The following is a 72,089-nucleotide window of genomic DNA, read 5'->3' as shown; positions in this document are numbered from 1 at the left end:
CCCTTTCTTAAAGAGAGGAACCACCACCCCGGTCTGCCAATCCAGAGGTACCGCCCCCGATGTCCATGCGATGCTGCAGAGTCTTGTCAACCAAGACAGCTCCAAATCATCCAGAGCCTTAAGGAACTCCGGGCGGATCTCATCCACCCCCCGGGGCCTTGCCACCGAGGAGCTTTTTAACTATCTCAGCAACCTCAGCTCCAGAAATAGGAGAGCCTATCACAGATTCCCCAGGCACTGCTTCCTCATAGGAAGACGTGTTGGTGGGATTGAGGAGGTCTTCGAAGTATTCCCTCCACCGACCCACAACATCCGCAGTCGAGGTCAGCAGAACACCGTCATCACCATACACGGTGTTGACAGTGCACTGCTTCCCCTGCCTGAGGCGGCGGACGTTGGTCCAGAATCGCTTCGAAGCCGTCCGGAATTCGTTTTCCATGGCTGCCCCGAACTCCTCCCATGTCCGAGTTTTTGCCTCCGCGATTGCTGAAGCCGCACACCGCTTAGCCTGTCGGTACCTGTCCGCTGCCTCCGGAGTCCTATGAGCCAAAAGAACCCGATAGGACTCTTTTTTCAGCTTGACGGCATCCCTCACCGCTGGTGTCCACCAACGGGTTCTAGGATTACCGCCACGACAGGCACCAACTACCTTGCGGCCACAGCTCCAATCAGTCGCCTCGACAATAGAGGTGCGGAACATGGTCCACTCGGACTTAATGTCTAGCACCTCCCTCGATCATAGAACTGCGGCCTAGGGTGTCCTGGTGCCAAGTGCACATATAGACACCCTTATGTTTGAACATGGTGTTTGTTATGGACAATCTGTGACGAGCACAAAAGTCCAATAACAAAACACCACTCAGATCCGGGCGGCCATTCTTCCCAATCACGCCCCTCCAGGTTTCACTGCCATTGCCAACATGAGCGTTGAAGTCCCCCAGTAGGACAAGGGACTCACCCGGGGGAGCACTTTCCAGTACTCCCTCGAGTGTATCCAAAAAGGGTGGGTACTCTGAGCTGCTGTTTGGTGCGTAAGCATAAACAACAGTCAGGACCCGTCCCCCCCCACCCGAAAGCGGAGGGAAGCTACCCTCTCGTCCACTGGGTTGAACCGGGGGGCAACAAGAATTGCTACCCCAGCCCGTCGCCTCTCACTGCGTGCAACTCCAGTGTGGAAGAGAGTCTAGCCCCTCTCAAGAGAACTGGTTCCAGAGCCCTTGCTGTGTGTTGAAGTGAGTCCGACTATATCCAGCAGGAACTTCTCCACCTCGCGCACTAGCTCAGGCTCCTTCCCCCCAAACGAGGTGACATTCCACGTCCCAAGAGCTAGCTTATGTAGCCGAGGATCGGACCGCCAAGTGCCCTGCCTTCGGTTGCCGCCCAGCTCACATCGCACCTGACCTCTATGGCCCCTCCCATGAGTGGTGAGCCTATTGGAGGGGGGAGTTTGTTTTATATTGTCATTAATGCCACAAGTGGTGGAAAAGTGTATTACAACTGAGTACCGCTGCTGCCTATACAGACCACAGCTGAAAAACACATATATTACATTCTAGGGAGTGCCCGCGGACATTACTGGGCCCCAGCCCTATGGTTAAGAAACACTGGTATATAGTATATGCCATCAATGTGCCAGGGACAATGTCTTCGCAAAGGAACATGCTCAGGGCTCCCACAACTTCAGCGTGGTGAGTTGATTTTTCATACTCATTTTTTTTGCTGTTTTTATCTGCCACACGTGGAAAGCCGGTCCGTAAAAATAATGCATACATTACTGGTGAAAGGTTGGGGACCCCTGCTCTAAGGTATATTTTTTAATAAGATGAAAAAAAGCAGCTAAATAACAGTTTACTATCAAAATATATTCCTTTAATAAAATGTGCAAATATATATAAAGAAAACCAACATACAACCGGTAAATTAGTCCATAATATGGTACAAAAAATACCTCAGTCCTTCTTTCGTAAATTAGATATTTTGGACTTCATTTGGAATTAAAAGACTCACAGATTACGTAAACAATATTTACAGAGACTGTGTCTGTGTTTACTAGTGGTGCAACGGATCAACATTGATCCGTGATCCGTTCGGATCAATGTCTTCGGTTCGGCACACACGTGATCCGCGGTTTGATATATGAAACCAAAAAAAAAGTTGTTTGCACGTTCAGTCTACACACAGCGTGGTCATGGCGAGCGGAGTAACGAAGGAGCTTCAACGCCCCGCGCCATTTAATTGGTGTGTTTATAGGTGCAGACTCGGTTGTGCAAAACGAGGGTTTTAAACACATGCTGAACGTGCTTGAGCCACGTTACGACATCCCGTCGCGCACCCACTTCAGCGATAAGATTGTGCCACATCTTTATTAGCAGGAGAAGAAAAAAGTTGTGGATGAACTAAGTTTAAAGAAAGGAGAAATGCCTTTTTATGTTGCACTGTTTTTCATTAATTATGTTATGTCCATGACAGCAAGGACCTGGACAATTTTTAAAGTTTACACAGCTTCCACAACAACGATGATAATGGACTCTGACAGAAAACAAGCACCTAAATTCAGCATCAACACTACTATGTTCCAAGGGATGACTAAACAAGAGGACCTAGATTCAGGATTGTATCCACCTATTGTTTCAATAATCTTATAGAGATTATTGAAACAACATCAAAGATTGTTGAACAAGAAAATATGGACCTAAAAATTTTTTGCGACAAAGATCACAAAAACCAGGATTTGGAAAATGATATAAATCCAGATACAATTTTTTTCTCCCACATCAGTAATAACTGTTTTTATTATACAGATGATCAATATTATAGCAACATTACATGTGATAACAAATTGTAAAATATTCATTTTAATAGCAGAAGCTTGTATGCAAACTACAACAACATTAAGAACTTTTTGGAACACATCAACGAACCCCTCAAAGTGATTGCTGTCACAGAAACATGGATTGATGATAAAAAAGGAATAGATTTTGATCTGGAAGGATATGAATTAAACTACATCAACAGAACCAACAAAAATGGAGGAGTAGCTGTGTACGTGATGAAGAACCTGAACTACAAAGTGGTAAAAAAACATGTCATTTGCTATAGATAATATCTTAGAATGTATAACCATTGAAATATGTCAGGAAAAAAGCAAAAACATTTTCATCAGTTGTATTTATAGATCACCTAAGTCAAGTATAGAAACATTTGAAGAATGGATCAAGGCAACTTACATGGACAATGGTCAAAGAATAATTTTCTTATGTGGTGACTTCAATATTGACTTATTGAACCCTAACAAGCAAAAGTCTATTGGGAATCAAATTATGGAATGGATTAAGCAAAGCAATCAAACAATGTGATCCACTTCAAGAAACTCTTCTAAATTAAAGTGTTTACAAAGTACAAAGATGAAGAACCATGACAAACATTCTCAATTTATTTCATCCATCCATTCATTCATTCTTAAAGTAATCTTACTTATCTCATCATATGAAATATGACTTACTTCACCAATTATTATTATTAAATTATTACTATTATTTATTTATTTATTTATTTTTATTGTGATTACTTATGGAGTTTATTGTGAATAAATTGTGAACAGGAAGTGAACAAAAAGTTTTAGCAACTGTTATGTAAAGAAAAGGGGTAGGATTAAATAATCTCTGCTTCTTCCTACTCCTTTTCGAACATGTTGAAAAGAGAAACTGGAAATTGTGATGTATCACGTTGTATGCTTGCATGTTCGAAATAAACTCAAACTCAACTCAACAAATCTCTTTAGGATTTTAAATGGGAACAGCAAGTTAACTTTGTTGTTTTTATCATCTGAGACTTTGAGCAAAAATTAAATCAGTTTTATCTTTTAACGACTTTGAGCGGGTAAACCATGCTATTTTTTTTCTTAATCACTTTTGGACTACTGCAAATTTATTCCTGTAATTGTTATTAACAAATTAAAGGCACAATCTTTCAATGATCATTAAACATCTCAAGTAAAATGTACCAACATTTGCAGTATCGCCTACTCCTAGAGAATGTGTGGAAAGCTTTAGGAAAATACATCATCTAATCAACACATTCCTGTCATATATCAACATGCACTGCAACAGGTTTACAATGCATCTTAATCCGACTAATGATTGGTGGTGTGGCAGCAAATACCAAGTGTTAAATATCATTGACATTCATCATTGATCTTTATTTATTGGGAAGAAGGGAAACAGACAAGATGAACAAGTTATATGAGCCATTCAAGTCACACAAGACTTACAAGATTTACAAGACATACCTGTACGAGTTGCTCTGCCTCTCTATGAGGTCCAGTTGCATTTTCTGTCTTTTAAGATGCTCGATGATTCAACAAAATTACATCACTTTTACCTTTTAACAACTTTGAGCGGGTAATCCATGCTATTTTTTTTTTTTCAATCACTTTTGGACTACTGCAACTCACTTTATGTTGGAATGAACCAGGCCTCATTCGCCCTGATCTCAGTTAGTCCAAAATGCTGCTGCTTGCGTTTTAACTGGCACAAAAAACATGAGCATGTTACCTCTAAATGGGATTGGTATTCAAAATTGTAAATGGAAGTTTGCCCGAAATGCTCCCTTTACCTGCATTTCTGTCTAACTACCTTCAACAAGATAGCAACACCGACAGTCACAAAACTAGAGGGAGCGTGAACAACGACCCTTAAAACAAACATGGGCAAATTGTCATTCTATAGCACAGCAACCCTGGTTTGCAATAGTCTACCCCATCCCTCAAAAAAGTAGTTCGCTCGGCTCTTTCAAAACAGACCTGAAAATTAACTTAACAGGAGGCCAAAAAATGAGGTAATACCATTTTCTCCCATCAGACAGAGAAGCCCCCCACCCCTTGTTGTAAATATTGCTTTTTTTAAAACATGTTTTATTGCTTGTTCTTTTTGTTGATGTAAATATGGTGTTATTTCCCCTGTATTTTATGTGATGATTTTTGAAACGTCGGTGCCACTATATATATCATTGAATTGAATTGAATAGGACCCCCACGGAAACAAGACAGCAATTACTTTTTTGGACAGACATGTTAGACATAGTATTTTAAATGTAAATGTGCTGTTTTACACTTTTGGCCTAAAAAAATATTCAGTCAATCAATTTAATGGCAGTTCATTTTAGGATTCAATTTAAAATGGTATTTTTCAAATCTTGCTTTGATTAGCACCACAACATATGTCAGATCTTTTCAAATCCTAAAAAAATAAATGGATGGATGATATACTGACCTTGTTACAGAGTGTAAGGAATCTTTAATCTCAGTTAGTCCAAAATGCTGCTGTTTGCCTTTCAACTGGCATAAAAAATGTGAGCACGTTACCTCTAAATGGGATTGGTATGCAAAATTGTAAAAGCAATTTTGCCCGAAATGCTCATTTTACCTGCATATCTGTCTAACTACCTTCAAAAAGTTAGCAACACTGACAGTCACAAAACTAGAGGGAGAGTGAACAACGACCTGGAACCACCCACTCATAAAACAAACATGGCAATATTTAATTCTATAGCACTGCAACCCTGGTTTGCAAAAGTCTACACCGTCCCTCAAAAAAATAATTTGCTCGGCTCTTTCAAAACAGCCCTGAAAATTCACTTTACAGGAGGCCAAAAAAGGAGGTATTACAATGTTTTCCCATCAGACAGACAAGCCTCCCGCCCCTTGTTGTAAATATAGCTTTTTTAAAATGTTTTTTTCAGCTTTTTTTTCTTTATTCCATGTTTTATTGCTTGTTCTTTTTATTGACGTACATATGGTGTTATATTCCCTGTATTTTTTGTAATGATTTTTGAAATGTCGGTGCCACTATATATGTCATTGAATTGAATTGAATAGGACCCCCACGGAAACAAGACAGCAAGGACTTTTTTGGACAGACCTGTTAGACATAGTATTTGAAATGTAAATGTGCTGTTTTACACTTTTGGCCCAATAAAATATTCAGTCAATCAATTTACTGGCAGTTCATTTTAGAATTCAATTTAAGATGGTATTTTTTAAATCATGCAATGGATTAGCGCCACAACATATGTCAGAGCTTTTCAAAATCTAAAAAAATTAATGGATGGACGATATGCTGACCTGGTTACAGAGTATAAGGAATGTAAATCTTTACCCAGTGGAGGTGTGTGCTAGAGGCTTCCTTGGAGAGTCAACCAAACGGCTGCTCAGGGACAGACACAAATGTTTTGAGTCACAAGCTCAGTCATGGAGCCAATTGAGCTTGTAAATTGAGGTACTACTGTAATTGTAATATTTGGTTGATATTTTTACATAGTCTTATCTTGTTGTGTTTATATATTGTTGAATTTGTAGATTAAAAAACATTTGTCTAAAATATTTGTCCTCTTATTTATTCCTGTAATTGTTAACAAATTAAAGGCACAATCTTTCAATGATCATTAAACATCTCAAGTAAAATGTACCAACATTTGCAGTATCGTCTACTCCTAGAGAATGTGTGGAAAGCTTTAGGAAAATACATCATCTAATCAACACATTCCTGTCATATATCAACATGCACTGCAACAGGTTTACAATGCATCTTAATCCAACCAATGATTGGTGGTGTGGCAGCAAATACCAAGTGTTAAATATCATTGACATACATCATCGATCTTTATTTATTGGGAAGAAGGGAAACAGACAAGATGAACAAGTCATACGAGACATTCAAGTCACACAAGACTTACACGATTTACAAGACATACCTGTACGAGTTGCTCTGCATCTGTATGAGGTCCAGTTGCATTTTCTGTATTTTAAGATGCTCGATGATTCAACAGAAATTCCACTCCCATAAAATGTGTATGCTTCGCAAACTTGTAAAAGTGAACATAAAACTTTGATAAACCCTCTGATTATCTGTAATGAAGTTTGAACTCTCTAACTGTAGCTTCAGCATATTTGGGAGTGTGACATCCCATCGTGTGGGAGGTTCCTAGTGATTGGCTACCTCCTTTGTGTCAAAGTATTTAAGGCAGTGCATTTTCATCATTTAGACAGAGGACAACCAACAGCAGCATCCTGAACAGTAAGAGCTTTCACATTTTTATTTGCATGTTTTATCATTTTTAAACGTCACAATGCTTTCTTTCTTGAAATCGAATTCTATTCTTATAAAAACTATTTGTATACTTCTTAAATTTTTTAATTATTTAAAAAGAAAATGGTTTTGAATAAAAATTGCTTCAAGATAAGAAGCTCACTCTCACACTTTTGACTTATCAAAATATATATGTCGATAGTGGAAGCATTATTATAACTATAGTATATACTGTTATTTTTCTTAACTACTATCATTTAAAAAAATAAAAAATAATTTACATGGGAAGTGAACTAAATTTAAATGATAAAAATTGTCAGCATGTTAAGATATGGAGTGAATGAATGATCAGCAATAGACTGTCAGTCTGGAACCCCAAGAAACAAAGACAGCGGTGCACAGGTAAAAATGACTTTAATGTAAAAAACAAAGCAGGAGTAATGAAACTGGGAAGTGCACAGAAAACGGTAGCACACACAAAATTCTGATTGGCAACCTAAAACAGGTGTGCTACGACTACCAATCTAGGACAGGTGTGTGAAACAGCGCTCAGGCCAGAATAGTTAAAGAAACAGGAAATAGCACTGGAAATAAGAGCGCTGGAAAAGGAAACAATACCAAATACAGTTGAGTAAATGCATCTAAACCAGTCATGACATTCATGAAACTCTACATTTTCCAACTCATTTTAAGACATGTCTGAAACAAATAATCCATACCAAACTATTTACAAGAAAAACATTATTATTCATTATTAGCTCAGCAATTGATCAGTCCAGGGCATTCACTACGTGGTAGATTACTGATATCAATTTTAATAAATAAAAGAAACTGTCTCCTCTCTTGATAGAAACATGACATCTCCAAACATGATCAGATGGGTAATGTATCAACTTGACATAAATATGAAGATTACATTTGACAGAACACTATGCATTGTCCTAATATCATATTTTATCCTGCAGTTGTACATCATGATTGTGGCCCTGCTTGTAGGTAAGATCATTTTTAAGCAATGCAATCTTGTGTAACACAATTTTATGTACAGCATCTGTACTGTACTGTAGTTCCTGCATATGATGACATACCATGTGAAAGAACAAAATTATAAAAGTCATTATGGTACAAACTAGGGGTGGGACGAGCTCTTGCGAGGTTCTAAAAGGAGCCTCACCCACTTTTCAAGTAACCCGTAAGAAACCATGATGACACGTGTGTCAGCAATACTTTAGATGTGCTAAAATGTGTTTTACACTGCTTTGTGCATGACTACAAGTAATTCCCTCTATAGTCATGAGACTGTACAAGGTATGACTTCTCCAAAAATCCCCTTATATACGTATATATGTATATGTGTATATATATATATACACTACCGTTCAAAAGTTTGGGGTCACATTGAAATGTCCTTATTTTTTAAGGAAAAGCACTGTACTTTTCAATGAAGATAACTTTAAACTAGTCTTAACTTTAAAGAAATACACTCTATACATTGCTAATGTGGTAAATGACTATTCTAGCTGCAAATGTCTGGTTTTTGGTGCAATATCTACATAGGTGTATAGAGGCCCATTTCCAGCAACTATCACTCCAGTGTTCTAATGGTACAATGTGTTTGCTCATTGGCTCAGAAGGCTAATTATAATAATAATAATAATGGATTAGATTTATATCGCGCTTTTCTATTGTTAGATACTCAAAGCGCTCACAGAGAAGTGGGAACCCATCATTCATTCACACCTGGTGGTGGTAAGCTACATTTGTAGCCACAGCTGCCCTGGGGTAGACTGACGGAAGCGAGGCTGCCAGTTTGCGCCTACGGCCCCTCCGACCACCACCTACCATTCATTCATCATTCATTTCACCGGTGTGAGCGGCACCGGGGGCAAAGGGTGAAGTGTCCTGCCCAAGGACACAACGGCAGCGATTTTTGGATGGTAAGAGGCGGGGAGCGAACCTGCAACCCTCAGGTTTCTGGCTCGGTTGCTCTACCCACTACGCCACGCCGTCCCATTAATAATTAGTAATTGATTATTAGAAAACCCTTGTGCAATCATGTTCACACATCTGAAAACAGTTTAGCTCGTTACAGAAGCTACAAAACTGACCTTCCTTTGAGCAGATTGAGTTTCTGGAGCATCACATTTGTGGGGTCAATTAAACGCTCCAAATTGGCCAGAAAAAGAGAACTTTCATCTGAAATTCGACAGTCTATTCTTGTTCTTAGAAATGAAGGCTATTCCACAAAATTGTTTGGGTGACCCCAAACCTTTGAACGGTAATATATGTATATATATATATATATATATATATGTGTGTGTGTGTGTTAAAGTACCAATTATTGTCACACACACTAGGTGTGGCAAAATTATTCTCTGCATTTGACCCATCACCCTTGCTCACCCCTTGGGAGGGGAGGGGAGCAGTGGGCAGCAGCGGTGGCCGCGCCCTGGAATAATTTTTGGTGATTTAACCCCCAATTCCAACCCTTGATGCCGAGTGCCAAGCAGGGAGGTAATGGGTCCCATTTTTATAGTCTTTATGACTCGGCCGGGGTTTGAACTCACAACCTACCGATCTCAGGGCGGACACTCTAACCACTAGGCCACTGAGTGTGTGTGTGTGTGTGTGTGTGTGTGTGTGTGTGTGTGTGTGTGTGTGTTGCCATTGAAGTTTATTCCAAAGCCAACCAATAATTGCAATGCTCAAGTAGGTGTCCACTATTACAATTGAACTGTTCTTGCCTATCAGCAAAAATGCTAAGTGTAACATGCCACATCTTTGACCTTAATTAAGAGTAATTTAGAATAATAAATATCACAAATGCCCCTAATGTGTTCCACTTGTTAGATCCTTCATATTTTTTTTGGAATTTCTGTATCTTTTTATTTATTTTTCTAGGAAATGAAGTGCAAGCCAGGACACCGGGGAGCGGCTCTCGTAAGCAGGCTATATTGTGTTTATTCTGCATATGAGGTCTCAAATTTTAAAGGCATGAAGTCCACTGGCAAGGTTATACTTGCAAAATAGTCGAACTGTACCAAAAGCCTTGTCTTTAAAGAATGACTGAGTCAATCAATAATTTGTTGTTGTTGTTGTTCGGAATGTTCTTTAACCATAAGCAATGATGCAGACATTTAGTTCATAATTAAAGTAGAGCCCTTTAGGGCAGAGGAAAGCTTATTGTTGGTCTGCTTCTGCTTCAGGTACCACAAGAGAACATTTGAAATGGATCCATTAATGACTATGATGCTGTATACATTACAGTATATTGGCTTTGACTTATGTAGAAATATAACATTTTCATTTTATACGCCAAATTTGTCCAAAGAGTGGCCATGGCCATTTTCTGCCTGGCTTAGCATATATTGACTTACATTAGATAGATTTTAGCATCTTTAATGTACAAAGTGGCTTTCCATATCCTTTAAATTTTCTGTATGCGGTTAAAGGACGCCCATGTGTTAGCCCTTTTAACATACATTTTAGTCAGAAATTCTCAGTATTTCTTACATTATATGTCAAGTTACTTAGAAGATGCATACGACCCAACGGGTATGACGTCTACAAATCATTATAATTGCCTTTTTGATGAATACAGTTTCCGGCATATAGAATTGACAATCAAAATAGAGTACACAATTTCCTTATTTAAAATACTAGAGCTTTAAAGAGAAATACATGTCTTATTTACAGGATTGATTATAGCAAGAATCAGATTTAAAATATGACCCAGGATTGGTATTTTTTTTTCATTCAATATTGTTTTCAGCTTTGTTTTAGAATTCTTAACCAATTAATTTGTTTTTGTCTTTTGTTACCCTACATGCAACATCAACTCCAACAAAAAACAACCACCTTATTCCTCCTGGACATTAGCTTCTGATTGCTGGACTAAGTGGCTTGACCGGGACAACCCTAGTGGGAAAGGGGACTTTGAGACTCTACTTGACCTGCGCCGTGAATACCCAGGATACATCTGTCAAAAGCCACTCCAAATTGACGTTGAGACAACATCTGGAGCCATTGTGTCTTCAGATGTCATTTTTGTGTAAGCACTGAATGAAAAAATATTAATGTAGAAATATAAAGGTTTCAAAAAGTGAGGTCAGGAGTAAAAACTGACAGTTCTGTAGACAAGGTTGCCATGATCTAGGAAATCAGATCAAAAGAATAAAGAGGTGACGAGAATGCAGCTAAGATAGTTTGTGTCCTTTTAAAAAACCCAAAAAAAACCATAAATGTATCTTCAAACAAATGTACATTTGCACTCAAAATGATTCAATACACTTTGCAGTTTAGAAATGTGCAATAGTTCAGTTCTACACAACTAATACAGTGAAACCCACTCAAATCAACCAAGTTAAGGTCAACCACTCGTCTAAAGGCTTCATTATGTGAAAGCAGCATTACGCCAGCCCTTCTGATGGCGTCTTAAACGTGTTGTAGCCTTTTTGTGGTGGCGTGACTTGTGAATCTCTGCCAAAACACTAGGGGCAGTATTAGCCTAAGAGTGAGCAACCACAAGTCTCATTGAGAAGCTATTTCCCTTTCTGTGTTGTAGTAGTGAACAATGTCACTACACAATGTAACAGTAGAAAACGATGTAAACTATTCTCCTGATGTGTCAGGTCACAGTCAAAAGTAAATGTACAAACAAGGGCTGGTTTTGATTATGTCTAAATGAGTCAGCCAATCTGAGGGATGTCTACTTCAATGGGGTCCACTGTATTACAGTCACCATGTACGGAAATCTGCCACCTATTGAAGTATACATTTTGTAAATCAATGTCATTAACAGGGGTTGAATCATTTTAAGTGCAACTGAATCTCTTTTCTTCTGCAGATCTGACACAACCACAGGATTCATCTGCCTAAATTCAGACCAGAAAAAAGGCCAGTGCTTGGATTATCGTGTTCGATTTAAGTGCCCTCTCAATTTCTGCCTTAAAGGTAATCATTTGAATATTTAATATGTATTAATAATAATTATTCAGAGTGTGTATCTTTCTTTAATTGCTGGTAGTGGGGTGACTCACTCTTGAGTGTCAATGGTTGAATGTCTTTACATGTGTATGTGGTATGATGGTGATAGCGACTGTTGGCGTCATTGTCAGTTCTATATCATACATGTTGTACATAAATAGAAACGGGTCTTGGAAGAGGCAAAGCCTTGTGTAGCCAAGGCGTAGGTAATGGTGGGAGTTGGGCTTTGGTAAGCCGGGGGTTTGGTACTGGTGGTAGCTGGCTGGCTACTTGGTCAAGAAAAAGTGAGCTTAACTTGAGTTGGTACCGCACAAAACTGGCCTCCAATTACTCCAGGAAGTCCTTGGTCCAAAACGCCATTTCAACATTACTGAAAGTGGTCTTTACAAGGTCACTTGTTGGCTGGATTATTCTGTCCCGGTGACGCATGTCGGTTGATGGCATGACCCCAGGATGCAGAAACAAAGGGTAGCATGCATGTCAAAAATGCTATTCATTACGTAGAGAGAAAAAACGGCTGAAACATAATGCTTGCGCAAGACACGTAGCAGTGTAACTTTTGCACAAAAAGGCAATAATCCACTGCTGGCGAAAGAGCAACATGTAAACCTAAATAGACTTGATTGGAATTAGAAAACAGGTGCGCTGGCAGGAAACTACACAAAAAAAAAGAAAATGCAGCAAAACAAGGAGTACAATGGGAGATATAACCAAAATAAGAGCACAAGGACAGAAAATGTTACAGAACACAGGAGAAACAACCGTGTGTGTCGACGTGAGCCAGCCAGTCCAACTGTATGGGTGTCGAGTCTGTCGACAAAAACAGAACATATTTGTAATATCGCACATCTTTGACATTAGTAGTATTTTTAGAAAAAAAATAATGTGTTGTGTTCTACTTGGTCTCTGCAAAAAAGAAGCTAATTGTGTGAAATCAGTTATTTTTAATCAGTTCATAGGTGATGTTTTGTCCAAGTATTCTCATTGTTCAACATTAATATTTTAATGATAAGATTAGGAAGATAAACAAGTGTGTTACTGTATATGCCAGACAAAGAAAGATAGGAAATTAACTAATTTGAAGTAGTTGTTTTTTACTTTAACAGCTGTTGTGATCTTCGTATTAATAGCTCTTTCAACTTGACATGACTTTTGCAGATTGCTGGACTCCTTGGTTTGATCGAGACAACCCCTCTGGTACTGGAGACTATGAGACTCTTAAGGACCTGTACAATGAAAATCCAAATAAAATCTGCCAAGCACCACTTGCTATTGAAGTCCAAACTACATCTGGGTTAAGCATGTATTCAACAGGCGATGTGGTTGCTGTGTAAGTACTAGCTGTTCTTTCTGGAAGGGGAGCATCTTGTACCTACAAAAAAAAGTTACATTTATGGAACTGTAACCATTGTACAAAAGCTTTATAGACTACGTAGTTAAGGTATACAACAAATTTACCAGAGGCAATTAGATAAAAGTATACAATAACATATGAAAACTGAAAAATCTGAACAAAAATATGCACACATGGAGGAGATCTATGTCAACAAACTACCGTTGATTCAAAAAACCTTTATTATTACCCATTCTACTGATGTCTTTAGCCAAATATGTGCAAGCAATGAATAGTTTCAGTTTCGGTTATGTTGACAACAGCGTAAGTTAATACCAATTAAACAGGTTATACTGTATTTAGGTTTGTTGAACGCCTGCTCACTCATTGAGTGTGAAATTATACAAGCAAGATTGTTTTATGTGAGCTGCCTATTTCAGAAAATGTTATTTCCCAGCAAGCCGATCTAAGTTTCAAATACTCAACATACATTGTGAAACGAGAATGATTTTTGATTAGTTGCTTAGGTAACATAAGGTGCAGGGCATGAACCCTGCAGATGTTTTGCAAAATCGTACAACTTAACTTGTATTTATTAAAATCTCATTAACTTCGCGTTAGCTTCTGTTTAACAGATCCATAAACACCTCATAGAACGTTACATGCTATTAGTCACAAGCAAAGCCACCGCAGACAGAATACGATGTAAGAACTTTACCTTCATATATACATAAGGAACCAGAAAGTAACATGAAGTTATTACATATTGCAACAAACCATTCAGTAACATCTCCCGGATGCTCTAAACAGGGCTGTTTTATAGAGGGTTCTATAATATCTCAGTGCTTGGGGCATTTTGAAAAAGGACACCTGAGAACAGTTTTAATCTGTGAAGAATTTAAATAACTTGTCTCCTTTAACAATCCCTTCAGCACAATATTAGGGTGGATGCCCCACAATTTTCTCACTGTATTCTGTTCTCTTGCAGAGCTGACACTAAAAGTGGGTTCATCTGTAGAAATTCAGACCAGAACACAGGAATGTGCTCTGATTATCGTGTACGTTTTAGATGTCCACTTGATTACTGCCAGCGCAAAGGTAAGACGGGAATCATTCCTAAAAACAATCATTAAAACTAATACAAATATGATTTAAACATAATAATGCCCATTGATGTACTTGTGGTTTGCATTATTTCCCATTTTTCCAAACTTGCTTTGGTTGAGCTTTTATACAAAACCAGGAAACCAGTAAAGATGGCACGTGGTGTAAATCGTAAATAAAACAGAATACAATGATTTGCAAATCCTTTTCAACCTATATACAATTGAGTACACTTCAAAGACAATATATTTATTGATGGAACTGAGAAACGTTTTTTTTGTTTTGCAAATATTAGCTCATTTGGAATTTGACACGAGCAACATGTTTCAATAAAGATGGCATATGTGGCAAAAAAGACTGAGAAAGTTGCGGAATTCTCATCAAACACTTATTTGGAACATCCCGCAGGTGAACAGGCTAATTGGGAACAGGTGGGTGCCATGATTGGGTATAAAGGCAGCTTCCATGAAATGCTCAGTCATTCACAAACAAGGATGGGGCGAGTGTCTTTACTTTGTGAACAAATGCGTGAGCAAATTGTCCGACAGTTTAAGAACATTTCTCAACCAGCTATTGCAAGGAATTTAGGGATTTTACCATCTGCGGTCCGTAATGTCATCAAAAGGTTCAGAAAATCTGGAGAAATCACTGCACGTAACATTGAATGCCCGTGACTTTCGATCCCTCAGGCGGTACTGCATCAAAAACCGACATCAATGTGTAAAGGATATCGCCACATGGGCTCAGGAACACTTCAGAAAACCACTGTCACTAACTACAGTTGGTCGCTACATCTGTAAGTGCAAGTTAAAACTCTACTATGCAAAGCAATTTATCAACAACAACCGGAAATGCTGGGCCAGAGCTCATCTAAGATGGACTGATGCAAAGTGTTCTGTGGTCTGACAAGGCCACATTTCAAATTGTTTTTGGAAACTGTGAACGTCGTGTCCTCCGGACCAAAGGAGAAAAGAACCATCCAGATTGTTGTAGGCGCAAAGTTCAAAAGCCAGCATCTGTGATGGTATGGGGGTGTATTAGTGCCCAAGGCATGGGTAACTTACACATCTGTGAAGGCACCATTAATGCTGAAAGGTGCACACAGGTTTTGGAGCAACATATGTTGCCATCCAAGCAACGTTATGTAGTCCAGACCTGTCTCCCATTGAAAATATGTGACGCATTATGAAGTGTAAAATACAACAACGGAGACCCCGGACTGTTGAGCAAGCAAGAATGAGAAATAATTCCACCTCAAAAGCTTCAAAAATTGGTCTCCTCAGTTACCAAACGTTTACGTAGTGTTGTTAAAAGGAAAGGCAGAGTAACACAGTGGTAAAAATGCTCCTGTGCCAACTTTTTTGCAATGTGTTGCTGCCGTTCAATTCTAAGTAATTGATTATTTGCAAAAAAAATGAAGTTTCTCAGTTCGAACAGTAAATATCTTGTCTTTGCAGTCTATTCAATTGAATATAAGTTAAAAGGGATTTGCAAATCATTGTATTCTGTTTTTATGTGCCAACTTCACTGGTTTTGGGTTTTGTAGTTTTATGTTCTCTAGTGACGTCATGTGGCTGTACAATAGCATATGTATATTGATACAAGTGTTGTGGAGCAGTTACCATAGCAAAACAGAGAACAGACGTGAATATGCGGGTTATATCCCATACATTAATATTATATTACTAATCCGTATGTATCCTTTTTTCAGGTTAGCTCATCTGATGGTTTTGATCGTCGCCACAAATACAAAGAGTTGCATGACAACAAAGTACGCTTTAGATGCCCCATCAAGCCAAGGATTTTAATGAACCTTTAATAGCTCTTGATTCACGATAAAAATATAACTTGGATACTGTATATGGGTAAACTAAACTATATGAAAAATGATTAAAACTTAATTTTACTTACCTCTTTGCCTTGGAAAAATGTATGTTCTTTCTTAATCATCATGTTGTCAAAATCAAATAAAAGTAAATATTGCACTGGTCATGGTTTATTTGTTTTGGGCATGCAAGTTCCGTCAAGGAACGTCACAATACTACATTTACACTAGGGGTCTTCAAGGTTTTTCAGTCTAAGGACACTCAAACTGATGGAGCGTGGACCACCTACTTGTATATTTAATAGACTGACCATATGTCCTCTTTTCCCCGGACATGTCCTGTTTTGCGGGGCTGTCCGGGCGGGTTTCTTAAATACCTCGAATGTCTGGCATTTTGAGTTAGGGTTGCGTGTACAGAGTTAAGAAGGGGTTGAAAACAAAACAACTTGTGGAGGCGTGCGCAAGCAGCAGCATTCCGTGAGGGAGGCGCAGAGACAGAGAGAGCGAGAGCGAGGGAGTTGAGTGACAGACAAGACACAAGAGAGAGAAGCCGAAACGTAAATGCAATTTCACGGATGATTTGCGGAAAAAGTATCCGTGTTTTCGTCCTGGCCGTGACACATGGGAAGCAGAATGCACTGTAATTGACAATATCATGTTCAAAATCTACCAGAACTTCCACATTTACACTGTGTACACTGAGAGTTTGAAGGAGTACTGTGACTTCGTTGATGTTGAATACAGAAAGCTCCTTTCCCACAGCAAGACACAATGGCTGTCGTTATTCCCTGGAATCGAGAGGCGGCTGCAAATGTTTCCAGCATTAAAGGGATATATTCTGTCACAAGAAAAAAATACCTGTAATTATCAAGAGGTTTTTTGAAAATGAATTCAGTGAAATGTACCTCTGGCACATGCATTCACTCATGTGTGGTTCCACTCACCCATTAAAGAAAAGGAAAATAATTCCATTGTTGAAGTGCGTAACATCTTGCAGAGAGTCCACACAACACTTAAAGGACGGCAGAGAAACAACTTCATGTCCCTGAAAGTTAAGGGACTCCTGGCACAGAAGCGCACAGATGGGATTGGAAAAGAATGTGAGCAGTTCTGTGCTGATGTACAGAGTCTCTACAGTGCATGCCTGCAGTATCTCCAGAAGTGGATGACACCCATGGAAGAATTCAGCCCATTCATGTGGATGGATCTGAGTCAGACACCAAGTTGGAATGATGTGGAAGCCTGCATCACGTACCTGGGAGAAAAGGGGGTGCCAAGTGTTTTGATCAGGTCACCAATCTCAAGAAATTCACTGAGAGTAGCAACAGTGATGGAGAGTTCAATGGCCTGCAAGTGCACCAGAAATGGTGCAAATATTTTGAGGAGGCCAAAGCATTGCATGTTACTCAGAGCTACTGAAGATTGCACAGTTTGTCTTTGCCCTTCCTTCTCACAATACAAATGTTGAGAGGGTTTTCTCACTGATGCAGAGCCAGTGGACCAAGGAAAAGAGCAGGTGGTCTGTTGAGTCATTGAAAGGGCTTCTATTTGTACAATACAATTTCAAAGAAACATCCTGCAAGGACTTCCATGCTTATTTGATAAGCAACCGGAAACTGCTAGGGAAAATAAGCCCATCCATCCATCCATCCATCTTCTTCCGCTTATCCGAGGTCGGGTCGCGGGGGCAGCAGCCTAAGCAGGGAAGCCCAGACTTTCCTCTCCCCAGCCACTTCGTCCAGCTCCTCCCGGGGGATCCCGAGGCGTTCCCAGGCCAGCCGGGAGACATAGTCTTCCCAACGTGTCCTGGGTCTTCCCCGTGGCCTCCTACCGGTTGGACGTGCCCTAAACACCTCCCGAGGGAGGCGTTCGGGTGGCATCCTGACCAGATGCCCGAACCACCTCATCTGGCTCCTCTCGATGTGGAGGAGCAGCGGCTTTACTTTGAGCTCCCCCCGGATGGCAGAGCTTCTCACCCTATCTCTAAGGGAGAGCCCCGCCACCCGGCAGAGGAAACTCATTTCGGCCGCCTGTACCCGTGATCTTGTCCTTTCGGTCATAACCCAAAGCTCATGACCATAGGTGAGGATGGGAACGTAGATCGACCGGTAAATTGAGAGCTTTGCCTTCCGGCTCAGCTCCTTCTTCACCACAACGGATCGATACAGCGTCCGCATTACTGAAGACGCCGCACCGATCCGCCTGTCGACCTCACGATCCACTCTTCCCCCACTCGTGAACAAGACTCCTAGGTACTTGAACTCCTCCACTTGGGGCAGAGTCTCCTCCCCAACCCGGAGATGGCACTCCACCCTTTTCCGGGCGAGAACCATGGACTCGGACTTGGAGGTGCTGATTTTCATCCCAGTCGCTTCACACTCGGCTGCGAACCGATCCAGCGAGAGCTGAAGATCCTGGCCGGATGAATCCATCAGGACCACATCATCCGCAAAAAGCAGAGATCCTAATCCTGCAGCCACCAAACCGGATCCCCTCAACGCCTTGACTGCGCCTAGAAATTCTGTCCATAAAAGTTATGAACAGAATCGGTGACAAAGGGCAGCCTTGGCGGAGTCCAACCTTCACTGGAAACGTGTCCGACTTACTGCCGGCAATGCGGACCAAGCTCTGACACTGATCGTACAGGGAGCGGACCGCCACAATCAGACAGTCCGATACCCCATACTCTCTGAGCACTCCCCACAGGACCTCCCGAGGGACACGGTCGAATGCCTTCTCCAAGTCCACAAAGCACATGTAGACTGGTTGGGCAAACTCCCATGCACCCTCAAGGATCCTGCCGAGAGTATAGAGCTGGTCCACAGTTCCACGACCAGGACGAAAACCACACTGTTCCTCCTGAATCCGAGGTTCGACTATCCAGCGTAGCCTCCTCTCCAGTACACCCGAATAAACCTTACCGGGAAGGCTGAGGAGTGTGATCCCACGATAGTTGGAACACACCCTCCGGTTCCCCTTCTTAAAGAGAGGAACCACCACCCCGGTCTGCCAATCCATAGGTACCGCCCCCGATGTCCACGCGATGCTGCAGAGTCTTGTCAACCAAGACAGCCCCACAGCATCCAGAGCCTTAAGGAACTCCGGGCGGATCTCATCCACCCCCGGGGCCTTGCCACCGAGGAGCTTTTTAACTACCTCAGCAACCTCAGCCCCAGAAATAGGAGAGCCCACCACAGATTCCCCAGGCACTGCTTCCTCATAGGAAGACGTGTTGGTGGGATTGAGGAGGTCTTCGAAGTATTCCCTCCACCGATCCACAACATCCTCAGTCGAGGTCAGCAGAACACCATCCGCACCATACACGGTGATGACAGTGCACTGCTTCACCCTCCTGAGGCGGCGGATGGTGGTCCAGAATCGCTTCGAAGCCGTCCGGAAGTCGTTTTCCATGGTTTCTCCAAACTCCTCCCATGTCCGAGTTTTTGCCTCCGCGACCGCCGAAGCCGCACACCGCTTGGCCTGTCGGTACATGTCCGCTGCCTCCGGAGTCCTATGAGCCAAAAGAACCCGATAGGACTCCTTCTTCAGCTTGACGGCATCCCTCACCGCCGGTGTCCACCAACGGGTTCTAGGATTACCGCCACGACAGGCACCAACTACCTTGCGGCCACAGCTCCAATCAGCCGCCTCGACAATAGAGGCGCGGAACATGGTCCACTCGGACTCAATGTCCAGCACCTCCCTCGTGACATGTTCAAAGTTCTTCCGGAGGTGCGAATTGAAACTCTCTCTGACAGGAGACTCTGCCAGACGTTCCCAGCAGACCCTCACAATGCGTTTGGGCCTGCCAGGTCTGTCCGGCATCCTCCCCCACCATCGCAGCCAACTTACCACCAGGTGGTGATCAGTAGAAAGCTCCGCCCCTCTCTTCACCCGAGTGTCCAAAACATGAGGCCGCAAATCTGATGACACAACTACAAAGTCGATCATGGAACTGCAGCCTGGGGTGTCCTGGTGCCAAGTGCACATATGGACACCCTTATGTTTGAACATGGTGTTCGTTATGGACAATCTGTGACGAGCACAAAAGTCCAAAAACAAAACACCACTCGGGTTCAGATCCGGGCGGCCATTCTTCCCAATCACGCCTCTCCAGGTTTCACTGTCGTTGCCAACATGAGCGTTGAAGTCACCCAGTAGGACAAGGGAATCACCCGGGGGAGCACTTTCCAGTACTCCCTCGAGCGCATCCAAAAAGGGTGGGTACTCTGAACTGCTGTTTGGTGCGTAAGCACAAACAACAGTCAGGACCCGTCCCCCCACCCGAAGGCGGAGGGAGGCTACCCTCTCGTCCACCGGGTTGAACTCCAACGTGCAGGCTTTGAGCCGGGGGGCAACAAGAATTGCCACCCCAGCTCGTCGCCTCTCACTGCGTGCAACGCCAGTGTAGAAGAGAGTCCAGCCCCTCTCGAGAGAACTGGTTCCAGAGCCCTTGCTGTGTGTCGAGGTGAGTCCGACTATATCTAGCCGGAACTTCTCTACCTCGCGCACTAGCTCAGGCTCCTTCCCCCCCAGCGAGGTGACGTTCCACGTCCCAAGAGCTAGCTTCTGTAGCCGAGGATCGGACCGCCAAGTGCCCTGCCTTCGGCTGCCGCCCAGCTCACAATGCACCCGACCTCTACGGCCCCTCCCATGAGTGGTGAACACATTGGAGGGGTGACCCACGTTGCCTCTTCGGGCTGTGCCCGGCCGGGCCCCATGGGGACAGGCTCGGCCACCAGGCGCTCGCCATCGTGCCCCAACTCCGGGCCTGGCTCCAGAGGGGGGCCCCGGTGACCCGCGTCCGGGCGAGGGAAATCTGAGTCTTTGTTGTTTCATTCCCATAGAAGTCTTCGAGCTGCTCTTTGTCTGAAAATAAGCTCTTAAGCTAAATATGCCTGGGCAAACAAGGAAGGCCAGGGAGACCGGGAGGAAAACCATGGAGATAAGGAAGGCCAAGACGACTAAATAAGAAGAAACGCAATACACTACTTCTCCTTTTTCTTGTTTTAAATTTTGACTCTGCATTATTTCTTTTATTTTTTATTTTTACATAAGCCAAAAATAATTGGCTAATAAATGCTACCTCTGTTTTTGTTGTTTTAACTGATTTGTGAAATACTCTTCACCTATGGTGTATCCTCTGAGAACCTCTGTTTTTGTTTCAAATGTTTTGAGGCATTATTTATATTCTTTTACCTTAGAATGGTCCACCAGACTGAGAAGACACATTTTAAATAATGGGCTGCTACCTGTTTTTTGTTTAAATTTAATTAACCTGTTTTGAGGCATTATTTATGTTTACATTATATACAAGAGGTTATTTTGAATATTGCTACCTCTGCACTTTTTCTAAAACTGTGAATGTTACAGAATATAAGTGTGACTTATTTTGTTATACTGTCAACAGAGGAGAAAAAATGCTTTATTTGAATAAATATATTATTTCTAAAGCAAGTTCGAGTATCATTGGCAAATTTTCACTTAGTCCCTTGGCGTGCATATATGTGTCCTCTTTTTGGGATTTCAGAATATGGTCAGCCTAATATATTTTGTATAAAATTGTGTTTTAAATTAGACTGGTCTTACAGGTACCTTGTTATTGTGCAATACTTACTTGTCCCTACTTGTTGGAGGGACACGGGAACACAGGTGATACTCTGGGTTATGAATGAATTTCATCCCTTGAAAGTGATGTAAATCAAGTTTTAGTAAAAGTCAGATCCTATACTTCAAATTGTTATCTTCTGAATCAGTGTTTCTTAACAACAGGGCCCATTGTTGAGTTGTGAGATTGCTCTACATTGCCGCCAAAAATATCTGTTTCTCAGCTGTGGTACGTATATGGACCGCAGCGGTACTCAGTTGTAATACTCCGCTTGTTTTACACCACTTGTGGCAGTAAAAATAATAAGTAGTAGTAAGAGCTCAGCAGCGCATGCACTTTTTGCGTCGGATGAAAAGAGCACAGCTCCCTCCCCCCATTCTCACCACATTCTACAGAGGCACTACAGAGAGCCTACTGACCAACTGCATCTCTGTCTGGACTGGAGCCTGCAGTGCCTCAGACTGGAAGTCTCTGCAAAGAGTGGTGAGGACGGCGGAAAAGATCATCAGGACTCCTCTTCCTCCTATCCAGGAAATCGCAAAAAGCCGCTGCCTGACCAGGGCTCAGAAAATCTGCACAGACTCCTCCCACCCCCACCAAGAACTGTTTTCACTGCTGGACTCTGGAAAGAGGTTCCGCAGCCTCAGTAGCAGAACCTTCTGTTTCTGTAACAGCTTCTTCCCTCAGGCCATAAGACTCTTGAACGCATCAAAATAATTCCCTCAATTCCCCTCCAAAAATTGATTAACTCGCTGGAATATAAAGACAATATAACATGCATCCACAAACGTGGATGCATATGCAAAAGTGCAATATATTTATCTGTACAGTAATCTATTTATTTATGTGCACCTATTGCTCTTTTATCCTGCACTACAATGAGCTAATACAACACAATTTATTTATTATCTGTACTGTAAAGTTCAAATTTTAATGACAATAAAAGAAAGTCTAAGTCTAAATCTAAGTCTAAGTCTAATGACAATCTCAAACTAACAGAAGAATTCTGGCGCTAAAGTCTTAGAGAAGTTTTTTAAGAGCAAAAATGATGTCTAACATGATGAATCTGTATTTTCATTTGCACTTAAATTTTTGTGAAGAAACACATGTATGTGTTGAATAAATAATAGTCTTGTCATGATTTGTTGCCCGGGTCATGTTTTGTTTAGTTTGGTATTTCTTTAGTTGTTGGTTAGTTCTGTTTCTGCACCCATAAACATGGGTGGTTTTCTCAGTTGCCATGGGTGCTGATTATTGTCACCTCACTCTGATTATAATAATAATAATAATGCATTAGATTTACATAGTACTTTTCTATCAACTAGATAGTCAAAGCGCTCACAATCACTCCACATTTACGCCTCGGTGGTGGTAAGCTATATTTGTAGCCACAGCTGCCCCGGGGCAGACTGATAGACTCCTTGATATGATCGAGACAACCCCTTCTTTCAGTGTGAGCGGCACTGGGGGCAAGGGTGAAGTGTCTTGCCCAAGCAGTAATTTGGATGGCTAATCAGAGAGCTATTTATTCCTGCCTCGCGCCACACTCTGCCTGGCAGTCTTGCTTGATTTTCGCAACATTGGTAGTTCCTGTTTTCACCACGCTTTTGTATTTTTCCTAGTGTAAGTTTTTGTCACTGTTGGACTCTGGTGATTATCTTGTTTTTTTGGCTCCACACATGACTAGTGTCTGAGTTTTTGTACATGTTGTCCTGCTTATTGGAATAAATCACCTTTTTACCTGCTCGCTGCTTCCGGACGTCTTTCTTGGGGAAACGACCACCGCAAAACCATGCGACACCGACGTAACAAATCGTTGTGAAACATGTTTTGATTTCATTTATTACGATTAAAAACAAAAGTTAGATGACTAATTCAGTGTTTAGATTTGGGTGGGGCACCATAACCCCTCTGTCATGGAAAAGTTGGCACCAGAGGTCAAAAAGGTTAAGACCTCTTGTCTAAAGTCACTCTCAGAAAAAGCTTACTGTTTATAACTTTTGGATCTGCTTGACTTTGGGAGTCTTTTGGCCATGGCTCGGTTGTTTGCACCGGACACCAGCTGCCTCCTCTCTCCCACATTGAAGTCCGTGTGGAGAAACTTTCCATGGCTGCGGAGCTGGCGTAAGGCGTCTGGAAAGAGGGTGGAGTTTGTTCTGTGTTTGCCATTTGGTTGTCATGGGGGATTGGATGAGCATGTATCGGATACTTCAGTTTCCCTGGACAGATTCTCGCTCATCCACATGGACCGTACATTGGCCTTGTGGTGGTGGGCAGCCTTGGACGGAGTTGGCTCTCTTGGTCGATTTGCTGGGTCTGTTGTTGTCTCTGGCCATGCTGCTCCCACCCCAGCAGATGATAGCGTGGAGCACCACAGAAGCCACCGCGGTGTATGTGGGTGTTGAACTGGTGTTTTTTGTTGTTGTTCTTTTACGATTTACTTGTGGCTGTATGTACAAATGGCGCCGCTGAAGTGGCAGCTGGTTGCATCATCTGTGTACTTTTTGAATGTCTTAATCGGATTTGTGTTCCTTCACGTTTCACTATTTGCTTTCATGTTTGCTATCTTATTTTTGTGCAACAACATCTTCCCCCATTGTGGGATGAATAAAGTCCTATCCTATTCTCCGATCTCATCCTAACTCTGCAAATTTGTTGGGACAAGTGATGAGTCCCGAACTCATCCAATTTGTTACACCTTAGTTCAAGGCACACCTTCGATACGTTCGAATGGGCGGGGACCTAAAGTCAACAGGTCAAAGGTATTCAGACGTAATTTTATGTTGTTGACAAAATGGATCATATTCAAAATCAAAGAAGCATGTTACAGGCATAGCCTGCAACAGCTATTTTGGGGGCCTGTGTGAACACTGACGAGATGGGGTGGGTAATGCAGGAAAGCTATTAGCGGGAGTTGATAAAAAGCGGTGTTGTTACTGCTGTGCTGTTGCTTGCTACAAATACAACAATAAAGTAGTCGTTATGCAAGGCAAAACGGTTGTGTTTTCTACGAGTGAAGACAGTGTGCATCACAGACGCACTCAGTGGGTATTGAGGGATGACAATGCACGGAGATGTTCTGCAGCAGAGCAGTTCCGCATCCGTTCTGCATCCAGTGGAAATCCAGGGTAATTCCCAAACTTGTTTACTCCTTTTCTTGTTTATCTTAATTTTAGTGATTTTATTGTGTTTTTTTATTTTGTATTCTATCACTTACTATAACATTTTTAAAACGTGTTTTAACACTTATTGTATTTATTAAAGGATAATCCAAAAGGCTGAATATAGAGAACGTACAAATTCCTTGTTTATAAAATCTAAAATACTAAAATTTGTAGACAAAGATTATGTACAAAGCAAAAAACAATAATTATTCTTAACTAGAGAGGAGAATTACAATTTTGGAATAAACACAATCTGAAACATTGGTAATTTATTGTATTGAATTTGTATCCCAATGAGACAATTGTGACATTTAAACATAGGAATTAAGCTATCACGAATAGATATGAAGAAAGGGTAGAAATAAATAAGCTCTGCTTCATTCTACTCCTTTTTGGACATGCTGAACTGTATAAATGGAATCATGTGATGTTGCTTGATGTAATTTACAAGTCTGAAATAAATAAACCATGACCAGTGTCATCTGTTACTTTTATTTGTGTCATGACCTGTCACCAAAGGTCATATCTTGTATTGTTTGTTAATCTTTTTCTTAGTTTGGTGTTCTGTTCGGTTCTCAGTGCTTTTTTCCTTCTTGTGTTAACCTTTCTCGTTTCCAGGTTCACTGTGGACACACCAACGTGTGGTTGTTGAGTAGGACACACCTGCTGCCAATCACAATCATGTCCCTTTTTTTAACCGGTCTCACCATTCAGCAGGCACGGGATCAATGTTCGCGCTCTGGTTTGCTTTATGTGACTACCTTAGATTTGGTATTTATGCCAAACTAAGCTTTGATTGGGCTACCCGTGCGCCTCCGAGCGACACCCTGTCTGTTTTGTAATTTTTGCCTTGCCAACAGAATTAAAATAATCTTACCGCACGCTGCTTCTGCCGCTTCCTGTCCTTCCACATCCTGGAGAACACAACCATCGCAGACATGCAACCCGAACGTGACAGATTGATTTCGCCACAAGAAGTGTTCCTCATAGTTGCATTTTCTGTCTGTTAAGATGCTCGATGATTCAACAAAATGACATCAGTTTTATCTTTTAACGACTTTGAGCGGGTAATCCATGCTATTTAAAAAATTGTTTAATCACTTTTGGACTACTGCAACTCACTTTATGTTGGAATGAACCAGGCCTCACTCGCTTAATCTCACTTAGTCCAAAATGCTGCTGCTTGCCTTTCAACTGGCACAAAAAACGTGAGCATGTTACCTCTAAATGGGATTGATATTCAAAATTGTAAATGCAACTTTGCCCGAAATGCTCCTTTTAAATGTATATCTGTCTAACTACCTTCAAAAAGTTAGCAACACCGACAGTCACAAAACTCGAGGGAGAGTGAACAACGATCTGGAACCACCCACTCGCCCCTTTTCAAAATCTAAAAAAATGAATGGATGGACGATATGCTGACCTGGTTACAGAATATAAGGAATGTAAATCTTTACCCAGTGGAGGTGTGTGCTAGAGGCTTCCTTGGGGAGTCAACCACATGGCTGCTCAGGGACAGACACAAATGTTTTGAGTCAAAAGGTCAGTCATGGAGCCAATTGAGCTCATAAATTAAGGTACCAGGTAATATTTGGTTGATATTCTTACACAGTCTGATCTTGTTGTGTTTATATATTGTTGAATTTGTAGATTCAAAAACATTTGTCTAAAATATGTGTCCTCTAATTTATTCCTGTAATTGTTATAAACAAATTAAAGGTACAATCTTTCAATGATCATTAAACATCTCAAGTAAAACGTACCAACATTTGCAGTATCGCCTACTCCTAGAGAATGTGTGGAAAGCTTTAGGAAAATACATAATCTAATCAACACATTCCTGTCATATATCAACATGCACTGCAACAGGTTTACAATGCATCTTAATCCGACTAATGATTGGTGGTGTGGCAGCAAATACCAAGTGTTAAATATCATTGACATTCATCATTGATCTTTATTTATTGGGAAGAAGGGAAACAGACAAGATGAACAAGTCATACGAGACATGCAAGTCACACAAGACTTACAAAATTTACAAGAAATACCTGTACGAGTTGCTCTGCCTCTCTATGAGGTCCAGTTGCATTTTCTGTCTTTTAAGATGCTCGATGATTCAACACAATTACATCACTTTTATCTTTTAACGACTTTGAGCGGGTAATCCATGCTATTTTTATTTTTTTTAAATCACTTTTGGACTACTGCAACTCACTTTATGTTGGAATGAACCAGGCCTAACTCGCTTAATCTCACTTAGTCCCAAATGCTGCTGCTTGCCTTTCAACTGGCATAAAAAACGTGAGCATGTTACCTCTAAATGGGATTGGTATTCAAAATTTTAAATGCAACTTTGCCCGAAATGCCCATTTTACCTGCATATCTGTCTAACTACCTTCAAAAAGTTAGCAACACTGACAGTCACAAAACTAGAGGGAGAGTGAACAACGATCTGGAACCAACCACCCTTAAAACAAACATGGGCAAATTGTCATTCTATAGCACTGCAACCCTGGTTTGCAATAGTCTACCCCATCCCTCAAAAAAGTAGTTTGCTAGGCTCTTTCAAAACAGCCCTGAAAATTCACTTTACAGGTGAACAAAAAAGGAGGTATTACAATTTTCTCCCATCAGACAGACAAGCCTTCCGCCCCTTGCTGTGAATATTGCTTTTTTTAAATGTTTTTTTCTGCTTTTATTTTATTTATTCCATGTTTTATTGCTTGTTCTGTTTGTTGATGTACATATGGAGTTATTTTCCCTGTATTTTATGTGATGATTTTTGAAACGTCGGTGCCACTATATATGTCATTGAATTGAATTGAATTGAATTGAATTGAATTGAATTGAATTGAATTGAATTGAATTGAATAGGACCCCCACGGAAACAAGACAAGATTACTTTTTTGGACAGACCTGTTAGACATAGTATTTTAAATGTAAATGTGCTGCTTTACACTTTGGCCTAATAAAATATACAGTCAATCAATTTACTGGCAGTTCATTTTAGAATTAAATTTAACATGGTATTTTTTAAAATCTTGCAACGGATTAGCACCACAACATATGTCAGACCTTTTCAAAATCTAAAAAAATTAATGGATGGACGATATACTAACCTGGTTACAGAGTATAAGGAATGTAAATCTTTACCCAGTGGAGGTGTGTGCTAGAGGCTTCCTTGGAGAGTCAACGAAACAGCTGCTCAGGGACAGACACAAATGTTTTGAGTCACAAGCTCAGTCATGGAGACAATTGAGCTCGTAAATTGAGGTACCACTGTACTTGTAATATTTGGTTGATATTGTTACACAGTCTTATCTTGTTGTATTTATATATTGTTGAAATTGTAGATTAAAAAACATTTGTCTAAAATATTTGTCCTCTTATTTATTCCTGTAATTGTTATTAACAAATTAAAGGCACAATCTTTCAATGATCATTAAACATCTCAAGTAAAACGTACCAACATTTGCAGTATCGTCTACTCCTAGAGAATGTGTGGAAAGCTTTAGGAAAATACATCTGATCTGATCAACACATTCCTGCCATATATCAACATGCACTGCAACAGGTTTACAATGCATCTTAATCCAACCAATGATTGGTGGTGTGGCAGCAAATACCAAGTGTTAAATATCATTGACATTCATCATTGATCTTTATTTATTGGGAAAAAGGGAAGCAGACAAGATGAACAAGTTATATGAGCCATTCAAGTCACACAAGACTTACAAGATTTACAAGACATACCTGTACGAGTTGCTCTGCATCTGTATGAGGTCCAGTTGCATTTTCTGTCTTTTAAGATGCTCGATGATTCAATAGAAATTCCACTCCCATAAAATGTGTATGCTTTGCAAACTGGTAAAAGTGAACACAACACTTTGATAAACCCTCTGATTATCTGTAATGAAGTTTGAAATCTCTAACTGTAGCTTCAGCATATTTGGGAGTGTGACATCCCATCGTGGGGGAGGTTCCTAGTGATTGGCTACCTCCTTTGTGTCAAAGTATTTAAGCCAGTGCATTTTCATCAAGAGAAGAGAAGAGAAGGTGTAAATCTCGCGCCAGGCCGTACCCATATCCGCAGCAGGTCTCCAAGGTGAACAGCCTTGGTAAAACGAGGACAACCAACAGCAGCATCCTGAACAGTAAGCACTTTCACATTTTTATTTGCATGTTTTATAATTTTTAAACGTCATGATGCTTTCTTTCTTGGAATCGAATTCTATTCTTATAAAAAACAATTTTATACTTCTTACATTGTTAAATTAAATGAATTTTTCTTTAAAAATGGTTTTAAATAAAAATGTATTCAAGATAAGTCGATAGTGGAAGCATTATTATAACTACAGTATATACTGTTATTTTTCTTAACTATTGTTTAAAAAAAAAATGTTTCTTTACATGGGAAGTGAACTAAATTTAAATGATAAAAATTGTCAGCATGTTAAGATATGGAGTGAATGAATGATCAGCAATAGACTGTCAGTCTGGAACCCCAAGAAACAAAGACAGCGGTGCACAGGTAAAAATGACTTTAAAGTAAAAAACAAAGCAGGAGTAATGAAACTGGGAAGTGCACAGAAAACGGTAGCACACACAAAATTCTGATTGGCAACTATACAGGTGTGCTCAGACTACCAATCTAGGACAGGTGTGTGAAACAGCGCTCAGGCCAGAGTAGTTAAAGAAACCGGAAATAGCACTGGAAATAAGAGCGCTGGAAAAGGAAACAATACCAAATACAGTTGAGTAAATGCATCTAAACCTTCCATGACATTCATGAAACTCTGCATTTTCCTACTCATTTTAAGACATGTCTGAAACAAATAATCCATACCAAACTATTTACAAGAAAAACATTATTAGTCATTATTAGCTCAGCAATTGATCAGTCCAGGGCATTCACTACGTGGTAGATTACTGATATCATTTTTAATAAATAAAAGAAACTGTCTCCTCTCTTGATAGAAACATGACATCTCCAAACATGATCGGATGGGTAATGTATCAACTTGACATAAATATGAAGATTACATTTGACAGAACACTATGCATTGTCCTAATATCATATTTTATCCTGCAGTTGTACGTCATGATTGTGGCCCTGCTTGTAGGTAAGACCGTTTTTAAGTAATGCAATCTTGTGTAACACATTTTTATGTACAGTATCATCCTGCATATGCTGACACTGTGACACACCATGTGAAAGAACAAAATTATAAAAGTCATTATGGTAAAAACTAGGGGTGGGGCGAGCTCTCGTGAGATTCTAACATGATTGCGGGCACAGGACAGGAGCCTCACCCACTTTTCAAGTAACCCGTAAGAAACCATGATGACACGTGTGTCAGCAATACTTTAGATGTGCTAAAATGTGTTTTACACTGCTTTGTGCATGACGACAAGTCATTAATTCCCTCTATAGTCATGAGACTGTACGAGGTATGACTTCTCCAAAAATCCCCTTAGATCTAAAAGGTTAAAGTTAAAGTACCAATGATTGTCACACACACACTAGGTGTGGTGAAATTTGTCCTCTGCATTTGACCCATCCCCTTGTTCACCCCCTGGGAGGTGAGGGGAGCAGTGGGCAGCAGCGGTGCCGCGCCCGGGAATCATTTTTGGTGATTTAACTCCCAATTCCAACCCTTGATGCTGAGTGTCAAGCAGGGAGGTAATGGGTCCCATTTTTATAGTCTTTGGTATGACTCGGCCGGGGTTTGAACTCACGACCTACCAATCTCAGGGCGGACACTCCAACCACTAGGCCACTGAGTAGGTGTGTATATATATATATATTATTTTTTTTACCATTGAAGTTTATTCCAAAGCCAATCAATAATTGCAATGCTCAAGTAGGTGTCCACTATTACAATTGAACTGTTCTTGCCTATCAGCAAAAATGCTAAGTGTAACATGCCACATCTTTGACCTTAATTGAGAGTAATTTAGAATAATAAATATCACAAATGCCCCTAATGTGTTGCACTTAGTCTTTGTTAGATCCCCCATATTTTTTGTAAAATTTCTGTGTCTTTTTATTTATTTTTCTAGGAAATGAAGTGCAAGCCAGGACACCGGGGAGCGGCTCTCGTAAGCAGGCTATATTGTGTTTATTCTGCATATGAGGTCTCAAACTTTAAAGGCATGAAGTCCACTGGCAAGATTACACTTGCAAAATAGTCGAACTGTACCAAAAGCCTTGTCTTTAAAGAATGACTGAGTCAATCAATTTGTTGTTCGGAATGTTTTTTTTTACCATAAGCAATGATGCAGACATTTAGTTCATAATTAAAGTAGAGCCCTTGAGGGCAGAGGAAAGCTTATTGTTGGTCTGCTTCTGCTTCAGGTACTACAAGAGAACATTTGAAATGGATCCATTAATGACTACGATGCTGTCTGTATACATTACAGTATATTGGCTTTGACTTATGTAGAAATATAACATTTTCATTTTATACGCCAAATTTGTCCAAAGAGTGGCCATGGCCATTTTCTGCCTGCCTTAGCATATATTGACTTACATTAGATAGATTTTAGCATCTTTAATGTACAAAGTGGCTTTCCATATCCTTAAAATGTTCTGTATGCGGTTAAAGGACGCCCATGTGTTAGCCCTTATAACATACATTTTAGTCAGAAATCCTCAGTATTTCTTACATTATATGTCAAGTTACTAAGATGATGCATACAACCCAACGGGTATGACGTCTACAAATCATTATTATTGCCTTTTTGATGAATACAGTTTCCGGCATATAGAATTGACAATCAAAGTACAGTACACAATTTCCTTATTTAAAATACTAGAGCTTTAGGTGCGCTGGCAGGAAACTACACAAACAAAAGAAAATGCAGCAAAACAAGGAGTACAATGGGAGATATAACCAAAATAAGAGCACAAGGACAGAAAATGACACAGAACACAGGAAAAACAATAGCGTGTATCGACGTGAGCCAGCCAGTCCTATTGTATGGGTGTCGAGTCTGTCGAGAAAAACAGAACATATTTGTAATATCGCACATCTTTGACATTAGTAGTATTTTTAGAAAAAAAAAAAGTGTTGTGTTCTACTTGGTCTCTGCAAAAAAGAAGCTAATTGTGTGAAATCAGTTATTTTTAATCAGTTCATAGGTGATGTTTTGTCCTAGTATTCTCATTGTTCAACAATAATATTTTAATGATAAGCTTAGGAAGATAAACAAGTGTGTTACTGTATATGCCAGACAAAGAAAAATAGGAAATTAACTAATTTGAAGTAGTTGTTTTTTACTTTAACAGCTATTGTGATCTTGGTAGTAATAGCTCTTTCAACTTGACATGACTTTTGCAGAATGCTGGACTCCTTGGTTTGATCGAGACAACCCCTCTGGTACTGGAGACTATGAGACTCTTAAGAACCTGTACAGTGAAAATCCAAATAAAATCTGCAAAGCACCACTTGATATCGAAGTACAAACTACAGCTGGTTTAAGCATGGATTCAACAGGCGATGTGGTTGCTGTGTAAGTATCAATCAATCAATCAATGTTTATTTATATAGCCCTAAATCACAAGTGTCTCAAAGGGCTGTACAAGCCACAACGACATCCTCGGTACAGAGCCCACATACGGGCAAGGAAAAACTCACCCCAGTGGGACGTCGGTGAATGACTATGAGAAACCTTGGAGAGGACCGCATATGTGGGTAACCCCCCCCCCTCTAGGGGAGACCGAAAGCAACGGATGTCGAGTGGGTCTGACATAACATTGTGAAAGTCCAGTCCACAGTGGATCCAACACATCAGCGGGAGTCCAGTCCACAGCGGGGCCAACAGGAAACCATCCCGAGCGGAGACGGGTCAGCAGCGCAGAGATGTCCCCAACCGATGCACAGGCTAGTGGTCCACCCGGGGTCCCGGCTCTGAACAGCCAGCACTTCATCCATGGCCACCGGACCTATGCAACTCCCCCTCGCAAGGGACAGGGGAGAAGAGGAGAGAAGAAAAGAAACGGCAGATCAACTGGTCTAAAAAAGGGGGGGTCTATTTAAAGGCTAGATTATACAAATGAGTTTTAAGATGGGACTTAAATGCTTCTACTGAGGTAGCATCTCTAACTGTTACCGGGAGGGCATTCCAGAGTACTGGAGCCCGAATAGAAAACGCTCTATAGCCCGCAGACTTTTTTTTGGCTCTGGGAATCACTAATAAGCCGGAGTTCTTTGAACGCAGATTTCTTGTCGGGACATATGGTACAATACAATCGGCGAGATAGGCTGGAGCTAAACCGTGTAATATTTTATACGTAAGTAGTAAAACCTTAAAGTCGCATCTTAAGTGCACAGGAAGCCAGTGCAAGTGAGCCAGTATAGGCGTAATATGATCAAACTTTCTTGTTTTTGTCAAAAGCCTTGCAGCCGCATTTTGTACCAACTGTAATCTTTTAATGCTAGACATAGGGAGGCCCGAAAATAATACGTTACAGTAATCGAGACGAGACGTAACGAACGCATGAATAATGATCTCAGCGTCGCTAGTGGACAAGATGGAACGAATTTTAGCGATATTACGGAGATGAAAGAAGGCCGTTTTAGTAACACTCTTAATGTGTGACTCAAACGAGAGAGTTGGGTCGAAGATAATACCCAGATTCTTTACCGAGTCTCCTTGTTTAATTGTTTGGTTGTCAAATGTTAAGGTGGTATTATTAAATAGATGTTGGTGTCTAGCAGGACCGATAATCAGCATTTCCGTTTTCTTAGCGTTGAGTTGCAAAAAGTTAGCGGACATCCATTGTTTAATTTCATTAAGACACGCCTCCAGCTGACTACAGTCCGGCGTGTTGGTCAGCTTTAGGGGCATGTAGAGTTGAGTGTCATCAGCATAACAGTGAAAGCTAACACCGTACTTGCGTATGATGTCACCCAGCGGCAGCATGTAAATACTAAAGAGTGCAGGGCCAAGAACCGAAGTACTAGCTGTTCTTTCTGGAAGGGGAGCATCTTGTAACTGCAAAAAATTGTACATTTATGGAACTGTAACCATTGTACAAAAGCTTTATAGTGTACGTAGTTAAGGTATACAACAAATTTACCAGAGGCAGTTAGATAAAAGTATACAATAGCATATGAAAACAGAAAAATCTGAACAAAAATATGCACACATGGAGGAAATCCGTGTCAAACTACCGTTGATTCAAAAAATCTTTATTATTACCAATTCCACTGATGTCTTTAGCCAAATATGTGCAAGCAATGAATAGTTTCGGATATGTTGACAACAGCGTAAGTTAATTTCAGTCAGCCAGTCTGATGGGCGTTAAATTAAACAGGTTATACTGTATTTAGGTTTGTTGAACGCCTGCTCACTCATTGAGTGTGAAATTACACAAGCAAGATTGTTTTATGTGAGCTGCCTATTTCAGAAAATGTAATTTCCCAGCAAGCCAATCTAAGTTTCAAATACTCAACATACATTGTCAAACGAGAATGATTTTTGGTTAGTTGCTTAGGTAACATAAGGTGCAGGGCATGAACCCTGCAGATGTTTTGCAACATCGTACAAGTTAACTTGTATTTATTAAAATCCCATTAACTTTGCGCTAGCTTTTGTTTAACAGATCCATAAACACCTCATAGACATACTTGCCAACCCTCCCGATTTTCCCGGGAGACTCACGAATTTCAGTGGCCCTCCCGAAAATCTTCCGGGGGAACCAATCTCCCGAATTTCTCCCGATTTCCGCCCAGACAACAGCATTGGGGGCGTGCCTTAAAGGCACTGCCTTTAGCGTCCTCTACAACCTGTCGTCACGTCCGCTTTTCCTCCATACAAACAGCGTGCCGGCCCAGTCACATAATATATGCGGCGTTTACACACACACACACAAGTTGATGCAAGGCATACTTGATCAACAGCCATACAGGTCACACTGAGGGTGGACGTATAAACAACTATAACACTGTTACAAATAAGCGCCAAACAATGAAACCACACCAAACAAGAATGACAAACACATTTCGGGATGACATTCGCACTTTAACACAACATAAACACAACAGAACAAATACCCAGAAGCCCTTGCAGCACTAACTCTTCCGGGGACGCTACAATACACACCCCCCGCTACCACCAAACCCCGCTCCCCCATCTCCCGAATTCGGAGGTCTCAAGTTTGGCAGGTGTGCTCATAGAATGTTACATGCTATCAGTCACTAGCAAAGCCACCGCAGCCAGAATAAGATGTAAGAACTTTACCTACGTACCAATATACATAAGGAACCAGAAAGTAACATGAAGTTATTACATATTGTAACAAACCATTCAGTAACATCTCCCGGATGCTCTAAACAGGGCTGTTTCATAAAGGGCTTTATTTGAGGGTGCTCTAATATCTCAGTGCTTGGGGCATTTTGAAAAAGGACACCTGAGAACAATTTTAATCTGTGAAAAATTTAAATAACTTGTCTCCTTTAACAATCCCTTCAGCACAATATTAGGGTGGATGCCCCACAATGTTCTCACTGAATTCTGTTCTCTTGCAGAGCTGACACTACCAGTGGGTTCATCTGTAGAAATTCAGACCAGAACACGGGAATGTGCTCTGATTATCGTGTACGTTTTAGATGTCCACTTGATTACTGCCAGCAGAAAGGTAAGATGGGAATCATTCCTAAAAAAAAATCATGAAAACTAATACAAATAAAATATGATTTAAACATAATCATGCCCATTGAAGTACTTGTGGTTTGCGGTATTTCCCATTTTTCTAAACTTGCTTTGGTTGAGCTTTTTTACAAAACCCAAAACCAGTGAAGTTGGCACGTTGTGTAAATCGTGAATAAAAACAGAATACAATGATTTGCAAATCCTTTTCAACCTATATTCAATTGAATATACTGCAAAGACCAAATATGTAATGTTGGAACAGAGAAACTTTTTTTTTTTTTGCAAATATTAGCTCATGTGGAATTTGATACCTGCAACATGTTTCAAAAAAGCTGGCACAAGTGGCATAAAAGACTGAGAAAGTTGAGGAATGCTCTTCAAACACTTATTTGGAACACCCAACAGGTGAACAGGCTCATTGGGAACAAGTGGGTGCCATGGTTGGGTAAAAAAGCAGCTTCCATGAAATGCTCAGTCATTCACAAACAAGGATGAGGCGAGGGTCACTACTTTGTGAACAAATGCGTGAGCAAATTGTCTGACAGTTTAAGAACATTTCTCAACGAGCTATTGCAAGGAATTTAGGGATTTCACCATCTACTGTCCGTAATATCATCAAAAGGTTCAGAGAATCTGGAGAAATCACTGCGCGTAACATTTAATGCCCGTGACTTTCGATCCCTCAGGCGGTACTGCATCTAAAACCGACGCCAGTGTGTAAAGGATATCACCACATGGCCAATCAGCTCATAGGTGATCAGTTCATAGGTGATGTTTTGTCCAAGTATTCTCATTGTTCAACAATAATATTTTAATGATAAAATTAGGAAGACAAACAAGTTTGTTACTGTATATGCCAGACAAAGAAAAATAGGAAACTAACAAATTTGAAGTAGTTTTTTTTTCTTTTTTTCTTTAACAGCTATTGTGATCTTCGTATTAATAGCTCTTTCAACTTGACATGACTTTTGCAGATTGCTGGACTCCTTGGTTTGATCGAGACAACCCCTCTGGTACTGGAGACTATGAGACTCTTAAGAACCTGTACAATGAAAATCCAAATAAAATCTGCAAAGCACCACTTGATATTGAAGTCCAAACTACATCTGGGTTAAGCATGGATTCAACAGGCGATGTGGTTGCTGTGTAAGTACTAGCTGTTCTTTCTGGAAGGGGAGCATCTTGTAGTTGCAAAAAAAATTACATTTATGGAACTGTAGCCATTGTACAAAAGCTTTATAGTCTACGTAGTTAAGGTATACAACAAATTTACCAGAGGCAGTTAGATAAAAGTATACAATAGCATATGAAAACAGAAAAATCTGAACAAAAATATGCAAACATGGAGGAAATCCGTGTCAAACTACCGTTGATTCAAAAAACCTTTATTATTACCGATTCTACTGATGTCTTTAGCCAAATATGTGCAAGCAATGAATAGTTTCGGTTATGTTGACAACAGCGTAAATTAATGCCAGTCTGAGGGGCGTTAAATTAAACAGGTCATACTGTATTTAGGTTTGTTGAACGCCTGCTCACTCATTGAGTGTGAAATTACACAAGCAAGATTGTTTTATGTGAGCTGCCTATTTCAGAAAATGTAATTTCCCAGCAAGCCAATCTAAGTTTCAAATATTTAACATACATTGTCAAACGAGAATGATTTTTGGTTAGTTGCTTAGGTAACAGGTGCAGGGCATGAACCCCGCAGATGTTTTGCAACATCGTACAAGTTAACTTGTATTTATTAAAATCCCATTAACTTTGCGCTAGCTTCTGTTTAACAGATCCATAAACACCTCATAGAATGTTACATGCTATCAGTCACTAGCAAAGCCACCGCAGCCGGAATAAGATGCAAGTACTTTACCTACGTACCAATATACATAAGGAACCAGAAAGTAACATGAAGTTATTACATATTGTAACAAACCATTCAGAAAGGTAAGATGGGAATCATTCCTAAAAAAAATCATGAAAACTAATACAAATAAAATATGATTTAAACATAATCATGCCCATTGAAGTACTTGTGGTTTGCAGTATTTCCCATTTTTCTAAACTTGCTTTGGTTGAGCTTTTATACAAAACCGCAGCCAGAATAAGATGTAAGTACTTTACCTACGTACCAATATACATAAGGAACCAGAAAGTAACATGAAGTTATTACATATTGTAACAAACCATACAGTAACATCTCCCGGATGCTCTAAACAGGGCTGTTTTATAAAGGGCTTTATTTGAGGGTTCTCTAATATCTCAGTGCTTGGGGAATTTTGAAAAAGGACACCTGAGAACAGTTTTAATCTGTGAAGAATTTAAATAACTTGTCTCCTTTAACAATCCCTTCAGCACAATATTAGGGTGGATGCCCCACAATGTTCTCACTGAATTCTGTTCTCTTGCAGAGCTGACACTACTAGTGGGTTCATCTGTAGAAATTCAGACCAGAACACGGGAATGTGCTCTGATTATCGTGTGCGTTTTAGATGTCCACTTGATTACTGCCAGCAGAAAGGTAAGACGGGAATCATTCCTAAAAAAAATCATGAAAACTAATACAAATAAAATATGATTTAAACATAATCATGCCCATTGAAGTACTTATGGTTTGTAATATTTCCCATTTTTCTAAACTTGCTTTGGTTGAGCTTTTATACAAAACCCAAAACCAGTGAAGTTGGCACGTTGTGTAAATCGTGAATAAAAACAGAATACAATGATTTGCAAATCCTTTTCAACCTATATTCAATTGAATATACTGCAAAGATAAGATATTTAATGTTGGAACAGAGAAACTTTTTTTTTGTGCAAATATTAGCCCATTTGGAATTTGATACCTACAACATGTTTCAAAAAAGCTGGCACAAGTGGCATAAAAGACTAAGAAAGTTGAGGAATTCTCATCTAACACTTATTTGGAACACCCAAAAGGTGAACAGGCTAATTGGGAACAGGTGGGTGCCATGATTGGGTAAAAAAGCAGCTTCCATGAAATGCTCAGTCATTCACAAACAAGGATGAGGCGAGGGTCACTACTTTGTGAACAAATGCGTGAGTAAATTGTCTGACAGTTTAAGAACATTTCTAAACCAGCTATTGCAAGGAATTTAGGGATTTCACCATCTACGGTCCGTAATATCATCAAAAGGTTCAGAGAATCTGGAGAAATCCCTGCACGTAACATTGAATGCCCGTGACTTTCGATCCCTCAGGCGGTACTGCATCTAAAACCGACGTCAGTGTGTAAAGGATATCGCCACATGGCCAATCCGTTCATAGTTGATCAGTTCATAGGTGATGTTTTGTCCAACCATTCTCATTGTTCAAAAATAATATTTTAATTATAAAATTAGGAAGATAAATAAGTGTTTTACTGTATATGCCAGACAAAGAAAAATAGGAAATTAACTAATTTGAAGTAGTTTTTCTTTCTTTCTTTTTTTACTTTAACAGCTATTGTGATCTTCGTATTAATAGCTCTTTCAACTTGACATGACTTTTGCAGATTGCTGGACTCCTTGGTTTGATCGAGACAACCCCTCTGGTACTGGAGACTATGAAACTCTTAAGAACCTGTACAATGAAAATCCAAATAAAATCTGCAAAGCACCACTTGATATTGAAGTCCAAACTACATCTGGGTTAAGCATGGATTCAACAGGCGATGTGGTTGCTGTGTAAGTACGAGCTGTTCTTTCTGGAAGGGAAGCATCTTGTAGTTGCAAAAAATGTTACATTTATGGAACTGTAGCCACTGTACAAAAGCTTTATAGTCTACGTATTTAAGGTATACAACACATTTACCAGAGACAGTTAGATAAAAGTATACAATAGCATATGAAAACAGAAAAATCTGAACAAAAATATGCACACATGGAGGAAATCCATGTCAATAAACTACTGTTGATTCAAAAAACCTTTATTATTACCCATTCTACTGATGTCTTTAACAAATATGTGCAAGCAATGAATAGTTTCGGTTATGTTGACAACAGCCTAAGTTAATGTCAGTCAGTCCGATGGTCGTTAAATTAAACAGGTTATACTGTATTTAGGTTTGTTGAACGCCTGCTCACTCATTGAGTGTGAAATTACACAAGCAAGATTGTTTTATGTGAGCTGCCTATTTCAGAAAATATTTCCCAGCAAGCCAATATAAGTTTCAAATACTCAACATACATTGTCAAACGAGAATGATTTTTGGTGAACCCTGCAGATGTTTTGCAACATCGTACAACTTAACTTGTATTTATTAAAATCCCATCAATTTTGCGCTAGCTTCTGTTTAACAGATCCATAAACACCTCATAGAACGTTACATGCTATCAGTCACTAGCAAAGCCACCGCAGCCAGAATAAGATGTAAATGGTAAATTGGTAAATGGGTCGTACTTGTATAGCGCTTTTCTACCTTTTTAAGGAACTCAAAGCGCTTTGACACTATTTTCCACATTCACCCATTCACACACACACATTCACACACTGATGTAAGTACTTTACCTACGTACTAATATACATAAGGAACCAGAAAGTAACATGAAGTTATTACATATTGTAACAAACCATTCAGTAACATCTCCCGGATGCTCTAATATCTCAGTGCTTGGGGCATTTTGAAAAAGGACACCTGAGAACAGTTTTAATCTGTGAAAAATTGAAATAACTTGTCTCCTTTAACAATCCCTTCAGCACAATATTAGGGTGGATGCCCCACAATGTTCTCACTGAATTCTGTTCTCTTGCAGAGCTGACACTACCAGTGGGTTCATCTGTAGAAATTCAGACCAGAACACAGGAATGTGCTCTGATTATCGTGTACGTTTTAGATGTCCACTTGATTACTGCCAGCAGAAAGGTAAGACGGGAATCATTCCTAAAAAAAATCATGAAAACTAATACAAATAAAATATGATTTGAACATAATCATGCCCATTGAAGTACTTATGGTTTGCATTAATTCCCATTTTTGTAAACTTGCTTTGGTTGAGCTTTTATACAAAACCAGTGAAGTTGGCACGTTGTGTAAATCGTAAATAAAAACAGAATACAATGATTTGCAAATCCTTTTCAACATATATTCAATTGAATAGACTGCAAAGACAAGATATTTAATGTTGGAACTGAGAAACTTCTCTTTTTTTTTGTTGCAAATATTAGCTCATTTGGAATTTGATACTTGCAACATGTTTCAAAAAAGCTGGCACAAGTGGTAAAAAAGACTAAGAAAGTTTAGGAATTCTCATCAAACACTTATTTGGAACATCCCACAGGTGAGCAGGCTAATTGGGAACAGGTGGGTGCCATGATTGGGTATAAAAGAAGCTTCCATGAAATGCTCGGTCATTCACAAACAAAGATGGGACGAGGGTCACTACTTTGTGAACAAACGCGTGAGCAAATTGTCAGTTTAAGAACAACATTTCTCAACGAGCTATTGCAAGGAATTTAGGGATTTCACCATCTGCGGTCCTTAATATCATCAAAAGGTTCAGAGAATCTGGAGAAATCCCTGCACGTAACATTGAATGCCCGTGACTTTTGATCCCTCAGGCTGTACTGCATCAAAAACCGACACCAGTGTGTAAAGGATTTCGCCACATGGCCAATCAGTTAATAGGTGATGTTTTGTCCAAGTATTCTCATTGTTCAACAATAATATTTTAATGATGAGATTAGAAAGATAAACAAGTGTGTTACTGTATATGCCGGACAAAGAAAAATAGGAAATTAACTAATTTAAAGTACTTTTTTTAAAAAACTTTAACAGCTATTGTGATCTTGGTAGTAATAGCTCTTTCAACTTGACATGACTTTTGCAGATTGCTGGACTCCTTGGTTTGATCGAGACAACCCCTCTGGTACTGGAGACTATGAGACTCTTAAGAACTTGTACAATGAAAATCGAAATAAAATCTGCCAATCACCACTTGATATTGAAGTCCAAACTACATCTGGGTTAAGCATGGATTCAACAGGCGATGTGGTTGCTGTGTAAGTACTAGCTGTTCTTTTTGGAAGGGGAGCATCTTGTAACTGCACAAAAATATACATTTATGGAACTGTAACCATTGTACAAAAGCTTTATAGTCTACGTAGTTAAGGTATACAACAAACTTACCAGAGGCAGTTAGATAGAAGTATACAATAGCATATGAAAACAGAAAAATCTGAACAAAAATATGCACACATGGAGGAGATCTATGTCAACAAACTACCGTTGATTCAAAAAACCTTTATTACCCATTCTGCTGATGTCTTTAGCCAAATATGTGCAAGCAATGAATAGTTTCAGTTTCGATTATGTTGACAACAGCGTAAGTTAATGTCAGACTGAGGAGCGTTAAATCAAACAGGTTATACTGTATTTAGGTTTGTTGAACGCCGGGTCACTCATTGAGTGTGAAATTACACAAGCAAGATTGTTTTATGTGAGCTGCCTATTTCAGAAAATGTTATTTCCCAGCAAGCCAATCTAAGTTTCAAATACTCAACATACATTGTGAAACGAGAATGATTTTTGGTTAGTTGCTTAGGTAACATAAGGTGCAGGGCATGAACCCTGTAAGATGTTTTGCAAAATCGTACAATTTAACATGTATTATTAAAATCCCATCAATTCAGCGCTAGCTTCTGTTTAAGAGATCCATAAACATCTCATAGAATGTTACATGCTATCAGTCACGAGCAAAGCCACCGCAGCCAGAATAAGATGTAAGAACTTTACCTTCGTAGTAATATACATAAGGAACCAGAAAGTAACATGAAGTTATTACATATTGTAACAAACCATTCAGTAACATGCTCTAAACAGGGCTGTTTTATAGAGGGTTCTATAATATCTCAGTGCTTGGGGCATTTTGAAAAAGGACACCTGAGAACAGTTTTAATCTGTGAAGAATTTAAATAACTTGTCTCCTTTAACAATCCCTTCAGCACAATATTAGGGTGGATGCCCCACAATGTTCTCACTGAATTCTGTTCTCTTGCAGAGCTGACACTAAAAGTGGGTTCATCTGTAGAAATTCAGACCAGAACACGGGAATGTGCTCTGATTATCGTGTACGTTTTAGATGTCCACTTGATTACTGCCAGCGCAAAGGTAAGACGGGAAACATTCCTAAAAACAATCATTAAACTAATACAAATATGATTTAAACATAATCATGCCCATTGAAGTACTTGTGGTTTGCATTATTTCCCATTTTTCCAAACTTGCTTTGGTTGAGCTTTTATACAAAACCAGGAAACCAGTGAAGTTGGCATGTTGAGTACCGTAAATGAAAACAGAATACAACGATTTGCAAATCGTTTTCAACCTATATTCTATTGAATACACCTCAAAGACAAGATATTTAATGTTGGAACTGAAAAACTTTTTTTTTTTTTTTGCAAATATTAGCTCATTTGGAATTTGATACGTACATGTTTCAAAAAAGCTGTCACAAGTGGCAAAACACACTGAGAAAGTTGAGGAATTCTCATCAAACACTTATTTGGAACACCCCACAGGTGAAGAGGCTAATTGGATACAGGTGGGTGCCATGATTGGGTATAAAGGCAGCTTCCATGAAATGCTCAGTCATTCACAAACAAGAATAGGGCGAGGGTCACCACTTTGTGAACAAATACGTGAGCAAATTGTCCGACAGTTTAAGAACAACATTTCTCAACCAGCTATTGCAAGGAATTTAGGGATTTCACCATCTGGGGTCTGTAATATCATCAAAAGTTTCAGAAAATCTGGAGAAATCCCTGCGCGTAACATTGAATGCCCGTGACTTTCGATCCCTCAGGCTGTACTGCATCAAAAACCGACATCAGTGTGTAAAGGATATCACCACATGGGCTCAGGAACACTTCAGAAAACCACTGTCACTAACTACAGTTGGTCGCTACATCTGTAAGTGCAAGTTAAAACTCTACTACCGTATTTCCTTGAATTAGCGCCGGGCGGTAATTAATTTAAAACCTCTTCTCACTCCGGCGCTTACCAAAGGCATGCGGTAAATTTAAGCATGCGCTAATTAATTTAAAACCTCTTCTCACTCTGGTGCTTACCAAAGACATGCAGTAAATTTAGTGTGATGTAAATTAGAGTGTGATGTAAGGAAACCATCATGAAAAGCACATTTAATAAAACAAAACTTTATTATGGTCTTACCTTTACTTATAAATGAAGTCCATGCGCCGCTCCTGAACAAAAGCATCGATAACTTGTTTATAGAAGTCTTCCTTATCTTTCTTCAGTTTTAAAAGTCTCTCTGTCTCGATGGAGATCTTCCTTTAATTATTATCTCCTGCTTCGATTGAAAGTCCAGTTTAGAAAACTGTTGTTGTCACTTCTTCTGCAGCCGAGTAGTCTCAAGAATGATCCCTGGGATCACTAGCGCCCTCTACCACCATGAGGCGGGAGTCATTTAATGACTCATATTTGACACACGCAGCTATATTAATAAAAAAATTTTTCAAAATAAAGCGCTTTGAAAGACGCAACTCCAACAACAAAAAGTCAACTCTCCATCACTACAAACTAACACAATATTAATAATATGAATTGCAATTATATAATAACACAATATAGATATTGTTTATTTAAAGCGTATTTTACAATTTTTTTTCATAAATTAAGCATTTCAAGCATGTAAATAACAATACTACATTAGTATTGGCCACAAGATGAGACTGACAAATGTGTTTAGAAGGTAATAAACTGAGCAGTTCCCTCCTTACTGTTCTTTTTAGCATATTCAATAGCTTGGACCTTAAATCCTACTGAATAGCTCTTTATCTTCTTCCCTTTATGCGATTTTAAATTATTGAAATTAGCCTCCTCCATTTTGGAAAATGATGCCTTGAAAGGTGAAGTGTCACTCGTGACGTGACGAGTTTGACCCGGCGGTAATTCTAAGCATGCGCTAATTATTTTGCGAAGCGAGTTTGACCCGGCGGTAAAACGAGGCATGCGGTTAATATATACCTGGCGGCAATTCAAGGAAATACGGTATGCAAAGCCAACGCCATTTATCAACAACACCCAAAAACGCTGGGCCCGAGCTCATCTAAGATAGACTGATGCAAAGGGGAAAAGTGTTCTGTGGTCTGACAAGTTCACATTTGAAATTGTTTTTGGAAACTGTGAACGTTGTGTCCTTCGGACCAAAAGGAGAAAAGAACCATCCAGATTGTTATAGGCGCAAAGTTCAAAAGCCAGCATCTGTGATGGTATGGGGGTGTATTAGTGCCCAAGACATGGGTAACTTACACATCTGTGAAGGCACCATTAATACTGAAAGGTGCATACAGGTTTTGGAGCAACATATGTTGCCATCCAAGCAACGTTATCATGGACGCCCCTGCTTATTTCAGCAAGACAATGCCAAGCCACATTCTGCACATATTACAACAGCGTGGCTTTGTAGAAAAAGAGTGTGAGTACTAGACTGGCCTGCCTGTAGTCCAGACCTATCTCCCATTGAAAATGTGTGGCGCATTATGAAGTGTAAAATACGACAACGGAGACCCCGGACTGTTGAACAAGCAAGAATGAGAAAGAATTCCACCTGAAAAGCTTCAAAAATTGGTCTCCTCAGTTCCCAAACGTTTACGGAGTGTTGTTAAAAGGAAAGGCAATGTTACACAGTGGTAAAAATGCCCCTGTGCCAACTTTTTTGCAATGTGTTGCTGCCGTAAAATTCTAAGTTAATGATTATTTGCAAAAAAAAAAAAGAAGTTTCTCAGTTCGAACAGTGAATATCTTGTATTTGGAGTCTATTCAATTGAATATAAGTTAAAGGCTTTGCAAATCATTGTATTCTGTTTTTATTTACCATTTACACAATGTGCCAACTTCACTGGTTTGGGGTTTTGTAGTTTTATGTTCTCTGGTGACGTCATGTGGCTGTACAATAGCATATGTATATTGATACAAGTGTTGTGGAGCAGTTACCATAGCAACACAAATGCAACCATGCTGCCACCGGTACAGGGGTCTGCCAGTTTTAAAAGCTTAAAGGTTCCATTGTCCCAATGCAATTTAAATGTGGTACAGAGGAACCCAAGGCTGCAGACAGAAGGTGAGTAAAACAGTTCTTTACTAAAGTAAAGAGTACTCACTACAAAAATCCAAACAGGAGATAACAAAAAGTGACGGTGCGAAAAAAGAGAAAACAAAATGAGCACAGTAGGGAAAAAAAGAACAAAAGCTAATATGCAAAAAGAAGCAGACTTGGGTTGGAGTTGCAAGACGTGCAACCTACCAGACAGCACCAAGCTGGATGGCACTGGGAATAGCCAAAATGTTAGCATCAAAAACTCCAGAAGCATAGAAGTCTTCAGACATGGAGAGTCGAGGAGTGGAATTGCCGAGTGCCGTCCAGCTGTCGATGTGCTGCTTAAGTAGTGTCGGGAAGATTGGACACAGCTGTGCACGTCTAACAACTCCGCCCACAGGGAAACACAGGAACTCAAGCAGGAAGACAAAAAGTAAGAGCCAGGTCTGCTGCACCAACAAAGGAAAAGTGAACATTGAAACTACAAGGTGGCAGCAGGCGGTGACATCCATTGAGAACATAGACGTGAATATGCGGGTTATATCCCATACATTAATATTATATTACTAATCAGTATGTTTTTTTTTTTCAGGTTAGCTCATCTGATGGTTTTGATCGTCGCCACAAATACAAAGAGTTTCATGACAACAAAGTATGCTTTAGATGCCCATGTGAATGAAATGTCATCAAGCCAATGTTTTGTGTGAACCTTTTATAGCTCTTGATTCACTATAAAAGTATAACTTGGGTACTGTATATGGGTAAACTAAATATATGAAAAATGATTCAAACTTAAATTTACTTTCCTCTTTGCCTTGGAAAAATGTATGTTTTTTCATAATCATCATGTTGTCAAAATCAAATAAAAGTACACATTGCACTGGTCATGGTTTATTTGTTTTGGGCATGCAAGTTCCGTCAAGGAATGTCACAATACTACATTTACACTAGGGGTCTTCAAGGTTTCAAGGACACTCAAACTGATAGAGCAATGGAGCAGGGACCACCTACTTGTATATTTTGTATAAAATTGTGTTTTAAATTAGACTGATCTTACAGGTACCTTGTTATTGTGCAATACTTACTTGTCCCTACTTGTTGGAGGGACACGGGAACACAGGTGATACTCTGGGTTATGAATGAGTTTCATGCCTTGACAGTGATGTAAATCAAGTTTTAGTAGAAGTCAGATCCTATACTTCAAATTGTTATCTTCTGAATCAGTGTTTTTCTAAAAACAGGGCCCATTGTTGAGCTGGGAGATTGCTCTACATTGCCGCCAAAAATATCTGTTTTTCAGCTGTGGTACGTATGAACTGCAGCAGTACTCAGTTGTAATACACCGCTTGTTTTACACAATCTCAAACAAACAGAAGAATTCTGGAGCTAAAGTCTTAGAGAAGTTTTTTAAAAATGATGACTAACGTGATGAATCTGTATTTTCATTTGCACTTAAATTTTAGCGAAGAAACATTTTGTTTCTTATAATTTTTGTTTGTTTTGTACGACAATTGCATGTACATTTATTTTTCATCAGTTATTTATGCACTATATTTGGTTCGTATTTATTTTTGTAATCCTGACCTAAGCCTAAATGTATGTGTTAAATAATAGTCTTGTCATGATCCGTTGCCCGGGTCATGTTTTGTTTAGTTTGGTATTTCTTTAGTTGTTGGTTAGTTCTGTTTCTGCACCCATGTTTGTTTTCTCAGTTGCCATGGGTGCTGATTATTGTCACCTGACTCTGGTTATAATAATAATAATGCATTAGATTTACATAGCACTTTTCTATCAACTAGATAATCAAAGAGCTCACAATCACTCCACATTCACACCTCGGTGGTGGTAAGCTATATTTGTAGCCACAGCTGCCCCGGGGCAGACTGATAGACTCCTTGATATGATCGAGACAACCCCTTCTTTCAGTGTGAGCGGCACTGTGGGCAAGGGTGAAGTGTCTTGTCCAAGCAGTAATTTGGATGGTTAATCAGAGAGCTATTTATTCTGCCTCGCGCCACACTCTGCCTGGCAGTCTTGCTTGATTTTCGCGACATTGGTTCCTGTTTTCACCACGCTTTTGTATTTTTCCTAATGTAAGACTTTATCAATGTTGGACCCTGGTGATTATCATGTTTTTTTGGCTCCACACATGACTAGTGTCTGAGTTTGTGTACATGTTGTCCTGCTTATTGGAATAAATCACCTTTTTACCTGCTCACTGCTTCCGGAAGTCCTTCTGCATCTTGGGGAAACGACCACCGCAAAACCATGCGACCCCGACGTAACAAATCTTTGTGAAACATGTTTTGATTTCATTTATTACGGTTAAAATCAAAAGTAAGATGACTAATTCAGTGTTTAGATTTGGGTGGGGCACCATAGCCCCTCTGTCATGGAAAAGTTGGCACCAGAGGTCAAAAAGGTTAAGACCTCCTGTCTAAAGTCACTCTCAGAAAAAGCTTACTGTTTATCACTTTTGGATCCGCCTGACTTTGGGAGTCTTTTGGCCATGGCTCGGTTGTTTGCACCGGAGACCAGCTGCCTGCTCTCTCCCACATTGAAGTCCGTGTGGAGAAACTTTCCATGACTGCGGAGCTGGCGTTAGGCGTCGGGAAAGAGGGCAGAGTTTTTTCCGTGTTTGCCATTTGGTTGTCATGGGGGATTGGATGAGCATATATTGGATACTTCAGTTTCCCTGGACAGATTCTCGCTCATCCACATGGACCGTACATTGGCCTTGTGGTGGTGGGCAGCCTTGGACGGAGTTGGCTCTCTTGGTCGCTTTGCTGGGTCTGTTTTTGTCTCCGGCCGTTCAGCTCCCACCCCAGCAGATGATAGCGTGGAGCACTACAGAAGCCACCGCGGTGTATGTGGGTGTTGAACTGGTGTTTTTTTTTACAATTTACTTGTGGCTGTATGTACAAATGGCGCCGCTGAAGTGGCAGCTGGTTGCATCATCTGTGTACTTTTTGAATGTCTTAATGTGATGGGTGTTCTTTAATGTTTCCTTATTTGCTTTGTTGTTTGCTGTCTTATTTTTGTGGACTTTTTGAAACTGCGCTGCAACAACATTATCCCCCATTGTGGGATGAATAAAGTCCTATCCTATTCTTCGATCTTATCCTAACTATGCAAATTTGTTGGGACATTCAGCAGGCACGGGATCAATGTTCGCCATGGCGAGGGTTTGCGCTCTGGTTTGCTTTATGCAACTACCTTAGACATGGATTCCTTGTGAATTCGCTCCAATATGAAAAAAGACAAACAAAAACTGTGCGCAAGATCGTACAAGAGTTCTGTGACCACATACAAAAAACAAATTTAACAATTAAGTCAGATCAAAAGATATCTAGTTGTTTTTGGTACATTCTATTATTGTATTATTTTCCATACATTAGTTCTTATCTAAAAGTTTATTTTTATTTTTAAAAGGCACGTTAAATGTAAAAATTGTGCTGTTTTTTTTCAGGGGCCGGGGGTGTGTGCATGGATTAAATTTATTCAGATTAATTTCAATGGGCTGTTTTGCAATACAAGTTTTTTGAGGTAAGAGTTGTGTCACTGGAACGTAACCCCCAGAATAATCAAGGGAGGACTTTTTTTAAACTCCTATTTGCTTACTGGTTTTTGCAACACTTTCTTTTCTTTAATTACACAGGAAGTCAATAGACAAAATTTAAATTGGAAAAAGTATAAACAAATGTTGTCTGTTGTGTTGGCCCTGCGATGAGGTGGCGACTTGTCCAGGGTGTACCCCACTTTCCGCCCGAATGCAGCTGAGATAGGCTCTAGCACCCCTTGCGACCCCGAACGGGACAAACGGTAGAAAATGGATGGATGCATAAACGCATTCCTGCTGACCACTTCTACTCCTTTTCAGACATAAATAGTGCAAATGTAACCATGTGATGTTCCTTAAAACAGAGATTCTCACACTGTGGTACGTGTACCACTAGTACGCGGGCTTCATCTGGTGGTACACCAAGGAAATATTTAATTAAGTGATTAGTGTTTTATTTTCCTATATTCAAACACAGGGTTACTGTTCAAACTGTGCGTAATGTTACAGTTGCGAAAATATTAAATATAATTTTTAAATAAAACATCTGCCTTGTTTTTAATGAATACTTAGGCTTACTATTTTAATGTATTTTAATGTTGGTCGTTATGGTGATACTGGGAGAGCTAGGTGTTGGTACTTGGTAAAAACAAGTTTGAGAACCACTGCTCTAAAGTAACTTGTGTGAAACAAATAAACTGCACCACATTTTTTAAAAAGTATTTAGTCATTAGCTCAGCAATAGATCAGTCCAAAGCATACATAAGTGTAGCGGACAGTAGGGGGCTCCCTTCCCAAAATAGGTAAATTGCTTGCAGCCTTGTGGCGGGAGTGGCCCTTTAAATATCCCCGGTGCCTGGCTATCAGTCTGGACTGCTGCTGGCGGGTGACAGGTGTGATTTTAATGTCACTCTTGATTTTAGCGTTTTTATCTTTTTAACATATCTTTCTGGCTTCCGTGCTTTCTTAGGACTTCGGTGGCAGCTATTTCCTCTCGTTCTATCGCAATTATAAGGTAGGGCAGGCATTTTAATATTGTGTTTAACTGTTTATACTTTGTGTATTTGGGTTTTAATGTCAGTTTTCTGTTTATTGCAGATTTTAGTCTGCTATTGTTTTCTTCTGTTTGTTTTAGGGTTTTATTTTGTTTGAAGTTGCATTTACTTTGTTTTGTCTCTTTTATAAACCCATAAAATATGGAACATCTTTTTAAAAGCACTCTCTGCCTATGTTTACAAACTTGTGTCCTTTTTGGTTGTAGAATTGTCGTAGTTATGTTGGTTAGCTTTAAGTTTAGTCCCTCTGGTAATAAATCAGATGAAACAGGCTCCGGCTTCACCTTGACCTTAAACAGGATAAGCAGTAATAAGAAGGAACAATGTATTTTTTAATGAAATTGTGTCCCTTCCCGATAGAAACATTACATCTCCAATGATGCTCGGATGGGTAAAGTGTAAACTTGATTACCATTCTGTACATTGGATTTAACAGAACAGTGCATTTAGCTAATATTATATTTCACCCAGCAGTTGTGCTTCATGATTGCGGCCCTGCATGTTGGTAAGATCCTTTTTAAGTATTGCAACTTTAATCAACACAATTGTCTACAGTATTATCCTACACATGCTGATGAAGAATTAATGAAATTGTGCTTTTTAACTTTGACCCTCTTCAACCGATTTATTTGTATGACATATTTTGACTAAAGATGTAAAAAATGGACGTCAAACGGTTTTGTACTTTAACTCTGAGTTCCCAGAGTCATGTGACCATCCCAGGATATGGTGTATTTAATCAATTTATTTGCAAACAGACTTTTTAAAGCCATATTACAATTTAAATTCTTATCTTGGGATCAAATATTACAACTAAACTGTAAACTGCTCAATACATTTAATTATTTCTGAATTAATCTAATTTCATTCAATTAAAAGTATATTAAGCTAAAAAAGTTGAAACATTTCAAATACATCTATTTACACTGAACAATAACATGTGTATCATATTTGACATTATTTGGGAGTACTTTAGAAAAAATATCACGTGTGTTCTACTTGGTCTGTTGGATCATCCCGTCATTTTCCTATATTCTGATATTAATCTTTAATTTAATTTTTTTTAGGAAATGTGCAAGCCATGACACCGGGCAGCAGTTCTTGTAAGCCACATTTTGTTTGTTCTACATATGAAATGTCAAATTTAAAAAGCTTTAAGTTCACTATCCAGGTTAGGCTTTCAAAAAGATACTTGCCTAAAGCCATGTCTTTAAAGAATGACTGAGGCAATCAAGAAAAGGGCTTTGTTTTTGGAGTGTCCTTTGACATAAGCAATGATGCAAACTTTTAGTTTGTCATTATGGTATAAACGAGATCACTTCATGACTTGAATGATTTTAGAAGCAGGGTTAGCGTTAGTTTCTGCTTCAAGTACCACGAGACAGTTTGAAATGCAAACAATCATGTTTAAAGTTAATAAAGTCCCAACGATAGTCAGGTGTGGTGAAATTATCCTCTGCATTTGACCCATGTTCACCTCCTGTGAGGGGAGCAGCAGCGGTGGCCGCGCTCTGGAATCAATTTGGTGATTTAACCCCCAATTCCAACCCTTGATGCTGAGGGAGGCAATGGGTCGGCCTGGGTTTGAACTCACAACCTTCCAGTCTCAGGGCGAACACTCTAACCACAAGGCCAGGTTAAATGTCTTAAAGGTCTAATGTACTGTATCACATCCGACCCATTGAAATACACCTTTTTAATAAAAATTTTAAAAAAGTGGCACATTTGTCATTTTCAGACCTCCGATCTACACTGGGTAAAATTTGCTTTCTGAAGTATTGGATCAGGGATGTCCAAAGTGTGGCCCGGGCCATTATCTGCCCAAGGCCTACATTTTTATTGTCCAATGGTCGTCTAGTGGTTAGCATATCGCCCAAACAATCAGGAAGTCAGGGAGATCTGGTTTCGAATCTGTTTGAACATTGCTGTGGAGTTTGCATGTTCTCCTCGTGCGTGGGGTCCCCCCCCCCCCACATTCTAAAAATATGTATGTTTGGTTATTTGAAGACTAAATTGTCTATGTATGAATGTGAGTGTCTGGCAGGTAACCAATATATGCTGCTTAGCATATATTGACCTCCTATAGGTAGTTTTTTTTAGCAGCTTTCAAAGTGGCCCCCGCATCCTTTAAGGGTCTTAATTTTTTTTCTACATTTGAAACACTTCCTTGTGGTCTTCGTGACATGTAATGGTGGTAATTTGGTCAAAACTTTGTATTGACTTTGTTTTCCACACAATCTTCAAGCTGACTTCTAAGTGAATTGTTCTGTATAGCCCCCTGTATTAGATATTGATAAACAATACACTTTTTTTGGTTATTGAAATATGATCTATTAAAGTTAGCATTCCAACCCAATGAGCCCAAGGTTTGATGTCAACAATTCTCTTATTTTCTTGAAAAGTTCACATGTAGAATTGATGCTCAAAATACAGTAAATGATATACTGTGTGGCTGATCCAAGCTTGAGCAGAGTATTGTCTTAAGGCAGGGGTGTCCAAACTTTTTCCATTGAGGGCCGCACACGGAAAAATTAAAGCATGCGGGGGCCATTTTAATATTTTTCATTTTCAAATCATAAAATATATAAATATAAAGGGTCTCAGTCATTAAAATGTTAAAAATAAGTCAGTTTTTTTTTTTTTTTAAACACTTACAGTAAATCTCTATATCAACTTCAGGTTGAAATAACGTTTAAAAAAAAAAAAAAGGTTTTATACCTTTTCTGTCAGACAACTTTGTTTTTTTTATAGTAAAACTGAAATATGCAGTATTTTCCCCACCGCCCAAAACATTCAGAAAGCAATGTTTGATGTGAAGTAATTGGAGCCCTAAAAAGATCAATGCAGGACACCATTGATTTTAATTCATTATTTTTGAATAATCACAGTGAAAAGAGAAATAAAATCCCATTAAATATATTTGGGATCCAAAATGTCCCCCACTCATAAAGTGATACATTTTTATTATTTTTTTTACTTTCAACACTTAAATTACAAGATCAACTTCAGATATATCTGTCCATTTGACATTTGAACTAATATCTTGTTTGTTTTTTGCTCTTATGTCAAAGAAAACGTTGTTTTTATATGGCAACCACACAATATATGCAATATTTTCCACATAAAACATTTTAAAGTGAAATATTTGAAGTAATTATGGTAAATGGGTTATACTTGTATAGCGCTTTTCTACCTTCAAGGTACTCAAAGCGCTTTGACACTATTTCCACATTCACCCATTCACACACTGATGGCGGGAGCTGCCATGCAAGGCGCTAACCACGACCCATCAGGAGAAAGGGTGAAGTGTCTTGCTCAAGGACACAACGGACGTGATGAGGTTGGTAGAAGGTGGGGATTGGACGAGGTTGGTAGAAGGTGGGGATTGAACCAGGAACCCTCAGGTTGCTGGCACGGCCACTCTCCCAACCGCACCATCTCCCAACCGCACCATGCCGTCCCCATGGTATAAAGTAGACGAAAAATGTACCGTAGTAGCAATATAAAATATAACATATGTAATATTTACATATTATATATACTGATATACTATATTTTTATATAATATATACAATATATAACAATTACCATGTACAATATTACAGTATATGTAACAGCTGCAGCGTTATGTGGTTAATCAGACCTTTCTTTGATATGTTGTCGTCCAGCTCCGCAAAGCAAAACATTTTGGATCACTTAGCTACTTAAAATTTAATGCCATGCATAATTTGCAATTGGAGCCTTGAATAAGTCAATAATTGATTATAACATTGAATCTTTTAACTTTTTTTTTGAGCAATGGCAAAATAGAGACAAAAGAAAAACAAGCAGCCTGCATGGCAGCTTTGTGTCAACATTGCAACTTTTCCTCGTTAGATTTCACCTCATTCCACTTTTTTTTGTTTATTTAAAATTTTTGCAGTTGCGTTTCCAGAATGTGGTGGGCCGCACTTTGGACACCCCTGTCTTAAGGTAACAAAATTAGAAGTGCAGTCTATTCAGCGTATCTGTCTGCAGAATGATTATCAGAACGCCCACAGTACTGTAAGGAGAAAAAGCGAATATAACTAACAGTATGATTTATCAAAACTGAAACTGGTCAGAGGCAGCTGTTTTGTGTCTGTCTTTAAAGGACATACAAACTGGTAGTTGCGTAGTAATGGCTGAGAAAGGAGGCGCTCGTTCAACTCTGTCCTACATATGGACTGTAAAAAAAGAAAACATGCCTATTCTGCAATATATTTGTATGCTCCATAATGACTTAAGGGGCTGATTATAACAAATTAAATTGATGCGTTTTGGTGGCAATTTTTTACTTGTCATTTAGGAAATGTTTCCTTTTTATGAACAAAGCTTTGCAAGATGCATTTTTTGCGCATGAATGTGCTGCGCTGTTGTGGTGATCCACCACCTCTCTGCAGAGCGTGCTAAAGTTTGTTTAGATTGCGTTTCTATATTGCAGAAAAGGTGGTACAGATTAGAGATGTGTTTTGTTGAACTTTACAAAATGGCGCTGGTAGGAGAGCATAACATGACTATTTCCATGGGCACCTGTGCATGGCAGGTAGTGCATGCCTAATCCTTATTTAAATAGGGCAGTATGTGCCACTTTTGCACTTGCTATTAATTGAACATGCGGTGTTAGTCGAAACACACCTGCTATTAGTACACACCATTTTAGTTTGTGCGTGCTATTTGGATCTAGGATTAGGCCCTATGTTCACAGTGGTGCTAAAGGGAAATCACACTTAAGGAACTGATCAATAAGTATCATTTGCTTATCTAAAAAAAAAAAAAAGCTGTTAAAGAAGTGAGTGTCATTCAGAAGATTAAATGTAGCAACTCGTGTATAAAATTGTATCCACCAGTCCCCGAGTGTCTAACATTCTTTAATCAAATGTCTTTCAGATTTGTTATTCAACTGCTTTTACTAAAGTAATTTGTCTTCTGTTCCCTGACATGCAAAAAACACCCTATTCCTCCTGGACTTTAGCTTCAGAGTGTTGGACTCAGTGGTTTGACCGTGACAACCCTAGTGGGAAAGGGGACTTTGAGATTCTAAGTAAGCTGCGCCGTGAACACCCAACAAGCATCTGTCAAGTGCCACTCCAAATTGACGTTGAGACAACATCTGGAGGCAGTGGGTCTTCAACGGGCGATAAGATCCATATGTAAGTACTTTGGCTTACATTTTTGAGATATCAGCCATTTTGCTGTATTTTTTTTGCTTTAGGTTGCAAGCAAAAATTGGTTACGAGCCTGCTTCAAATACAATTGTTTTAATTTGAATTAATCTTTTAGGAGTGGGTGTTAATTGAGGCATTGGTGATGTAAATATTGTATATGAATATTAAGTTCAATATTCTGTTTTCCATCACACCCAAAACATTTCTTTGTAAATCCTACTACTAGTTTGCGTAGCGAATGCCAGTGAAACCCGTAAGCACCACCCAACATCTGGTCTGACTCAGCATTAGGTGATTGATCCGTAGCAAGCATTAGACAAAACCTTTTTTTCAACCATGGTTCCGACTAGAGTGCTGAGTATGTAGAGTTTACATACAAAATGTCCAAGACAATAGTTACTGAACTAAAGAAGGAAATTAACAAAAATATGCAAAGCAGTATTAACCTAGCAAGTCCGCAATCGGCACCATACAGACACTGGAGTCGTCGATGAGCCACAAACACTAGCCAAGGGTGTTTAAAATTTATATTTAAACAATATTTTTCCATTAAAATATGAAGCTAATGGTGTTGGACAAAGAAGCAGCTCATATGAAATGCCATAGAGGTCTGCTCTTCTAAATGTACATTATATTTGATTAAACTACTGTAGTTTGTAATACATTCTATTGAATTAATTTTGACAATATTTAAGGGGTAAATTGTTTACTATGTATATGAGAGTGTGTGGACATGCATACATACTGTAGGGAAGGGACTCGTATGGCACCATTATTGGGTTGGCTCTCTTGTGAAATTGGGGGTTAATCATTTTGCAATGCAGTCTGCTGAAAATGATGGAAAGCACCACTCTACAAAGCAACTGACGCTGTTAAAGTTGAAAATGCCACAAAACACATTTTAAGATATTCAACACTCTACAGCAGGGGTACCCACCAGCAGGCAAGCTACTTTTTAAATGACCAAGTCGAGGTGATCTACCTCATATATATATATATATATATATATATATATATATATATATATATATATATATATATATATATATATATATATATATATATATATATATATATATATATATATATATATATATAGTTGTGGTCAAAAGTTTACATACACTTGTAAAGAACATAATGTCATGGCTGTCTTGAGTTTCCAATAATTTCTACAACTTATTTTTTTGAGAGTGATTGAAGCACATACTTGTTCGTCACAAAAAACATTCGTGAAGTTCTTTTTTTTTAATGAATTTATTATGGGTCTACTGGAGGTTGGGTCTTGGGCGCAGTTGGGTGTCCCAACAGGACAATGACCCCAAACACACGTCAAAAGTGGTAAAGGAATGGCTAAATCAGGCTAGAATGAAGGTTTTAGAATGGCCTTCCCAAAGTCCTGACTTAAACGTGTGGACAATGCTGAAGAAATAAGTCTGTCAGAAAACATTTAGCTGAACTAGACCAATTTTGTCAAGAGTGGTGAAAAATTAAACCAGAACCTTGCCCGTAACTTGTGGATGGCTACCAAAAGTGCCTTATTGCAGTGAAACTTGCCAAGGGACATGTAACCAAATATTAACATTGCTGTATGTATACTTTTGACCTAGCAGACTTGGTCACATTTTCAGTAGACTCATAATAAATTCATAAAAGAACCAAACTTCATGATGTTTTTTGTGACCAACAAGCATGTGCTCCAATCACTATCACAAAAAAATAAGAGGTAGAAATGATTGGAAACTGAAGACAGCCATGACATTGTACGGTTTAAATAAAAACGTTATCACCTTCCTGACGGTCTATTTTTCCTTCACACTGAGCTGGCAGCAGCCAGCATCATTTCATAAGACCCTCAGGTGCCGCGAATGTCAATCTAGTGAAGATTTACTGTATAATCGCACATTTTTAGGTCTATTTTTTCAATGCCTGGCTGGCGGTCGAATGACACACCCTCCGAGATCGAGGTAATGGGCACCCCTGCTCTACGCCATCTGGTGACTAAAGTTAATAGTGCAATCCCTCAATTCGTCACATTTCATGTGTCAGGTAAACTACAACAAATGGGCCATTTGAATCCCCTTCCTACTGTACATATGCATAAGTAATGCTTGAATTCTACCACAATTTGCTCCATCGTTTGTTGTGGACAATTAAAGACTTCTCAGCCGCTAATATCCCACATTTCTGCAACTAAAAACAAATTTTGCTTTGAGGAAACTGCAAAAGAATTTAGAAATCCTTTATTCCCCACCCGATTCTTTCTCTGGCTAAAGTCACAAATGAAGTCATAAAACAGGCTAGTTTTGGTTATGCCAAAAACCGATTTATGTCGACATGAGTCAGCTAATCTGGGGAATGTCAAATCAAACGGGTTCCACTGTATTGCAAACGGTAACTATTTATTGAAATCTGCCACCTATTTAAAGTTACATTTTGTAATGAAAGTCGTTAAAACAGTGGTTGAATCATTTGAAGTGCACCTGGATTGGTTCTCTCTACAGATCGGACATAACCACAGGATTCATCTGTAAAAATGCACAACAGAAAAAAGGCCGGTGCTCGGATTACCGTGTTCGATTTAAGTGCCCCCTCAAGTTCTGCCCTCCAGGTAATCATGTGCACTTTTAATAATTAGTATCCTGATTTAGAGTGTACCTTCTTCCTAAGTCATCTGGGATAGGCCCCAGCTCTTCAAGCACCTAACTTAACCTAGTGACATTAGTGCATCCACTACAAGTGGTGGGCAGTATCAGGCACAAAGTATATAACTGGATGCGTGATTGACCTAAATGTCCCACCCTTCTAGTGATTACAGAGTGTTGGACTCCATGGTTCGATCGAGATGACCCATCTGGAACTGGAGACTATGAGACTCTTGCTCATCTTTCCAATCAGTATAAAAAGCAGATCTGTGATCATCCCATTCACATTGAGGTCCAAACAAGATCTGGGGAAAGTCTGACTTCAACGGGGGATGTGATTTATGCGTAAGTATTTTTCTTTAGTTTTAAACCGCCTTTTTCGTAAGCGACATAGCTGCCTGATTTAGTGCAACTTATTCAACATTAAGGTTGGGCATTGATAAAAAAAAAGAAACATGCACCCCGTGTCAAAGTCAATCCTCCATTGCCGCATATAAACTGCTGTATAGCTCTGTTGGTAGAGTGGCCATGCCAGCAACTTTAGGGTTCCAGGATCGATTCCCGCTTCCGCCATCCAAGCCACTGCCGTGTCCTTGGGAAAGACACTTTACCCACCAGCTCCCAGTGCCACCCACACTGGTTTAAATGTAACTTAGATATTGGGTTTCACTATGTAAAAGCACTTTGAGCTCATATATAAATATAATTCACTTCACTTGTTCTTGCATGGATTATCACTGGAGGACTATAGAACGAGGCTAAACATGTTACACACTGGACGAGCAAGCAGAAGTTGACAATGTAATCGCTAAACTAGCATGAAACGGAAGAAATAAGTGCTTGGTAACATTTAAAGGTGTCATATGTAGTAATGTGGCCAGAAATGGTATGGCAATCACGGTCAAAATTCTGTAGCCCCTCCCACTCTCCCTGACTGAGGTTGCCAGATACGCAGCCAAATCCAAATCCTACTCCAAGGAACTTTAAATGGCAATCGACGAGTCCTACGCTGTAGGTTGCTCTTGTTTATGCTTCTTGCAAGATGGTTTACTAAGTAATTATTATGCCACATTTTACCATGTCTATTAACCAAATGTATTCGTAAAGTTACGCAGCAATATTTTAGTCGGGAGTCGGGACAGATTGTTGGCATTACCCTGCTAAAATGTCTAGTTTGACTGCATGGACCACCATCAAAATATGATATACTATATTATACATCGCATAGGCCTACCTTGATGGCAAGCCAAGGCCAACAGTAAAATTACCGCCACATTTTGTTCAGCATAACTCCACGTTGCATCCAAACTGACGCACTGCTTTCTCTTCCACGGACAAACTGAAGGATTTAAATCAGAGCCAATACTTGGAAATTATTATAATATTTAATTGATATTGTTGCACAGCCATCCTGTTTGTCTGATCTTAGAATTGTAATCAAAACCTGAATCATTCAGTTGTCTTAAAATTTTAAGTATTTTCATCAGCATTGGTATGACCAATACTGCCCCTGTAACTACTCTGGAATGGATTGATGCTCAAATGTGTCTTATCACCTAAAACTATTGTAAAGTATTAATACCACAGAATAAGTTTTTATTCCATTTCAACAGAAGTGTAGCTATTACAATAAAGTAACCAGATATTAACAGTAAACTAGCAAGTAGATGAGTAATTTTCACAAAATACAACCAGAACTGAGACAATGTTACTGCATACGTCAGCAGCTAAATAACGAGTCTTTGTAACCTGTTTTGAAATGGTTATTCTCAATTTTATACCAAATATATTGTTTTTGCAGGAGGCTGCAATATACAGTATATCACAATAGATTTCAGGCCAAATTGCCCATCCCTTTACAAGAACTGTTTTTAATCTGAATAACTTGCATAATTTGTCTCTAACCACTTCAGCACAATACTAGTGTGGATGTCCCACAATGTTCTCACTGAACTGTTTGCTTGCAGAGCTGATTCTACCACTGGATTTATCTGTAAAAATTCCGACCAGAAGAAAGGAATGTGTTCGGATTACCGTGTACGGTTCCTGTGTCCTCTTGATCACTGCCACCCAAAAGGTAAGACGGAAGCATTCCTAAAAACCATGCTAATAAAATGATTCAAAATGACTTCTCCCACTTTGACAGTGTGCTTCACCAAATGGTTTAATCGTGACCGTCCAAGTGGCAAAGGGGACTTTGAGATCCTGAGCAAACTTTGGCCAAAGTATCCACATGTCCTCTGCAAGCGGCCTATCACCTTAGAAGTGGTCACTGCTAAGGAAGAAAAGCTATTTGCCTTAAGCGGACAGATAGCTTACAGGTGCGCATGTTTTTTATTCTACTCATTAATTTACTGCAAGGAAAAGTCTGTTCATTTTACTGCACACCACAGTAAACCAGACTACACACATACAGGGATCCAAGACAATTTGACATTCGTAACAAAATTTCAGTACAGTCACCTTTCTGAGGGGATTCCAGAGATGTGATGTTATTGTGCACTGCTAAGTGAACACTTCTGCAGGTCCAACAGGTTTTTTGAATGGCTCTTTTACTTAAACAGAGTACTAACTCACTCACAGTATTGTAAGATAGTAACTGGGAATCAGTTCTAATAGTTCACTAGATAGTGGGTTGTGTGTATTTTTATACTTCAGATGCTAGATCAGTGGTTTTCAAACTTTTTTTTTTCACCAAGTGCCACGAACCCTGATTCCCCGTTACCCGTTGTCACCATGTAGGCACAGAACCTGCCATCGAAAGGGGGCCGGCGATCTGCTCGAGGTTATCTAAAGTCACCAAAGCGGCCGGAGCGTCCCCCCGAGAGGGGAGCCCCGTATGGGTGCCACCATAATGACAAACATTTAATGTAGTAATAAAAACAAGGCAAATGTTAAAGTATATTTTTGGTGTCTAACATTACAGTTTGGATATTTGAGTACTTAGCGTACCACTAGATTGAGCCCGTGTGCAACAACTGGTACACGTACTACAGTTTGAGAATAACTGCTAGTTTATCAAGTATGTTAAACTTCCCCTTCAGATTGCTACCAAATTATTTAAAAAAATCTAAGTTATAGCGATTGTAAGCGGGGGAAAAGGTAAAGCTCAAATTCAACTCTTTCAAACTGAAGCATTGCAACATTAGATCAGGATCAAGTTATGTAGAATGTTTACTCATCAGTGCTCATGTGACTTAACAAAATGACCATGCAACATTTTTGGTCCCAGACTTATAGGGACATGTCCTGACACGTTTGTCACCTAACCCTAACTGTTAAACTCTCCCCACATTTTGTTGAACAGCATTAATTATAAGTCACAGCTAAATGTTAGTGTTGGTCTCACTCGCGCAAATCTCAATTGTATACGTAAAGTGAGCCTCAATGAGTCAGTCTTCACTCTAAAGAAAGAGCCCATAAGTCAATGAGTCCCTGCAGTCAAAGAGTGTTCATGTGGGAGAGGGAAAGACGAAGGAAAAATAAATGAAGAGGGAGACTTGAGTGCCATCGATGATAGCTAAAACATTGACAAAAATTCCTAACTAAAAATATGATTCAAATTGTCTTAAGCTAGTCCTTAAGAATTTGACCTTGTACAATCACGACAGCTTGAAGTTGCACATTTGGAGACTTTCCCTTTACAATGTGCGATAACGAGAAATACTCAAATACAAGTCGCAGATAAACAAAATATATCTTAAGTTTGATACAAACTGAGTTGTGGATATCAAAATTTATATATAGCCCATCCATGTTTGAGGTGTTGACTAATATGTGATTACTTTTTCCTCCAGATATGACACTACTGAAGGCTTTATCTGTCGCAACAAAGACCAACATGGTGGACCTTGCCATGACTACAAAGTACGCTTTGGATGCCCGTGCAAATGAAATATCACAAACCTCCTGAACACTTAAGAAATGTTTCTCTTTAAAAATGTAAACTCCAGTTGTAGGAAAAGTAAACTTTGTGAAACACAATCAATGTAGTTTTATTTCAATTCCCTGTAAAGCGTCAGTGTTTTTTATATCCAACATATTTCTTACTCCAAGTAACAGATTATACTGATGTTGTTTTGGGCAGAATGTTACACTAAGACACTTTTCCCCTTTTTATTTTTTTAAAAGGGGTGTGTGTCATGGCAGACTTGCTAATGGATAAAAAAGACGACTATTTTCGGACCTTATATTTTTGAAGCTAAATATATTGAGGATGAACTACTGCTTACAGAAGTGAGCACAAAGAGGGTGAAACATTGGAGCAGAGGGAGTGAGGAGAAAATCACTCAAAGCTGCAAATGTGGAATTTGGAGACAAGTTATTTCGACATAAATGGCGTGCTTACCCAAAATCAACAGGAAATGTCCCTGGCTAGCTGGACCTGACAAACTCATGGAGAGTCATTTTAATGTCGATCATGATACACGCAGCATGTCATGTGTGTTAGTACGACTACAGTACATACGCTGTCTGGCTAACTCAGGTGTATCAATCAAAATATCGACACTTTAGTTCAGATGTGTCCAAACTTTTTGCACCAAGGGCCGCATACTGAAAAGTCTAAGTATGCGGGGCCCTATTGATATTCTTTTATTAAAAAAAATAAAAATGCTAAAAGTCGGTTTTGTGTCTGCTTATGATTATTGGAACATTTTAGCTTTTTCCTCATAAAAATGTTTCTTTTTTTTCTCCATGTAATAAATGAAAAAAAATAACACTGTTGTGGTTCTCTGAGCTAATGTCAAAAATTCTGCCCGTACGGAAACAATGTTCAGTTATCCCAGGGCATTCAAACGATCGCAACGGGACTGTTTGGTTTGTCTTAGATGTTTCGCCTCTCATCCAAGTAGCATTTCTAAAAGACTCCAACAAAAAACAAGCGTTAGAAATATTACAAACAAAAGATGCTCTTTAGTGCTATTTACAACTGAATGGACCGCTAACCTAGGTGATTCTGACTATTTTGGGCGGTTAGTGGTCGATCCACAGCGATCGTTTTGCCACCCAATACCTCAATGCTAACGAGGGGAAATTACACTTCCAAAGTCGTTTGCTTTGACAGTAGGATTGCTTGTTTGCATCTCAACAGTTTTTCTCACTATGATCGGGTGGAACCATCCTTGCCCACGCACACCCTCCTGGTATTGGAGTATAAATATTTGTTTTGGCACTAGCCGCTGTACTAGATTTGATCAATGTAAGTATGCGCATGAACTGATGAAGCCTACTTGACAGGAAGGCAAAACGTCTTCTAAGACAAACCAAACAGTCCAGTTGCTATCAAATGAATGATCTCGAAGGAGAACATCCATAGTAAGTACATTTAATTTATTAAGCGCTTTTCACAGATAAAATCACAAAGCCCCGTACAAAACATAGGTGAAGTAAAACAATTCAACAGGGGCAACATCATAAAAAGGATACAGAGTGGATTAACAATGATAGTTAAAAGGTGCATTTACTAAAAGGTTCTCAAATGTTTCTTAAAAGATAGATCTAGACAATGTTCAGTTACATTCAAATGTTTTATTATGGTAGTTGTAATTTTTCTAATTTGTAAGTTAGTATTTTTCAATTACCCAACTGAACTTTGTATATATTAAGTATATTGTATTTTCATTTCCAGAGCTTCTAATTCAAATCAGAGGTGTTTAAACTTTTTCAGCCTACAACCGCATACTAAAAAGTTTATGGGGTGCCATTTTAGTTTTTTCGATTACTGTCAGCCGTAACCACATAAACTAATATCCAGTACAGTTCTTATCACATATGCATGTACAGTAGATGGCAGTGTTGCATGTTTAAGAGTGTCACAACATTGCTATGTTTACGACAGACCAAAAAACGTGATTGCTGCTCTTGTGTTTTGTTACCGCGCTGGGAGGAAGTTAATGAAAACCGCCTAAAATAAACTTGCATAAGAAACCAGGAACACTCCCTTGATCGTTCTACACGGTGTCAGAAATGTCCCGTGAAAAAAAAACAAAAAAACACTTCGCTGCTGAGCTAGTGCTTGGAGCAGTGAACGCAACTACTAGCATGCGCCCTGCGCCTGAAGATGGGGGTGGGGATGGGGGACTTTTGGACTGGGGAATCGACCAACACGACGTATGGACAACATCACAATGGAGATTTCACTCCAAAACTTCGAACTACACACGATGGGGACAGAGGGAGGGGGGAACAATGGGGTGTGAGTGTTGTGTATGTGTGAATCTGAGCATGAATGTGGAGGAAAGAGGTGCACAATCATATTTCAACTTGCCAATTACTAAGGTTTTTTTTCACGTAAAGATAAAATACCCTAAAAAACTTTAATGTCAATTTATAAGAAAAAAATTACACTAGTTTCATGGAAAGTCAGGGGTTTAGCTAAAAATATTAAAGCAGGGAAGGTTTTTTCACACTTAAATTCATTAAAAGCAGATGTTTTATTCTTACAAGAAACACATCTCTGTAAAGACAACCAACACAAACTTAAAGCTAGCTGGATACCTCAGGTTTATCATGCAACCTTTGCTTCACAAGCTAGAGGTGTAGCCATTGTATTTCATAAAAATGTGCCTTTCATACTTACATCAAAAATAATTGACCCTAACGGAAGATTTATTTTATTAAATGGTCATATTACATCCTACCCAGTAACTTTTTTGAATATCTATGGACCAAACACAGATGACTCAAACTTTTATCATAGAGTCTTTGGTCTACTTCCTGATGATAACTCCTCTCATATCTACATTGGTGGTGATTTTAACTGCCTTTTGGATCCCACTTTAGATAGATTGTCAACTAAATCTCATGTAATTGCTAACTCAACTAAAACCATTAATAATCTTATGAGATCAAGAAATATCATAGACATATGGAGAACAAAACATCCTAATAAAAGGGAGTATTCATTTTACTCCGCTGTACACAATTCTTACACTAGAATCGATTACTTCTTAGTAGAAGCCTCCGCTCTCTCCAATGTCAGTAATCCTGAGTACCACAGTAGAGTCATCTCAGATCACAGCCCTATGAGTATGCAGATCCAAATTGATCTCCATAAAACCAAACAAAAATGGAGATTTAATCCACAATTATTATATGAAGATTTTAAAGAGTATATGAACAAGATTATCCAAGAGTTTATTGAGGTGAATGATAACGGAGAGGTCTCAGACTCTATATTGTGGGAAGCCCTTAAAGCTACTGTGAGAGGATATATCATTTCATTTGAGAGCTCAAAACAAAGAGAAGTAAGAAAAAGGCATAAAGAACTGGAAAAAGAAATTAAAGAAATGGAAGAAATTCATATAAATTCTCTTTTGCAGTCTGACTATAATAAGATGCTGAAACTGAAAAATGAATACAATTCCCTTCTTCACGGTGAAGTATCTAAACTCTTACTGAAAAATAAACAAAAACATTTTGAAATATCTGATAAACCACAAACACTTCTGTCTAGACAGCTCAAAGGAGATCAAGCTAAAGCTGCTATCCACAAAATATGCTCAAAAACAGGTGAAACATGTACAGATTTACAGGATATCAACAATGTCTTTAAAGACTTTTATTCAGAATTATATAAATCTAGTTAAGCTATATCGGTTAATGATTTAAATGATTTTTTTACTCCATTAAATCTACCTCAACTGAGTCCAAACCATCAGAATTCTTTAAACAATACTATTTCAATTGAAGAACTGCTAAAAGCACTGAAATCTTTCTCCGTGAATAAAAGCCCTGGTCCAGATGGATTTGGTGCAGAGTTTTATCAAGCTTTTAGTGAAATACTGTCCCCTATAATATTAAGAATGTTAAATGACTCTTTCGTAAACAATACACTTCCAAGCTCCTTGTATGAAGCTCATATATGTATAATTCCAAAAAAGGGGAAAAATCCACTCGATCCAGCCAATTATAGACCTATCTCCCTGCTCAATCTAGACCATAAGATTCTAACTAAGGTACTCGCAACAAGGTTAAGCAACCACATAACAGAAATTATCCATCCAGATCAGGTTGGTTTTATCCCGGACAGACCTTCTTTTGGCAATGTACGGAGATTATTGAACTTGTTGTACTCGGACTGCATAGGAAACAAAAAGGCAGCCGTCCTGACTCTGGATGCTCATAAAGCTTTTGATTCAATTGAGTGGGCTTATATATTTCATGTTCTCAAATTATTTGGGTTGGGAGAAAATTTTATAAAATGGGTTAAAATAATTTATTTTGCACCAAAATCATATGTCATAACTAATAATGTAATATCGGATAGTTTTGAATTACATCGTGGCGTGAGACAGGGTGATTGCCTTTCGCCCTTACTTTTCAATTTGGCCCTAGAACCACTGGCTATTGGTTTAAGAATGAACTCTAATATTAAGGGATTTTCAGTGGGCACATCAGAGAGTCTCATCTCACTTTATGCAGATGATGTACTTGTTACACTTACTGAGCCAGAAATTGCATTACCACTTCTTTTAGAATATGTAGACTCTTTTGGTAAAATATCTGGTTACAAAATAAACGGGTCCAAAAGCGAGCTTATGTTCCTAGGAGATAATGTTAAGATCAGTCAAAACCCAGTTAAAGTTGCAGAAAACTATATATCCTATCTCGGCTTAAAAATATCTAAAAATTATGAATCATTACTAAAATTGAACTTTACTGAAGCTTTTGAGAAATTGAAAGTGTGTATAGAGTATTGGAAGACCCTACCCCTCTCTATGTTAGGTAGAGTGAATGCTGTCAAAATGACAACCCTGCCAAAATGTACCTATCTTTTTCAAAATGTACCAATTCTAATTCCTGCAGATTTTTTCAAAAAACTTGAATCTTTAGTTCTAGATTTTGTGTGGGGATATAAAAAACGCAGAATATCTAAAAAGCACTTATTCAGATCTACAGGGGAAGGGGGGCTGGGTCTCCCAATGTTCAAAAATTATTATTGGGCATCAAATCTGAACGCATTGACCTATTGGAAGATGGGGTTCCCAAAGAATGAATCACTTAATTCTGCTCCCTTGTGGCTGAAATTGGAACTGCAGTCATTAGTTAATAAACCTTACACATCATTGCTATCTTTACTTTTTACTAAACCAATCTCTTCTATTAAATCAACAAGCCATAGTGTAGTAGTAAGAAATTCTATCAAAATTATTTCTAAAATTAAAAAACAATTGAATATTTCCAATGTAACTATGTATTCACCAATGTCTCACAATCATGCATTTATTCCATCGATAACAGAACGAATTTTTTTTAACTGGTACTTGAATGGAATTAAATGCATAAAAGACATGTTTGTCGAGGACAGTCTTGCATCATTTGAGCAATTGCGAATCAAATTCAAATTGTCCCAATTCAGTTGGTTTTGCTATTTGCAGGCAAAAAAATGTATTAAAGAAAAAATTTCAAAGTCTCAGCTGGTAAATGAAAAACACCCTCTCTTAGAATTACTAAATTTATCACCTACAAGTAAAAAGCTTATCGCCAAATTTGCCAGCTGCTTCATTATGCCCATGACATCAGCAGACGGTGTTAAAAGAGCCTGGGAACAGGAACTAAGAACAACAATACCCAAACAGCAATGGGAACGGACACTCTCTCAAATTCACAATTGCTCAATTAACAGCAGACTCAGGCTCATACAGTTTAAAGTGATTCATCCTTTTTACTACTCCAAAGTCTTATTACACAAATTTTATCCTGATACATCTCCACTTTGTGATAAATGTAAATCTGCTGAAGGATCACTGTCTCATTCGTTTTGGGAATGTTCAATTATTCAATCATTTTGGTCCAGCATTTTATTTTTTTACTCGGGGGTATATCAGAGAAAACTAGTCCCTGACAGGGATATAATCTTGTTTGGGTGGTCTTCAGAAACAAAAACTTCCAAAATATATTACAGCCGTGTTGCTGCTCGGGACGGTCTTGGCAAAAAGACTCATTCTCAAAGAGTGGAAAAGCCCATCTGCACCCAACTTCAGGAATTGGCTAAATGAACTTGTGAATGTAATGACTCTTGAAAGAATACGATTTATAAACTCTGCAAGTATGAATAAATGGGAACAAACCTGGAAACCTTTACTGACATATATTGAATCATAATTTAGACATTTAAGAAAAAAAAACAAGAAAAAAAAAAACTGCCATCTTTTTTGTAGTTGTATTCCTTTTTTGTTATTTTTATTATTTTCTGTATTGATTCTACACTATTATTATTATTATTTTTTGTGTTACTTCTGATATGGCCTTCCCACGGTTTACTTGCTTATTTATTTATTTTTTGTGACTTTTTATTTTGTATTGTTTTACACCTGAACAACTTCTGTGACTTTCCTTTTCTTTTTTAAGTGTGAACGGTGGAGAGGCCCTCAAGAGGTGATCTTGGGATCACTTCCTGAGGATCCTTGATGCCGAGGAATGTTCATCCATCTTGCTATGGTCTGGATAGCCTGCTGATCCTGAGCCAGAGCGGGATGGATGGATAAATATATACAATATCTGGGTATCTTATCTAATAATGTTCATACTGTAAACCTTGAATTGTTAAAGTTTAAGTGCAGCTCTCTCCTCAAGTGTGCATGTGAGTGGGTATGAGTGGATGTGTGATTGTATGAAGGTTTTGCGTGACCAAAGTATGACTGTTAAATGTGATTTTAACTGCAAAATTCAATAAAAATATTTGAAAAAAAAAAAAAAGAAATGTCCCGTGAGTCACAAAAATTAAAGACGGAGATATGCGACGACACGACAAAGTTAAATCCCCCAGCGAGTTTTGCCTAAACCGACTGAATGGCTAGCTGACGACGGCGCTTTGAGCGGTACAGACTAGCGACTAAACTCAACAAAGGACGAAAACGTGCAGGTAAGCTGCCTGATTTATGCAATGGGCAACGAAGCAGATAATATATATAAATCGTTCACCATTGTCGAAGACTGACATAAAAACCACTTTGACTCTGGGTGAAAAAGTTTGACAAGTATTTTTTTCCTAAGAGGAATATTATACACAAGAGAGCATGTTTTTACCAGCGTGTCCAGCGGCCTGGAGATCCCTGTGGAATCTATCGGAGCCATACTTGCCAACCCTCCCGAATTTTCCGGGAGACTCCCGAATTTTAGTGACTCTCCCGAAAATCTCCCGGGACAATGATTCTCCCGAATTTCTCCCGATTTCCAGCCGGACTTAAGGCACGCCCCCTGCAGGTCCGTGCGGACCTGAGTGAGGACAGCGAGGACAGTCACCTGCGCACACCACAGAGTGGTAGGATGATTTCTCCATCACTGTGTGCCACGTTACAGAGGATAGCTGCCCAAACACAAGTGAGCTGACGAACCCTACACAAACATGTTTTGACCGGGTCTGGCAGTGTCAGTAAGCCAGCTGCTAAGTTGAACTTGAAGAGAAAAGTGTTTTGGGTGTTCCACATTGGACATTGTGGTGACATACAGAGAAAAACCCCCACCTATGGCCTTTGGGGAGGAAGAGATGAGACAACCATCTGTTCACTTTGAGAATGCAAAATGAATCATGTTTACGGAACATTCGTGTAATAGTTATGTAGCTTCTGAAAATGAGTTATTGTGACAAAGAAAGTACACTTGGATTTATTTGCAACATAGACCTATTTTAAAGATTTGAATTTAATGTAATACATAGCCCACTTTCGGTTGGAAAAGACTAAATAATGATGTGGCATCACAATTGTAATATTGCTCAATTCAATAGAGCTTTCCTTACCTGTGAATGTGAGTGTGAATGTTGTCTGTCTATCTGTGTTGGCCCTGCGATGAGGTGGCGACTTGTCCAGGGTGTACCCCGCCTTCTACCCGAATGCAGCTGAGATAGGCTCCAGCACCCCCTGCGACCCCATAAGGGACAAGCGGTAGAAAATGGATGGATGGATGGATAGATGAAAAGGAGGGAGATGTCACATATGCATGTACCGTAGATGGCAGTGTTGCATGTTTAAGAGTGTCACAACATTGCTAGGTTTACGACAGACCAAAAACGTGACTGTTGCTTCTGTGTGTTGTTACCTCACTGGGAGGAAGTTAATGAAAACAGCCTGCAATAACCTGCATAAGAAACCAGGACCACGCCCTCGATCATTCTACAGTTTTCAAACTTTTTTCGCCAAGTACCACCATAATGACCAACATTAAAATACGGTAGCGTAAATTAAATAAAACAAGGCCGAGGTTATAAGTATATTTAATATTTTGGCCATTGTAACATTACACACAGTTTGAACAGTAACACTGTTTGAATATAGGAAAATAAAATACTGTAATTACCGTATTTCCTTGAATTGGCGCCGGGAATATAGTATTCGCCTGCCTAGAATTACAGCCGGGTCAAACTCGTTTCGCAAAATAATTAGCGCATGCTTGGCACTTCCGCCGGGTCAAATATGAGTCATTAAATGACTCCCGCCTCCAGGAGGTAGAGGGCGCTAGTGATCCTTCTTGCGACTACCAGTACTGCAGGAGACAGGTACTGCAGAAGAAGACAACAAGCAGCAAGCATGCAGCAATTGTTTGCTTGCACTTTTAACATGGAGGATTACATATCTAAAATAAAACCGTTTTCTAAACTGGACTTTCAATCGAAGCAGGAGGTAATAATTAAAGGAATATCTCCAGAGACTTTTAAAATTGAAAAAAGATGAGAAAGACTGCCTTTGATCAGAAGCAGCTGCACATGGACCCATCTACAAGTAAAGGTAAGATCATAATAACGTTTTTTTTATTAAATGTGTTTTTAATGATAAGGTATGCGCCGGAGTGAGAAGAGGTTTTAAAATAATTAGAGCATGCTTGCTCATTCCGCATGGTTTTGGTAACCGCAGGAGTGAGAAGAGGTTTTAAATTAATTAGCGCCCCTGCGGCTATTCAAGGAAATACGGTAAATCAAGTGATTCTTTGGCGTAAAAACTTGTGGTTATCCAAGGTAAATCACACCTAACCTTATTATTAAAAACTGGTAACTTTCCGCAGTGAATCATCCCAAAACAAACAATATATTTCCTACTGACAGCAGCCGCTCTCTCGCTTTCATTTGCATCGACTCAGCCAGTGATGCGTCCAGGGCCACAAAAACAGTTGGACAACTCCAACTTCTTCCCATGATTCTTCCTCATCGGAATTAAGTGAGCACGAGCAAACTCCAGCAGGGTTAATATGCTCAAAAAGCGAAAGTCCGAAAACCAGAAAAGAGTTGAGAAGAAGGCCAGGAGTAGGACCAGCAGAGCAGAGGCCCAACATTCAACACTTTTTCTGAGAATGGTGAGAGAGTAAAACTACTGAGGGAGGCTGAAACAATTAGCCTACTTATTTCATTTAATGTCTGTAATCTTTGACAGGGCGCAGGCTGGAATGTGGAGCCTACATTAGCTGTCATCTGGCCGCTCTACACTCTGGACAAATCACCAATTCATTGTAGTGTGAAGTGAAGTGATTTATATTTATATAGCGCTTTGCTCTAGTGACTCAAAGCGCTTTTGTATAGTAAAACCCATTATCTAAGTTACATTTAAACCAGTGTGGGTGGCACTGGGAGCAGGTGGGTTAAGTGTCTTGCCCAAGGACACAACAGCAGTGAGTGACTATGATGGCGGAAGCGGGGATCAAACCTGCAACCCTCAAGTTGCTGGCACAGCCGCTGTACCAACCGAGCCACGCCGTAGAGCAACTTTGTGTTGTATTATGACACATTCAAGTTATATTCAGCAACTAATCATTACTGAGTAATTATTAAACATTATTAATAATTACTGAGTAACTGAATAGAAATGAGTAATTATGAGCATCGGACGAAGTTCTATCG

At 39.3% G+C, this 72,089-nt stretch overlaps 3 protein-coding genes across 7 annotated transcripts; all 3 read left to right on the top strand.

Annotated features, from left to right (window-relative positions):
• The first annotated feature begins 7,012 nt into the window (after positions 1-7,012).
• LOC133663856 (cartilage intermediate layer protein 1-like) lies at positions 7,013-16,488 on the top strand. Of its 2 annotated transcripts, none has more exons than XM_062068569.1 (9): positions 7,013-7,073; positions 7,936-7,966; positions 8,051-8,081; positions 9,987-10,025; positions 10,965-11,136; positions 11,932-12,038; positions 13,230-13,401; positions 14,393-14,502; positions 16,220-16,488. In XM_062068569.1, exons 2-9 carry the CDS (start codon positions 7,940-7,942, stop codon positions 16,222-16,224), a joined length of 663 nt encoding a protein of 220 aa, XP_061924553.1. In that variant the 5' UTR covers positions 7,013-7,073; positions 7,936-7,939; the 3' UTR covers positions 16,225-16,488. The 2 variants fall into 2 exon arrangements, with proteins under 2 accessions (XP_061924553.1, XP_061924554.1); XM_062068570.1 differs by lacking the exon at positions 7,013-7,073 and adding an exon at positions 7,640-7,711.
• A 12,672-nt stretch (positions 16,489-29,160) lies between these two features.
• Positions 29,161-46,689, top strand: LOC133663415 (cartilage intermediate layer protein 1-like). Of its 4 annotated transcripts, none has more exons than XM_062067870.1 (13): positions 29,161-29,259; positions 30,083-30,113; positions 30,198-30,228; positions 31,169-31,207; positions 32,449-32,620; positions 35,641-35,750; positions 36,739-36,910; positions 38,173-38,282; positions 39,273-39,444; positions 40,513-40,622; positions 41,587-41,758; positions 42,757-42,866; positions 46,409-46,689. In XM_062067870.1, the coding sequence occupies exons 2-13, from the start codon at positions 30,087-30,089 to the stop codon at positions 46,411-46,413; spliced, it is 1,230 nt and encodes a 409-aa protein (XP_061923854.1). In that variant the 5' UTR covers positions 29,161-29,259; positions 30,083-30,086; the 3' UTR covers positions 46,414-46,689. The 4 variants fall into 4 exon arrangements, with proteins under 4 accessions (XP_061923854.1, XP_061923856.1, XP_061923857.1 ...); XM_062067871.1 differs by lacking the exon at positions 29,161-29,259 and adding an exon at positions 29,781-29,858; XM_062067872.1 differs by lacking the exons at positions 32,449-32,620; positions 35,641-35,750.
• Positions 46,690-50,231: 3,542 nt separating this feature from the next.
• LOC133663418 (cartilage intermediate layer protein 1-like) lies at positions 50,232-62,242 on the top strand. The gene is made up of 11 exons (XM_062067877.1): positions 50,232-50,268; positions 50,346-50,390; positions 50,791-50,821; positions 50,905-50,935; positions 51,498-51,533; positions 55,424-55,601; positions 58,118-58,224; positions 58,423-58,603; positions 60,226-60,335; positions 60,405-60,579; positions 62,056-62,242. Exons 3-11 carry the CDS (start codon positions 50,807-50,809, stop codon positions 62,150-62,152), a joined length of 930 nt encoding a protein of 309 aa, XP_061923861.1. The 5' UTR covers positions 50,232-50,268; positions 50,346-50,390; positions 50,791-50,806; the 3' UTR covers positions 62,153-62,242.
• The last annotated feature ends 9,847 nt before the right edge of the window (positions 62,243-72,089 follow it).

Source organism: Entelurus aequoreus, linkage group LG13 (assembly GCF_033978785.1).
Source record: "Entelurus aequoreus isolate RoL-2023_Sb linkage group LG13, RoL_Eaeq_v1.1, whole genome shotgun sequence".
In the NCBI taxonomy this organism is placed as follows: domain Eukaryota; kingdom Metazoa; phylum Chordata; class Actinopteri; order Syngnathiformes; family Syngnathidae; genus Entelurus; species Entelurus aequoreus.
This window is presented reverse-complemented; position numbering and strand designations above follow the sequence as displayed.

What these genes read in the sequence shown, in the direction of transcription:
- LOC133663856 (XM_062068569.1), top strand. Translation starts at nt 7,940, where the DNA reads ATGACATCTCCAAACATGATCAGATGG. An exon ending in GATTGTGGCCCTGCTTGTAG is followed by an intron (nt 8,082 to 9,986) that starts GTAAGATCATTT and finishes TTATTTTTCTAG; the next exon opens with GAAATGAAGTGCAAGCCAGG. An exon ending in TCTTCAGATGTCATTTTTGT is followed by an intron (nt 11,137 to 11,931) that starts GTAAGCACTGAA and finishes TTTCTTCTGCAG; the next exon opens with ATCTGACACAACCACAGGAT.
- LOC133663415 (XM_062067870.1), top strand. Translation starts at nt 30,087, where the DNA reads ATGACATCTCCAAACATGATCGGATGG. An exon ending in GACACCGGGGAGCGGCTCTC is followed by an intron (nt 31,208 to 32,448) that starts GTAAGCAGGCTA and finishes TGACTTTTGCAG; the next exon opens with AATGCTGGACTCCTTGGTTT. An exon ending in ACAGGCGATGTGGTTGCTGT is followed by an intron (nt 32,621 to 35,640) that starts GTAAGTATCAAT and finishes GTTCTCTTGCAG; the next exon opens with AGCTGACACTACCAGTGGGT.
- LOC133663418 (XM_062067877.1), top strand. An exon ending in TGATCACTGCCACCCAAAAG is followed by an intron (nt 60,336 to 60,404) that starts GTAAGACGGAAG and finishes CCACTTTGACAG; the next exon opens with TGTGCTTCACCAAATGGTTT. An exon ending in AGCGGACAGATAGCTTACAG is followed by an intron (nt 60,580 to 62,055) that starts GTGCGCATGTTT and finishes TTTTTCCTCCAG; the next exon opens with ATATGACACTACTGAAGGCT.